A 72,089-nucleotide genomic window follows, 5' to 3' on the forward strand; every position below is an offset into this window, starting at 1 on the left:
TGCCGTTTTAAATTGAAAAAAAAAAAAAAAGTTTTTCAAACCAATGAAGACAGCAGAAGTCAATGATTCTTTTGAGTTATTTAGCCTGACATGATTACTGCTCCAAAATATTGTATTGTATTGTTTCTCAAAATAAAATATATCATGTTCAAAAGGGTAAAAAAAAGTTTTAAAAAGACATTTAAAAATAATATGTTTTAGAGCAGTAATCACAATACGTGAAACCATGATATTTTTATCAAATGTTATCATACCGCCAGAATCTTATCCCGCCCCATGCCTAGGTATCAGACCATTAAAAAAAAAAAAAAAAAACACAACTGATAACCCCAATCTTAATCACGTCACTATTAAAAATAATGGAAACACTTTACTTGAAGGGAGTGTTTATAAAACTGTCATAAACCCTTTATTATCATATTACAGCCCAGCCTGGTGAAAGGGGTGGTTCTTTTTATTCAAAAAGTGAACCTTTTTGCAGTTATTCGACTAACTTTTTACTAAATTACTATATCTAAATACTGCATTTGAATAATATTTTAAGCACTATTTTTAGCTGGATTAGCTTGTCGGATGGATGGTAATCAAAACCACACTTTTTGTACGCACCAAAAACATTTACTAAAGATTTAGAATAATGAAATACGAATAAATACTTATTTTAAAATGCAAATTTGTTACATGCAATGTCATTGTAAAAAACAGGAATCTAAAGTTTTACATTAAAAACTGTAGTCTATTGTCATTTATTAGGCAAATAACAACCTGGCCAGCACATTCAACTGTACTCAGTCAGAATTTGGCCATTTAAATACATAATAATAATAATAATAATAATAATAATAATAAAGCTTTGTTATTTTTCTAGCCTGAAAATTCATACATAACAATAGCCAAATTAGTATTCAAATTAATTTAATATAGGTCACTTTTAGTGCTTCACCTTTTTTATTGGTCTTTTTTTTTGAGGGTCCAAGATTTTGACTAAAATTTACTTGCATAATATTTTCTATATTTAACAACAATACAGTAGGTCAGTAGTGAAAGATGACGTCACTCACGTTATTAGCTGAAGTCACGACAGCCAACAGAGGACTCCATTTGGTCTTTATCAACGGGTTATTTTAACAATTTATCATGGAATAGCAGTCAAAATAGGACAAATGAACTCATGTAGGGATGAGTGAGGGATCGGTCTTTCGAACCACCCAAATCCCCTCTGGCTACAGGCCTGCATTATTATGAATATGAATGACACTTTATGCATGCTTTTGACAACTGCCATTAGTGTCATTCGCTCAGTTATGTCATTTTAAAAGCACGTATGTCATGTTATGATTATGAAGGTGTCATGAACACCCTTTCCTCTTGATCCTCTTGACCACATCTACATGTCTAAATGCATTGAGTTGATGCCATGTTGCTAATAGTGTTGTCACAATGCTGGAATTCGATACCAATTCCAATAATTCGATAAACAGTGGTGAGTTTGGTGAATTGATGACCAATCACAGTCATTTCTGTTGAGCACGTGAACACAATAGCAAATTAGCACTGTTTAAGAACATGCTCCACAGCACTTAAATGTTAGCGGGAAATGGACGTTTTTTAAATTTCAGTATCAATTGGTATCGAATTCCTGTATTGTGAGGATCCTAGTAACTAAACAAAGTGGAAAAAGTATACATTATAAAGTGGCCACAGTGAGTGTACTGAATGAATGTGATACATGTCCTTTAAGAGGTCATTCGGGGATAGTGTGGACGGGTCAATATTTACTACACTGACTCTGTCCTCATATTTCATAGCACTAAGCTGAAGCCCACTTACATCAGCAGCGTGAGATCAAAGACACTCAAAGCTGACTTGATTAAAACTGTGGATTTAGTGTTTAGTGCGGCAGATCAGCGCCACTGCAATACACGATAACTTGTCCACATCTCAATCATACACCTCAGAATAGCTTTTAAAGACATGCAATTATTGTAAACGTCGGTTCGTCATTATTTTACTCTTCCTGGCGGTGTCAAAGAAGTCTTGCCGTGTCAGTTTTTTTTAACATCACTGTGGATTGCTGCAGTCATGTGACTAGCTCTCGCTATTAAGGCTCAGAAGTTGTTAATCCCTTGGCGCTGACCCATATGTTTGGCAGTCTGGAGGGTCTGGGACCTACTTGTGGTCCTTTTGGTGGAAGAATCTCAAAGGATAAGCTCATGACTTGCTTTATAATTACTTGAAGTAAAAAAGGGCCCTGTTTCAGAGAAGAGAAAGGTGGTCTTGTTCTGCCTAATAATGAGCATGGCCCACCCTGGAAGTCCTTCAACCCATCTTGTATTTTAGAGCTGGAGCTTAATAAATTTCATCAGTTTTTATATATTATTTTTTACATATATATTAGCATTTATTACATAATATTTCGTAAATTGACAGAAACTCTCTTTGTCACGATTATTGTTATATTTTATTTTATTTATCATAATAACATTTGCTGATCTTTTATTTATTTATATTTGTAGTTTTATTGAGAGTTTAGCTGTTGGCATTACATTTTACATATTTTATTAATTACATAATTTATTAATTACATATATTATTATGTTTTAATTGTTTTAGTTTAAAATGAACTATAGGTTTATTATATTATTATTTTAAATGTATTTAAGTAGTGCTGCAAAAGTAAAATGGTGAATGTGATAGACTGATATATTAGCGATACCTGCCTGCCATACCTGTTTGTGGTGTTAAAGGCCTCATTCACAGGGGGGTCAGTTCAACTTTTTATTTATTTATTTATTTTTTATTATTATGCAAGAAAGAACATTTACAAAGATATATTATGAACAAAGAGACATAACGAGAGTTACATAAATAAAATCCTAGCAAATTAAACAAGTTTAAATGATAAACACCAAGAAAGAGTTTGACATGCGATGCAATACAATTGTTAGAGTCTTTTAAGGAGTTCACATATAAATCAAAATCTTTTCTGAAAATAAAAAGTAAGGGTGTTTCTTTGCAAATTTACATTTATTGATGTAAATTTTTGTCAGAAAAAAAGTTATAAATTTAATAATACATTTACTATGAGAAGGATCTAAGTTTAGTAACCAAAGAATACAATTTTGGTGAAAATACAAAAGTTTAGAAAAAAGTTTTTTTTGATGAAATTGGAAAAGTCGACCCAAAACACTACAGTAAGTACACTCCCAAAATAAACAATTTCGTCATATTGAGTAAAAAATGAGCATTTAAGGGAAATATTGTTATTAAATTTAGCTAGTTTGGTATTTATTGGGTAGCAGTTATGAATGATTTTGATTATGAATGACTTTGACAGCTTTTTTTAGATTTTTTTTTTTCCTGAAGAAGCCAAAAGTGTTTTCAATTTATGTCACCAAATATATTATTCCAAAAACCTAAGCAAGAAGGTAAAGAGATCTGAGAATTATTAACTAAGCGAATATCTTTGTTTAACATGGAACTGAGAAGAGTTTGGTCAACAAAATGGGTTGTGTTGTTGAATCATTCCAAACTCACTATAAATAACCTGACAAGCTTTACTCCCTTTTCTTCATTTTTTGAAGAATCCCCCTATCTACCCCATCTCCACCTTTCCTCCTTTACTAAGGAGGAGCTATCGGGAACTACCTGATCTCGTACGCCCTCACATGCTCATTGACCAGGTGGAAGCCCTGGGCTCAATTATCTTTAAGCTCAGGGTACTCTCCCGGGACAGCATACCAAACCTGCTATTATTATCAGCAATATCTTAAGTGTGGACTCTGTCCTGTTTATGAATACTAGATAAGTTTAATGGTATTTTGAAGATGTCAAAATGGGCGTGTCAGCATCAACACTTCCCATTCACTTAAACAGGTTACGTCAAGCTTTACTGACCTGAATTGTGTATTCATCAACACCACTTTAGAATCATTGCTCGCTGCAGAAGTTGGAAATTTCTCAAGCTTTGGTTCTCAAACCAATCAGATTGCTTTATCCAAATACCCCAGCTTAGACGGTTGCCAATTGTGGACTAATTTCATTGGCTGATGCTGCTCTGATGGTCATGCATGCCCTCTGTCAAGTGTTGACGTTGAAGCCTTGTGTGAATCGGGCATTTGGAGCGTGTTTCGGGCTGCGTCAGCGATTAGATACTACCAAGGTTGATGATTGGGGGAAGGGGCGGGTGGAATTACAGGAGTTTTTGGAAGAAATAACAAAATGGGAGGGTGGCGGTAGGTGGGTGTGAAATACGGGAGATTCCCAGGAAAAACAGGAATGTTAGCAGGTATGAAATTAGCTAAAAACTGACCAGACTGATCTATCTATCAATCTATCTATCTATCTATCTATCTATCTATCTATCTATCTATCTATCTATCTATCTATCTGTCTGTCTGTCTGTCTGTCTGTCTGTCTGTCTGTCTGTCTGTCTGTCTGTCTGTCTGTCTGTCTGTCTGTCTGTCTGTCTGTCTGTCTGTCTGTCTGTCTGTCTGTCTATCTATCTATCTATCTATCTATCTATCTCTGTCTGTCTGTCTGTCGGTCTATCATCTATCTATCTACTAAATGTCTGCCATTAAAAAACAACTATCACTCATCCAAAAATGATGAGATAGCCACTCCTAATTACTAACCACTTTCAACTGCTATTGTTGTTCATTTCATTAAGTCCGGGCCTCATTAAGCACATTAAGCACTCTGATGACTGAAACTGGTGACGAATCGTCCGCCCCATGCTGAAGATTCTAATGAAACTGGTTCTGCCTCCTGAAACATGATCATCACTTAACAGTCCTTAGAAGCCTTATCAGCAGCGCTCGTACCTGACCAGAAAGAATGAAAAGACGGAGAGCTGGAGCCAAGGTGCTGTCTGCAGTAACTGAGCTGTGCGCTATTGATCCATTGCCATTTATATTTGCGCAGGGTGGAGTGAACTCATGGCAGGAGACCAGAGCTCTCATCAGCCTCCTCTTGAAATAGCGGCTATAAGAATGCATAAGAGCCGGTCATTCCAGTGCTGTGAAGGAGGAACTTCTGCTGCTGTATATAGTGTTCCTGTCATTGATGTGCCTTTGTTCTTTTGGCAGGTGTGGGCTTGATATTGACAAAAGGAAGGACAAAAACAACTGGGATAGTGTAGCTTTTATTATGTCGGAAATTCCCAAAAGGAGCTTTAAAGAAACAGTTCACCCCCCAGTTCAAAAGTCTAAAGTTTCAATGAAAACAATGAAAAAAGATATTTGGTAAAATGCTCGAATTCATGGTGGAGAAAACAACCAGGCACTGTATGACTCTTAAAGTGCAAGAAAAAAGGAAAGGTCTTCCTTGCAGACAGTTACAGTGTTTAGTAATATTTTGATATCAGTTTACATTCTTGTTTCAGTTATTTTTTACGCAGTTTTTGCCCGTTTTAAATTGGTAGCTTTCATTTATTTGTTGTTTTAAGGTTTAAGCTCAGTTTAGTTTAGGTTAGTATTTATAGATATATATTAGTTGATCAAGGCTGCTTTTCTAATTATTTAAATTTCGTTTGGAGTTTTGAAGCAGAAATGTTAGTTATTATAGCACTGAGCTCACACAGGGTACACTGTAAAAAATGCTGGGTTCCAAACTGTCTATTTGTGTTGGGGCAATATGAAGCAATGAAGTTAACTAATTAGTTTTTTACAAATTTAAGTTGATTGAACATAAAACAATTAGATTGTGCCAACAAATTGTGTTGTTTAAACAAACAGCAAACATAATTTTTTGAGTGTAATTAGTATGATGTCTTTTTCCTCCATTATTTAATCCCAGTCAAATAAAAACAAACATACAAACAAAACATGTCTGTGTCCGAAATCGCATATGAAAAAAATATTTAAAGATTATTCCTTGATTTCACTAAATAGTTTAAACAGTTTTGTAAACAGTTTATCTGCGCTGAATTTAAACAAACAAATTAAGTTGAACATTAATAAATTAAATTTGTTCGTTTAAATTCAACTCATGTAAATTGTTTGCAACAATTTTGCAGACATAATTTTTTTCAGTGTACTTCGATACTAAATAGTATGCTAAAACAATATGCAACCCGATGTCTAAATTCATAGAATAAAAAAAAACAGTATGCAAGAAGTACCCTACTACTTCCTGCGAGATTCTGAAGTGTGCATCCAATGCACCCTATGCTATTCCATAATGCACTGCGATGTAATTCATGAATGGGAGTGAAGCAACGCAACTGATGCGGATATGTCACGTGATCATGACAAAATGGCGGATGTAGTACATCTGAGTTCCATTCATACTACTCGCGTTCATACTGTTTAGAACCTACTTTTATAACTGTTGAGTAGTACATTTAAATTCAAATGCAGTACCTATTGAGTAGCAGACGATTTTGGACGCACCCCATTTTTTTTTTTTTTAAAGGACAGGCTTTGTATTAATTTAAAGTGACAAGTTGACTGTACTTGAAAATGAGTAACTAATCACAAGCGAATTACTTAAAAAGCTTTGTGTTTATTTACTTTTTTTAAGTCAGCTAATGTCTTTTGAAAACTGTATCATAACTGCAATTATAAACAAATATTTAAGACCTTGCACTATAGATATGACTTTGTGAGACTAATCGCTTTATTTGCATGTCACACTGACAATACAATACACAATGCCTTTTTTGGCATTATAAGCATTTGTTGCATACATCACAGAATAGAAGATGAACTCGTGAACTCGTTACAAGATGAACTTGTAATAATGTTGACTTAAACAGCTTTACAGTTCAAATAATAGACATTTAAACTATATATTGTAAGTGGTTTTTATATTTATAAAATAAGCTTCACATTTATGATTTTAAGTCCTTCTAATTTGTTGTAATGCCATGGTGTGACTTTCGTTTCAACATTTTTTTTTCTGTGTCTTAAAGGGGTCATGAACCAAGAAACCAAAGTTCCCTTGCTCTATTGACATGTAAGAGTTCAAAGTACTATAAAAACATCCTGTAAGTTTCAGAACTCGGCACTTTGTGGTTCCTATAAAACAGCCAATATTGAAAGCAGTCTGACACAAACACATGTTCTGGAATGTCCTACTCTATGATGTAATAAAGTGGATAAGCCACGCCTCCGTAGAAGATCAAAACCAACTTCCACTGCCTGTTCAGCACTGTTGATATGCAAAACTATTAGCCAATCAAGGTAGAGGATGTTAACTTCTGAGTCTTTATTTGGCTACGCCCACTCAAACAAGCATTCTGTCAATAAGGGTCAAAAACGGCATATAAAATAATCAATTACTTCTAGATTTTGATGTATTTTTGATGTTAAAATCTTGATTATACTATAAGTGGACCTCAGAGCAAGTATAAAATAAAAATAAATAAATAAAAAAACTGATGCAGTGCATTTATGCTAATCAACCTAAAGCCAAGAATGCTGCTGATTGACCACCATTTGCTGAAACATTCCACTCACAGTTTATTGCAGAGCACAAGAAGCTCTATTTTCCCTTGCTAAAAGACTATTTCTTCAGCCAATTCCTCTTTCTATTTGGTTGCACATTACACAATGATTCCCCTGTCGGCTGAGACAGAACCAGTTCTCGTCATCCGGTGTCACATAAACCAGCACTTTAGAAAGCGCTTGTGCTTTGATGCTGATGTGTGCAGCTGAGCTTGTGTCTCTGTCTCTTATAGCGATGGCCAGTGACTGGTCTGTTCAGGTTGCCGAGAAGGTCAATAGAGGTTTTGACAGGAGGCGATCGATAGCAATGCTGACTGCAAGGCCAGTAAATGGGGGGATGGGAAACAGACACAACATGTAAACAGCGGAATATGCATTGGGCTCCGTATCAGACACTCCATAATCGCAATTCAAGGTTGTTTGCATGACTGAGCTTTTGGTGTCTTCTATTGTGGCATAAGTGCTGTGTCTTATCTCAATGTAGAGATTAATATTTTATACAGGCCTTTCCATTAGGGTGCAGAATATCAGCCTCTAAGCAGTGTGTGAGGCACTCTTGTTGAGTTACCTGATAAAACCTTTAGGTTTCCAAGTACGAGATGCAATTTTTACCAAGTTTTATTTTTAACACCTACGAACTCTCACTCTTCCTTTTTTGGGGGGTTGAATTGAACAGCAGACAGAAGAGTGTCTATAAAAAAACAGTAAATTAATACAGAAATTAAATAATCATAGATTAAAAACAATATTAACATATTAAATAATATTAAACATTGACATTGGTTTGTTTTTTCAAAAGTTAGCATGTAGTTTGTATTTTAAAAGTTGTAATGCTTGTAATAAAGGTGGAAAATTATATTAGTTTTCTTTAAAATATTAAGCATGATTATTTTTACCAATAACGGTTGTTACTAAAGATTCACCATTAGAATTATTTTTAATATATACAATTAAAGTCAGAATTATTAGCCCCCATTTAATTTTTTTCTTTTTAAAATATTTCTCAAATGATGTTTAATAGAGCAAAGAAATTTTCACAGTATGTCTCTTATTATTTTTTTCTTCTGGAGAAAGTCTTATTTGTTTTATTTCAGCTAGAATAAAAGCAGTTTTTAATTTTTTAAACACACTTTTAAGGTCAAAATTATTAGCCCCTTTAAGCTTTATTTTTCCAATAGTCAAACCATCATTATACAATTACTTACCTAATTACCCTAACCTGCTTAATTAACTTATTAAAGTGTCTTGAAAAATATTTAGTCAAATATTATTTACTGTCATCATGGCAAAGATAAAATAAATCAGTTATTAGAAATGAGTCATTAAAACTATTATGTTTAGAAATGTGTTGAATAAAATCTGCTCTCCTTTAAACAGAAACTGGGGGAAAATAAACAGGGGGTGCTAATATAAATAAATAAAAAGATAGAATATGAAAGATATTAGGAATAAAGGCTGTGTTCATACCATTAACACTTTTTTGACTGATCCGTAGAGCTTTTATCACATAAACATTTTAAATAAACATTATAGGTTATCATATTTGAAGAAATATTACAGCATATTTAGTGTTAATTATGTTCTACAGTCTGTGGAATGCTATTAGTTAAAGATAAAACCTTGGTTTATAAAAACAAACATATAGTTAAAAGTAATAGATTCTAGTAATAGATTCTGATAGAGGTCTATTGGGAAATACATTGCATTAAAGCTACCAACTCATACATGTGGGTAAAACATATATCTGATATTCTATAGTTCAAATTAGATGGAAAGAAACATCATTGTGCTCAAGCAGAATAAACAAGCTGTTTTGTACCAAAAAAAATGGAAGTGGATGACAATGGATGCCAGACCTATGGAATTTACACTTTTAAATAAACAAATTAAAATGGATGGGACTATGAAATGATGAAATATAGTGGAAATAGTAATAGCATTGAGGTCAGCCTAGGCTCATTGGTCAACATGAGGTCAAGTGCCTCAAGCTGAGCGCCTGGCAGCGGCAAAGCAACAAGCAACAAGTTCATTTCAACGGAGAATGAGCAACTTCCAGCGACCTCCATCTATATGAGCATCATCGACAGTTGGCGATTAGGTGTCGAGTGACCAAACAAAGTTAAGAATCTTTCAACTTTATGCAAATGAAGAGCGACTTTCTTGAGCCAATAGGAGCACCAGTAGAACTCACGTGATGCTCTCTCAGCTCCTGCAGAGGCCGGTTGTATACTATGTTCTGTAGACCTACACAGACCTGTGTTTACAAAGTCGCTGCTAGTGTGAATGAGGCATCAGACTGCATTTTTGTTTTATTGCATGAATCAGATAACAAATCCTCTGAAGGGTGCTGTCTCCATTTTTTTATTTAAAAAAACATTACTTATGGTGCGTTTTTTGTGTACATTTCAGACACACGTCAGATACACGTCTTGTATACATCCAGGAGAAGGCAGGCCTGTCTTACAGATCACCTATAGTAAACCACTGACCTAAACCCAACCATTAGTGTTGTAAAAGCAAACTTAAGAGAAAGTGCACAGCGGCCACATAGATTTACCTTGATTTTACATTACTTTTATTGTGGAACAGTGCTTCAAACCAGAGCACTCTGCATTCTGCACTCTGCATCACTAATGCAGTACAACACAGAGATCTAATACAAAGTGAGCTACTGAGCAGTCTGACCACACCAGAAAAATGTCTATATGGATATATGGGTAACTCTTCAACTACAGGCACTTTGTCCTTTGATCATATATCCAAATATATATGTAATTTTGTTCAAATTCCTCTTTCTTTTTTTTTCAAACTAACAATAAAAACTCCTTTAAAAAAAAATTAAACATAATAGTTATTATTGTGAGACTATTATCAATATTATTTTTATACAAAATAGAGCTGTCGCACAGTATCAGTGTCATTTCCACCACAACACTGTAATATCGTTTTAATAGGTTAGTGTGAAAGATTATTTAGATGGTGTATATGAAAATGAATAGTGCCATCGGATCGAATAAAGAATTTAAGAGATGGAGAGAATAAAATTTTTTAACAACAACTCTCGAAGAAAAATCAAGGTAAATTTTGCTTGATAAGGAAATACATTTATTCTGCGCATTTCTAAACATGTTGTACCTTCAAAGATGTTTTGAAAAACCAAACAAAATTAAGGTAAATAAGAGTTTTGTATACATGCAAGGCTAGTATCAATTTAAAGCTAATCTGTGAAGTTATTTTAAATTTTTTCACAATGAACTGTTGAAATGTCATTTCCAGCACTGTCATTTTCATCACCACACCATTTAAAAAAATATTTAAGAAGTTCTCATCACATATTAAAAGTGTATTCACAATGTATAAGTTTATGCTCTATTTAATTTATTTTTTACAAATTCAGTTTATTTATTTTCTAATAAGCTCTTAACCAAATTAACATTGCATCTTAGAGTGTGACAGGTGTACAACTCAGCATACAGCTAACTTATTTCATTGACAAATGTATAATTATTAAATATATAGTGTGGAAAGATTGGTTAAACTAGATACAAAAGTTATCTTAGACAATGTTTGACTGCCATTTTGAAATAAAAGCTGTATATTGAGATGTGGTGGAATTGTTCAGTTCACGAATGGAAAAAATGTTAAAACCAGACAAATTGTTTAAACTTATGAAGCTATGTTATGTTAATTTTGAACAAGTTTTTTTTTACTTACAAACATATCTGAACACACATCATAAATACCTTTACGTTGTTTTGGGTTTTTATTTGGTTTTATGCAAAGAAATCCAATGAATAGTCCTTTATTTGTCAATATTTAATCCCTTTAAATATCATTAGTGTGAAAAGGAACAGAAGTTATTGGTGTCATACTGTCCTGTATATGTTTCTAGGTCATTTTGATATTTCATATCAAACGTACGTAGAAGTATAGTGTGAAAGTGTTGACATCCCTTTTTTTGTTGTTGTTTTTCAGTTCATGATTACCACATCATCATCGTCAGCAAAACTCAAACTGACCTCACTTGGACCCTGACGAACAGTTTGAAGTGTGGACATTGAGACTGCCAGACAGCAGGTTGGGTAAAATCAGCAAACACCGTACTTCATTTCTCCTCATAATTTCCCTTTCTTGTTTCCCTTTATTACTTCTCTTCCAGTAAATTCCCAGTCATGTTTAGTCACAGTACATACTACATTAGTTGTTCTTCCAATAATCTTAGCAGATCTATATTAAACGTGTTAGTACATTTATTATGAGTCCCTGGAGTCTCAGAGAGTGTGACTTATAAAGTCACTTAAGTTCCCATGATGCCTTTGGAGCAAGGCACTTAACCTCCATATGCTCCCAGCTGACTGTCTCTACAATTAGCTTACTGTAAGCAGCTTTGGCTGAGAAAAACATCTGCTAAATGGCAAGAAACCAAAGTGTAATTGATAGCCTATAATAAGATCACGCTCACCTCTAATTCAGTTTCAAGCACATCTTCAGCAACAGTTGAATATCAGAACAGTCATAATTGCCTTTGAATTGACCATCCAGCTCTGGTGCTTTTGTCTGATGCACAGTGTGTACACATATGAGCCGTTTTAAGGGCTTTAAGCTCTTCACAGGCCCTCTGACATATGATAGGCCTGCTGTGTATTAGGCTGTGTACAGTTTGTGTGCTTATGTGCATAGGTTTAGATAGTTAGATCAGTTCTTTTTCTTTCCCCCATGTCCTCAAATGACCCCTGTTCATACAGTATGCTGTAACCCATATGCTCCCTGAGGTTATATGTAGTCATCTATTTGTAGCACATTAGTAAATACTACTACCATGTGTTGATGTTTGTATTATGTTGTTTATGTTCGGAATAGCATACTTGCATTAGATACTACACTTCTTTTTTATATGCTGTATATGTTTCATAATATATTTCAGTCATTTGTTGTTGTTTTGTAAGTTCACCACGTCAAAAATGTGATACAAAATGCATTATATAATTCATTATTATATTGTGTATTTTTAATTATTGTGAAATATTTTAATTATTGTGAAAAAAAATGTAAAAGTAGAATTTTTATTTTTATTTTTCATTTTATTTCTGTCACATGTTCTTTCTGAAATCATGCAAATAACATTGGAAAAATGTCAGCTTGCAAATACAATTTTTTAACCTTTAGAATTACAAATCTGTACGTCTACTTTGAAATATATTAGCCATAATTTTAGATATATGTTCAGATATATTCAATTTTAATATATCTAAAATATATATATTTATCTGAAACTGAAACTTCTGTATCATTAAACATTTTAAAGTGTCTTTCAAACAAATCCAGGAACATTTGCTAAGTACATTTTCTATTAATACATGAAATAAATAAAATCTTTCTAACCTTTCATGAATCTATTTTACCCTTTCTAATCTTTTTTGATAATGATAATTCATATTTTGCAGTGTTTTGTTCTGCTCTTGGGCGTTTTTGGATGATCATGATTAAATAAATATTACAATAAAACTACCAGTAGGTGGTGACAAGTTCCTTTTTAAACAAATAATTTACTGAATTATTTATTCAAACAATTGGCTGATTCCTTACAAATTGTCATTGTGATTTATTTGAAATAAACAGATATCACACACTGACTGAGTGTCAAAAAAGTATGTTCTATATAGTAAGAATAGGAGTAGTATGACTTTAATTCAATGTGCTATATCCACTATTCTGTCATTACCGAATTACCTATTAGTAGGGCCAGACAGAATCTGCGGACATTTTTTGCTGAGAAGTTTGTAAAAAAATCTGCAGATCATAACTAAAGACTTCATATATTAAATTAAAAAATAATAATTTTAACAAAAATTTTTATAATAACTTTTATTCAATGTTTACAATGCAAAATCCAATTAGTCCACTTATTTGGTAAACAAAGCAAGCCGTTGTGTACGCTTTTTCACATCTCAAATTTCACTCGTGAGAGCCATTTTTGCCTACTGTTTTCAGGTAAATCCACCAGAGGCCACTGTGGACTGATTTACTGACTGACCAACCCTCCTTCTCTAAACCCAACCGATAGTGTTTTCAAATGCACAGATTAAACCGATCACCCCCATTCCTAAACACAATCCAGACAAAGAAAAGCCCTTGTGGCCGACTGATTTTTTACCACGTTTTCTGATCTTACCACGTTCTCACCCTCAATTTTTTTTGTCTTTTGTTTTATTTACCTGTTTTCTGTTTTTTTGCCTGACTCGAACATCGTCAATGCAGTCAATTCCTCTCTGCATTTCAAATTCGCTGACAGTTAACATGGGAAAGGCCATAGATAAGTGGTCACCTGGTTGCGCAAAATGAAACAGAAGCCATTGGTGGCATGATACCGCTCCATATTGTTCGTTTTTAAGGCGAAATGCAGCCATACGCAGCTCTGACTACATAATTTGCGCTCTCCAGAAATGTATAGTGGTATGTTTTCACAATGAGCCTGTGTTGAACAAAACACTGCAGTGTTGCTCGGTGACACACAAACTTTGTTTACAATAATGAATTCAAAATAGCTTCACCACACAATGAATGCTTTTAGACTCTCCAGATTTTTTTCAGTTTTTTTTTTTGTTGTTGTTTTTTACCCACGTCACCTCACACTTTATTAAACCTACAATTACGGTATTTATCAAAAAACCATAATCACCACACACCACTAGTAGAATTCACTACTATCTTGTGTGTTGCCGCTAGTCATTTTTCAGCTTGTCATCATGCTATTTTCCAGCAGCTCCACAGTCAATAGTCAAGATTTGTGGCTCAGATGATTGTCTCCAAAAATGCAGCTCTTTTACATACTCTTAAAAATACTGTACTTCAGCATGCAGTACACAACACAGAATGCACTTTGCTAGTAGTATTCAGTTCCGAACATAGCTCTTGTATACAGCGCATGCAGATTTGTAACACTGTTGTTGTTTTTTTAACTTCCTCAAGCCTAAAATCTCCACACATCAAAACAAAATCAAGATGGTCACAATGGCAACAACAGTAACCCCCGAGCCCCTCACAGCCCTCTCTCGGTGGTACCTCTACGCCATCCACGGCTACTTCTGTGAAGTCATGTTCACGGCCGCCTGGGAGTTCGTAGTGAACTGTAACTGGAAGTTTCCTGGCGTGACCAGCGTGTGGGCGCTCTTCATCTACGGGACCTGCATCCTTATCGTAGAGCGCATGTATCTATGTCTGAAGGACCGCTGTAACGTGCTGCTCCGCTGCATCATTTATACACTCTGGACCTATTTCTGGGAGTTTGGCACTGGTTTTCTGCTACGCCAGTTTAATGCCTGTCCGTGGGACTACTCAGAGTTTAAATATAACTTCATGGGCCTGATCACGGCTGAGTACGCAGTGCCGTGGTTCTGTGCCTCTTTTATCGTTGAGCGTTTAGTGATACGCAACACACTGCGGTTGCGATTTGATGAGGTTGCTGAATCGGGCCAGGCTGAAGAACGATTGGATAGAGGCGGAGGAGGAAGAGGAGGACGAAGAGGAAGAGGAGCCAGAGCCGGAGCCACCAGCGCAAACGGCTATGTGAAAGTGGATTGAGGATGCTATCGACACCTTCCTTTTCCCACAATACTCGAAAGCACCCATCACCCATGACTTAATCCACACATCTCTCAGTCTCTCTCCCACCTACTTCAAGGGAAAGAGCCGCCCGGACACAGTTGGAACTTTCTGATTTAATATATCGTCCAGCTGGCGTTCTTCGCACACATGGAAGGACTTTCATTTGTCAGCTCGGTGCTCAACGCTACCCTCGCTTCAGGTACGTAGGAGTGGTGCCCGGTGGATAAATGAGAGAGAATGAACCCTCCAGCCTCCTCCCAAACCAGTCCATCCACTCCAGACGCTCTCTGGGAGGGGACAAGCCAAATGGCTTGTGTTCCCTCAACCAAACAAATGTGAAAAACAGGAACGCAGACACATCACGAAAAGATATATCTATCAAATGCTTTAACAAAAAGAAAAGAAAGGAAAGTCCTTTCAGATTATAAAGAGTTTCCATTATGTATGTATATGTAGTAGCAAATAACTGTTAGGATAAGCTTACCATCTGAATGCTAGTATGTGCTATTTATTAATATCTTAAATTAGTTAAGATGTCACGATAATATATTGATAAAAAAAAAATATATATATATACACTGTATAACCTGAAAGCAATGCCTTGTACTTGAATTTGGTGTTTTTATAATTATTCGAAAAACAAATCAGTGCTTGGACGTGCATGAAAGTTGTCTTCCAGGATATTTTTTCCATTTAATTTATCAAGAGTGATGTTGCATACAAATTAATTTCTTCCATTTTTTAAAATGTATTTATTTTTCTCATCGAGATGAACACATACATGAGTACTATATTGTTTTCGCACTAGTGTTCAGTGGTGGAACCATAAAACATCACAATATCCCATCTTTTCACTGGAGAGAATGTGTTGTTGATGCTAATTGGTGCTAGATTCTCATCGAATCGTTTTGAGGGATCCGATGATGGGCACAAAACGTATCTAGTTCACTGACCTCAGGTATGTCAATATTAATGATTTCACCTCAGTCTCTGGTTTGCCATGAAATAGTCAAAACAATATTCTGGTGAATTATTTTAAATGCCAACATCACCTTGATGTGTTACCCGCATGGCTACAGTTTCAGGTAATAGATTTGCCAGAAAGCTTTGTTGAGCAACTGTATTGGTTCTGTTGTAACCAACTAAACAAACCTGTATTAAAATCACCAATTTCTGAATGGAACTCTTGTCCAAATTTCCCCTCAATGTTATGCTGTGGACTATATATCACTGTTATTATTACATATATTAGAATGTAACTGTTAGTCTCATACCATACACATTATACATGTCATTTTCATAGATCTGATGCTGTTGTGCAGCTGTTGTTCATTGTAATGTCATAGCATTTTGCATGTTTGTCTCTTTGACATGCTATATTATTGTCCAAGTTATAAATTTTAAATGATTATCAAGTGCTGACAGACAACAATATTCTATTCCCTTGAAATTTTGTAAGTGGTACCACTGTCATTGTTCATGCATAATAATCAGCCGCCATAATACATATAGATGTGTGTTATCCCTGATCTGAGCACTCCTCAATGCCGTGCACGTGTATGTTCACCTCTGTGTATACAGTTGTGCATTCAGGCAATAGTTTGATGTGCAGAAGCAAAGCAGTAAGTGCTATTTGAATTTCAAATGTGCGATTTACAGCAAGCAACACCATGCAACTCACACTTCTATACATCTGACAGTTTTTTTTTTCTCTCGGTTCATTAAAACTGTGATATTTTCGCATACACATTCTACAAGTGATCCTGTGCAGTAAGATTGCATTGACTAAATATATTGGCAGTTTCCTTTAATCTTTTAAACGTTTATTTATGAGCTTTTTGCATTTTATAAAACTAAAAAAATATAAAGAAGAGAAAAAAAAAACAATGCAATACAATAATAACACATTAAGTGAGTGCAGCCCATTTTAAAGATGAATATTTGTATCCATTTCCCAGTCAATATAGGCAATGTATTTTGGTCCATTTAAACAAAACAGATTTATTAAACAGATATATTTATGAAAATACAATTTTAATCATCAAACATATTTAGAAATTGACAGATTATACATTTAAATTCAAGCAAAACATTCAAAATAAAAATAAATAAAATCAATAAATAAATTACAGCCTAAAAATTTCAACTAAATTTTCCCATTTGTTTGTTTCTCTTGTATTTAATATATTTCTCTAACATAAAAAATTTGGAGTACTAGTTTTTGGACTGTTATCTTTAGTTATTTTGTTATATGACCTCCAGATTTGGTTTCAGTTCTGACTAATGTATATGCACAAATATAATATTGTATAACTTTATATTAAAAGTATTCATTTAAAAGATAAATTTGTGAGGGGTGGACTTATAAATGCTGAGCACTGTACAATACATAAAAACACCAACTTATGACAGAACACAGAGGGACTAATGCACATGAAAGCAAAATAGATTATAGCTGGTCAGGTAATGCATAAATAAAAATAATTATAAAGTAACATTGTTCTTATATTACCAGAAAAATGTGTTGTCTTGACTATAGGTTTACTGTCAAATTATAGTTTGGGCACTTTATTAAAATCATTATAGATTATGAATATGAAATGGTGAATATCAATTGCACCCAATCTTTAATTACTGACAGGGGTCATTGTTTATGCTTGCATTTCTTCCAATGCATTAAGGTATTTTAATATCTGTCCCCATGTTTTATCAAATATTTCCAATTTATCATTATTGATTTACCTCAAACACTCCAAAGCAAGCCACTTACGAACTTTAGGTACAGATTCAGTTTTCCACATTCGCAAAATAACTCTTTTTTACGACATACCAAATATTATGGCTTGTCTTTAATATTTATAAAACATCTCTAAGTTACTAAATATCCCAAGAACAGCTATAAGTGGACATAGTTTAAGATTTTTTTTTTTTTGAGGGCTTTAGAAAAACATTTAAATATATTTTCCCAAAATTCTTGTAATTTAGTACTACTGTACTTCTGTATAACTACTTTAGTACTGTATAAGTGAATTGGGTAAGCTAAAATTGTCCTTATTGTTTGAGTGTGAATGAGTGTGCATGGGTGTTTCCCAGTGATGGGTTGCAGCTGGAAGGGCATCCGCTACGTAAAACATATGCTGGATAAGTTGACGGTTCATTTCACTGTGGTGTCCCCAGTTTAATTAAGGTACTAAGCTGAAAAGAAAATGATTGAATGAATATGTCTTGCGTTAAATGAACCTGCATGTATATTCTCAAGGCCTTTTTCCCAACTCTCCGAATCGATCTCTAACCTTGAGCTGACATTTTAACAATAAAGCCAAAAAACACGGCATCCTCCAGGGGATAAAATGTACATTCAAAAATGTTCAAATTCTGAACTAATATAGACGTTTTTTGAATGTCTTTGAGAAATCAGCACCATTAGTAATGTATTTTACAACAATAAACGGTTACTTTACAATAAAGTTATGGACTAACTATGAACAATGCTTACATGTTCAACACCTACTAATGCAATATTAACATCCAAATTCATGCGTGGTAACATTAGTTACCATGAGTTAACATGAACTAATGATAAACAACTCTATTTTCACTAACATGAACAAATACTGTAATAAATGTATTGTTCAATGTTAGTTCATGTTAGTAAATGCATTAACTAACATGAACTAATACAACAGTATTGTAGTGTTACCAGATAACTCACAACCCATAAATACAAAGTGTGTACACGATTCCAATTGTCAAATTCTCTGGCTTTTCCCTGACTAACAAACATGATCTATGAATTTGAAGCAAAATTTAGGAAAGCTTATGATTTTTTTAAACTGGCACATACATCTTTTGGCCAGCAAAGACACTGTTCTAATTCCTTCCTCACCATTTGCATTGTTTTATAGTAAATAACATTATATTCATGTATAGAAAGTGATCATCCAGTGTGCGATATAACACACATACTTTGAGTTGTCAGACACAACACGGCAGTTTGTCACTTGCTTTGTAGATGTTCATTATTGCAACACACACTCATGTTTGTTGTACCAATAACTACAATTTTAACATGATTTTGCTTATGTTGTTGTTGACGAAATTTTAAAAGTTGTGTATTTTCATCAGTTAGAGTCATTCATCGAATACGATGATAGGTCAAAGTGTTTCTCTATGTATTATATAAGTTACAGAGACCAACAGTTCTTGAGATCAAATGTAATGAAGTGTAAAATGTGAATATCTGTGTTTATTTACAACAGCAAAACAGCACAAGTAATGCTGCATACATATTGCCATAAAATGATCAGAAACTTTGATAAATAGGAGGTACATTTTTTTAATGACTCCCAAAAGTCTCTGATATTCATGACTGGGTACAAAAAAATCCTTGACGTTCAATGTCTGTAGTAGAAATTAAAGTTCTGTGATATTGCAGAAATTTCATGACCCGTGGGAACCTGGTAAATAAATACTGGGAATTTCATGGGGATTAATCTCATGACTTAATCTTAATCCTTTGACTTTATTAACCAAAAAAGAAAAAAAGAAAAAAAAAGACTTGATTTGGATTACACTTATTGTTGCATTAGTTGGGAAGAAAAAATTGTTTTCAAAATGGCTTGTTACACTATATACACTTTTTTGAGGTGGCAGCATTTGAAGTGATGTTTGAAACCAGTGTACATTAATGCATACACTCATGACACACTTCTTTAACAATAATTGTATAACCAATACACTTAAAATAACTAATAGAATCAAATTATAGTGTCTCACCAGAATATATAGTGTTCACAGCACATCTGAACATCAGTTTACTCACTCGTTTTCATTCACTCATCCAGGGCTATGTCATTGAAACAATCCTTAGAGTTGAAATCTGAATTATTAGCCCCCCTTTGAATTTTTTCATTTTTAAATATTTCCCAAATTATGTTTAACAGAGAAGGGAAATTTTCACAGTATGTCTGATAATATTTTTTCTTCTGGAGAAAGTCTTATTTGTTTTATTTAGGCTAGAATAAAAGCGGTTTTAAATTTTTTAAAAAGCATTTTAAGGTCAAAATTATCAGCCCCTTTAAGCTATATATTTTTAGTCTACAGAACAAACCATCATTACACAATAACTTGCCTAAAAGCCTAACCTGTCTAGCTCACCTACACTGTAAAAAAAAAAAGTTGAGTAAACTTAAAATAATTAGGCAACCTATCACACATAGCTTTTTGAGTTAACTCAACAAACAGGGTTTGAAGACCAGTGAACTCAAAATATTTTGTTGAATTCTTTAGTTCTCTGAACAAAAAGTATCATGTTCACCCAACAAGATATTTTTGTTTGCTGAACAAAAAATATCATGTTCATTCAACAAGACATTTTTGTTTGCTGAACAAAAAATATCATGTTAACCCAACAAGACATTTTTGTTTGCTGAACAAAAAATATCATGTTCAACCAACAGGATATTTTTGTTTGCTGAACAAAAAATGTCATGTTCACCCAACAAGATATTTTTGTTTGCTGAACAAATATTATCATGTTTACTCAACAAGATCTTTTGTTTGCTGAACAAAAATTTTCACGTTTATTCAACAAGATCTTTTGTTTACTGAACAAAAATGATTATGTTTACCCAACAAGATTTTTTTAGTTTACTGAACAAAATAAAACAAACTGATTCATTATGCATTTACTATTAATTTTTAGGATTCAAATTAAATACACAAGAATAGTCAATTCACTTTTTTTTATTTTTAACTGTGTTCAAATCACAATCCAAAACATTTGCATACAAAATCAGCATTTGACATTAGCCGTGTTCAGCATTGGGCTAGTTTGTACACAACTAGTACTGAATGTTTCCAGATTTGAAAAGATTGTACACTGCCTCAACATAAAATAACTGGCAACCTTACTAAAACCAAGCTATTAGTGTGTCTAAACACTCAAACCAGGTGAATATACAATCATCTAATCAGAGTAAACCCTAAAAGCCACTCCATTCATACAGTCTTTAAAGTGTACTGCACTTTTGTCAACAAAGTACATAAAGTCCAAAAACAGACCTTAAAACATTGAAACAGTGGCACATTAGGAAGTGGTCACGGGTCAGCTGCCGTTACTGTGTGGAGTTTGAATGTTCTCCCTGCGTTCACGTGGGTTTCCTTTGGGTTCTCCGGTTTCCCCCATAGTCCAAAGACGTGTGGCACAGGTGAATTAGGTAGGCTAAAATTGTCCGTAGTGTATGTGTGAATGAGTGTGTATGGATGTTTTCCAGAGATGGGTTGCAGCCGGAAGGGCATACGCTGCGTAAAACAAGTTCATTGCGCTGTGGCGACCCCAGATTAATAAAGGGACTAAGCCGAAAAGAAAATGAATGAATGAATGAACTGAACTCTCGCAGATCATGTGCCACCAACCTCCATAAAACATGCTGAATCACTTAAAAAGTATATTTGAGTTCTTTTGGGTGTTCCATATTCAGTCTATACAAGAGGCTGAACAAGTAAGCGAAGGCTGCAGGCAGATGTGTGATATCCTGAAGTACTATGGCCTCCTCCAAGATTTTAGCGAGGTTCATCACATATTGCAGGGATGCAGAAGTGCCATTATCATCTTCCACCACAGTGAAGATTCCAATCCTTTAATCTCTGGTGCTGTGGTCTTCAGGGTCCGTGTCCTTATAGGAGATTAAGTAATGGGAAAATTAATTGATGTGTAATATTAATTACTACTTATTAATGTTATTACTATTATGCAAAGAAAATAAAAACATGTAATACTTTCGTACATACAAACAGTAACACTTTGAATAGTCTATAATATATAATAATTGAACAATATATTGACAACTTTTTAATATTTAGCAATTTTTTAAACTTTTATTTTACATAAAATTGCAAAGATTTACTTTTATTTGATACAGTTTCAATTGTGAAAGTTGTTTATTGTCCTGTTTAGAATATAACTGAGCCTTTAATTGTCATTCATAAGGGATTTATAAAGCATAAATAGTCCTCACTTTAGATTAGGTCACAACTGGATGAAGTTAAGCTCATAAAGCATATACTAACATACAAAGTAACTATTATTACATACCTTAATATTAGGATATTTAAATGTTAATTTGAATAGTTTATTAATCGTGTACTTAAGCATTCTGAATGATCTTAAAAACACCAACTATTCTTAAATAACTGGTTTGTAAATAATGCAATACTTAAATTAGTAATACAAATGAATCATTAAAGTTAAAAAAAATACAATCATTGAGCACTTCATGTAGAGTTATGCTTAACAGAAAATAAATTAACTATTCGCTAATACTAAATAAATTATTTATAGCGTGCAGCTATTAAAAGTGTTACCAAGCAGACTAATAAATGTAGAATAGGGTATGAAAATGGGTAACTTACCAGACATATCTTGAGAAAGCAAGCATAATTTTTACGAAGAAAAATTGGCAATCCCTCAAGAGCTGCTCTTTCTCGATCGGTGACAATATCAGTGACCTAAAGGAAAGTCATTTACAAAGGGTGTTTTACAATCTTATTGTTTTGTAAGTAAAAATGTACTTAGTACATTTAAATGAGCATAGTATTTTATTCATGCTGTTGAAAAACACATGGCTTTATTTTTAAAAAAGAATTTTGTGGTTTCCATACAATGGAATTTGATAATGGTTGTGTTGGCAAATTTAGAAAAATGTTTAGTTTCATGTGACAATTACTTTGAGTTAAAAACTACAGCTATTATTTTCTATTTTCCTCTTTGAATGTATTCATTTGAAATGGTCACTCAAAACAAGTGAAACATCTGTTATTTATCTTACTTCCATCTCACAATCAAAACACAACTTGACACAATTAAAATTAATGCAAAAGGGCTGGACAATTAAATTGTTGCAATTACGTTTTATTAGACTGTATTACCTGAGCATGAAATTCTTGACAGGACAAAATATGTTGCACATGTTAAAAACATCAGACGGGTGTATAAGAAAAAAAAAATCTTAATGAGTACCTGCTCATCCATCTTGTTTAAAGTTGTATCCATCTCTGGACCCATTGAATCCCTTCTTTTCTGTAGAGTTTCAGGAGAGGTGCTGTATATTTATCAAGTCACTCGATTAACTGTCTCAGGAGATCTACATTACAGATCTGAGAAAACTCTGTGCAGATCTACAATATACAAAAAAAACATACATATTAATTTTTACACATAATATATATATATATATATATATATATATATATATATATATATATATATATATATATATATATATATATATATATATATATGTGTGTGTGTAAATGTAAATATTTAAATGTTCAAATGCTGAATACAGATGTATTTTGAATTACCTATAATAATAATGTTGTTTGTTATTTTTAGCATTATCATTACTACCTTGAATGAAACCAAAGCAATTGCAATATAGTGACTTACCTCTTCCTTAAAGTCCAGGTTATCTCTCTCTAATTTCTTCCTGGCTAAATCTCAACAACTTCTTTTGGGCAAAGAGAAAAGGTTTCTTGCATCTGCTGGTGAATGACCGTCAAATTTCACTGATGATAACAAGTCTCACCTCCTCAAGGAAATCTTGCATTGAATTATGTCATTGTCAATATTTCAGTCCTTTTGAGCAAAAAGAAAGAAAAATATATATTTAGCCCTTTATATTTTTATGTAAATAAAAGCTAGCTGACTGTTAAAGCAAGTTGGTCTGAATATGATAGACATTTAGTCGAGCTAACAAATCAAGCAATGAATTACATGAAAATCACACGATTTTCACACAAATTACACAGTTAAACACGTCACCGTTTGTTCCACTGGCTCTGGTTCGAAGGGAAAAAAGGTTATGATGTGCGCAATGCTGACAGCAATCTAGATAAACAGGACATAATGTTATATTTGACTTGGATACCTGATCTGGTATGTTATATGATACTCATTGTATTAATCGTGAGTTATTAAAGCAAATGACTCGATTGAAATCGCTATTTGTTTCAAATACATTCACTCTAAACTTTTATTGATGTAAATAGCCAAAACCAAGTGCACGAAACAAGTAACTCACGGCTAAATTATAACAAATAGTTCCGTATTAGAATACACGCGCACATCAAAGCCAACATATCAAATAATATAACGTTAGATGATAACAAAAAAAGACATACATACCTATGATTTAGCAGAAACGTCGTTGGCCTGCTCTTAACTAGGGATGGCTGACGTGAAACTGATGTTTTGACACAGTGTCGAGATCCCGAAGCGCAAGTGTTTCGAATCACTTCACCGAAGCATGATCCGAAGCACCCAAGTCACGTGACTAAAGTGTTTCGAAACACCTAGTCACGTGACTAAAGCGATTCAAAGCATCGATCAGCTTAGAAACGTTTCGAGACCTGGTGAATCCTAATTTGACTGCCAAGGTCTCCAAATTATCTCTGTCTCAAATGGCTTAGAGCACTGTGGGTTTGCTTATTGATTCTATGCTTAGCATGATGTTTTGGGTTCGAATCCCGACTTCGAAATCATGGTTTTATGTATTTTAATCATGTTTCTGTTTTGTGTAGCCTAAATAGGATACAGCTACAGTTACGCCATCAATTTAGCATCATTTTTGTAACACTGTAAAACAATAATAAATATTTTTACAGTATGGTTGGGTTTAGGGTTTGGGTAGACATTAATAAAATACAATAAATGGGAAATTTAATGAATAATATAAATAATTCTTGATAACTTCAGGCCACCGTTTTTGATCTAGCAACAACCCTGTTTTAAGACAAAAACAAGACATATTTATTCACAAATTGTTTATTCGGATATCAGACCAATGTTGAAACAAAACGATACAAGAGCAAAGCATTACCAACTGGTATTAAAGCATTTTAAAACAACGTCTACTGACTGGCTTCGAAACCTTCTACTCCTGCATGGATGTTTGACACCTTAACCACTGTACTATGTTACTGGTAGGATTCCACTTTCACAAAGTGGGGTTTAATCCCTCAATTTGTTCAATCGTTCTTTGCTGAAGCTGTTTCAGTGCAATATATATAAAAAATGACCACTAAATGTCACTGTAGAGTGAGGTTTCGAAACGTTTCGAAGCTTCGACACATTTGCTTCGACTGTTTCAGTGTTTCACGAAGCCTCGCTTTGCCCACCACTACTCTTAACCGCTCTATCACGGTCTCTCACATCATTAATACACTGGTAAAATAGATCGGGCAGTCAGATGGGTAGCACATCGCACAAAAACATGTATACAATTATATACAATCGATTATGAAAACGATTGACACGTAGCTCCGCAGAAAGAAAGATGGTTCGTTTTGTCGCGCGCACGTGACAGGTACCCCCTGCAGTGAGCTATGGAAGTAAATTGCGCATGCGCCAGAAGCTTATAAGGCGCATGCGCCAACAAGAAGGGCACGCATCAACGCAAAACTAAGAATTTTGTATTAGTTCAACGAAATATTTTAAGTTTTTCACATTGAAGCACCATATTTGTTGAACAAACTAACTATTATTTGTCAGCATTTCAAATGAAAATATTTAAATTCAGTTAACTTATTAATCTTTGTTCAGAGGACTTTTTGAAAGTTGGCGTTTTTACAGTGTAGTTAATCTAGTTAAGCCTTTAAATGTCACTTTAAGTTGAATAGAGGTGTCTTAAAAATATCTAGTAAAATCTTATGTGCTGTCATCATGGCAAAGATAAAATAAATCAGTTATTAGAAATGAGTTATTAAAACTATTATGTTTAGAAATGTGTTAAAAATATTTCTCTCTTAAACAGAAATTGGGGAAAATAAACAGAGGGGCTAATAAATCTGGGGGTTTAATAACTCTGATTGCAATTATATGTATTATACGTTACATAGATTAAAAAAAGACATCTTCAATGGAGCTATCCACCACATATATGCAGATAAAAATATATATATTATTTTTTATTTCTCACCTACCTGTGATTATTACACAAAAAACGGCAAATCTGCAATCTGCAAATATCTATGTTAGCTGATTACTGTAGTGCATAGACATCAGTGCATACTGCGGTTTTTTCTCTCACAAGTGGATACAAGTAGAGACCAGATTTCTTGTTTCTTCATGTGATGTTTGGCCTATGGCGAATGGGTGATTTCAGGTACAACCAGTAGTGCTAATTCTGTTTTCGTTTGTTTGTGCTCTCATGAAGGAGCTGTACATTTAATCCGCTTATTCAACAATCCTCATTAATATAATAATTTTATTATACAGTATTAAAGGTGTAGTAATTATGTTTAAAAACCATCACAGTACAACCATATTCATTATAGGCTACGTCTATAATCATTATCGAATAGTTTAACCACAATTTTACTACAAACACTGTGGTTATATAGACTATAGTACAGTATCAAGTAAATTTGTTTCCTACAAGATACATAGTAGTAAAACCATGGGTAATGTGGTTGCTATCTCATGGTTTATCTACAAAACAATACATGTGTTTTTATTTGTACCTTAGTTAACTAGTAATTGTGTTTCTAGATAGAGACACATCAACTACATAATAAAGTTTGTTTCTAAACATATTCATATGTCCATTTACATGTATAATTGTGGTCACATCTATAACACATTCGTTATTCTTCATTTATTCCTTTCTCTTTTTTATTTTATTTGTTACTGCATTTCATTATACTGACTGAAAATAAACCATCTCTGTTTACCAGATGTTAATCAAACATGGCTCACTCGTTTATAGGGCCGTATTCCAAATGAAGATTCAGCCAATTAAATAGCACGAATCAACCCGCGGTCTCATGCTGGTCCGTGTACGTTTTGTTCATTTGTTTTCCATTTTCAAACGGAATAAAGGAAATGGAGAAAACGGCCGTTTTTCCGTTTTTATTTTGCTCACGAGAAAACGAAAAAACGAGATTTTGGCTGGATTTTCGTTTTTTGGTTTAGGGTAGGAAAACGGATAAAAGACTTTAAAATTCATTTTACACATGTAGGCGGTGCTGAAACGCCCACTTTCCTCTAATTGGTCAACCAAATCTGCACTCGTGACGTCACCCTCAAAATAAAAGCCTTACACGAAGGCTTTTAATTATTATTATTTAATTATATATATAAACAAAGTTTACATATTCTATCATTCGAACCACACACAGTTAGCAGGCTTACATTCATTGCGTATGTATAAATTAAATAAAAACGTAAATCAGCAGTATTCTTAGACATTTGTCATTAAAATAAGGTCATAGTTCACTGCCAAACTTCTTGCTGCTGTGCACCTGATGCTGAGCAAAGATAGCCATTTCCGAGGAGCACCTGGTTTACATGATTGTTTCAGAGCTATTGTAGGCCTAAATAATAGCCTACTCTGTATAAAATAATAATTTATTATTATTATTATTATTATTATTATTATTATTATTAGGCCTATTATTATTAGTATTGTTATTATTATTATTTACTTAGTTATTCAATGGTTGTAAGAACACATTGGACCCTGCATGGGGCTATAATAAATGGTACCTTTTGTTTCTATTGGATTTTCTCCTATTTTAATTTAATATATGCCTTTAGCCTATTGTAAATATTTATTTGATAATTAATACTTTTTTATTGCAACGTCAAAGTAGGCCTGTCTTATTATTATTATTTTTTGTTATTATTTTGTCGTTGTTGTTGTTATTATTATTGTGGCAGGGACATAGCCACAGGTGTGGCAGAGTGTGCTGGTGCCACCCAAAGTGGCATCTTGCACCTGAAAATAGATGCCTTCGCGCTCAAGCGCGCGCAAAAAAACTTGCACAGGCAAAAGTAATGATGAATGTGTTGAAGGAAAAAAAACATTCTAATTATTTGTTAATAAAATAGTGCAACATTATTCTCAGTCAGTGTAGGCTGAAAAAATTAAGATCGCCAGCATTTCAAGGGTGGTTTTATTTTTAGTTCATTGCTGTGACGCGCTATATTTCACTAAGGCTGCATGAGACTGCGCATCTTGCTTATTTTCTCTATTTTACATACAGAACATATCATACAGTCCAGGTTCTACCGTTCTAGTGAGTGTGGGGCATGGCTGTACGGTGGTAAAGTGGATTATTTCTTGGCAAATTCATAATGATTCACTTTGTTTAGTAATAAATTTCATAGTTATAAAATAACTACATTTCAAGAATATGTTAACACTTTCAACTATTTAGGATTATTTATTGCATCAAAAGTAATTTCAAAGTAACATTAAATGTACGTATAAACTGCTTAATTTGTGTGTAAACACCTAAGATGCAAAAAGCTTATTTAGACCAGAATAGGCCTACTAAATGCAACAGTCAATGTATGTAAACTTATGACCTAAAATGTCTTAAATGACTAAATTTAAGTCTTTTTAAGTTTTTAAATAATTTAAGTTTAACATAAATGATTTAAACTTTAAACTTCAAATTAACAGAGTATGGCAAATAAATTGTTTATTAAATGGAGGTCAGGTGTCTATCTTAATTATAATTATTAAATATTATGACACTACAGTGGTGTATTGGAGAGTACGCACCTTTTAATTAATTAATTTTAAATAAGTGGTTTATCCTAAATAAAATGCAATGGGATCGGTGTGCAATGGATAGTTTGAAAACCCCTGGTTCAGACTAGACGAGCTAGCTGTCTGTGCGCTGCGCTAATAACTTGGCATTTGCTCTTTTCGGTGCTGCCAGATGCATTTATAATGCATAAAAAATAAAAAAGGTAATTCGGTAAAGCGCGCGATGCGCGCAGAAATAAGCGCACTATATGCATATGTCGAATTAAGTTCTCTTTTTCTTTAATCAAGACTTTTCCATTCGAGGAATTACAGTTATTAATACCTTAGTCCTTATAAACGATCAGTTTATAAAATACACAATTTATGGATCAAGCCTAATGAAGAATAACAAGAATATGCAACGCATTATGATCCTTGAATGATCAGAGCGCATTTATATAAACTATATATTTTATATAATTCATAAATATTAAAAAACATTATACATTTAAAGTAATGGAACATTATATGTTATAAAATCTAAACTATTATTTAGGCTACAGGCTGTTCAGCGCGTGCGTCAAAGAAAAGACATGACACAATCTCTATAAAAACTAGTTGTTTATTTACAATATCTAAAGGGATATAAAACATCTAACATGCATCTCCATTCTCAACGAGTTTCTGTGTTCTGCATCCTTCACAGACCGAGGTCTCATTCCGAGGTAATCTATAAATATTCTCGTTTGGTTCTGGCACATTCTTGATTAAAAGTGAAACTGACCGGCGCAACGGATGATTTGTCATCTAGAGTGACTACAGTTATAATACAGGTTATGGAACTATTTCACTTTAATTTCATATTATTATTTTATTAAACAAACAAACGAGTTTTTGTTTTGGCTCTGCATGCAGCGTATTGGATCTTTGAAGCATTGCACTTCAAATATTATTCCTTTTTTTTATTATTGTATTTTTAATATTTTTAATTATACAACACAAAATTGGTTCTAAACAGATACATTTTCCTATAGGCTATGATGAAGTGTATATTTTTGTTCACACAGGTCCTATACAAAACTGTGTGGATGGATGATTTGTTTCTCCGTGAAAATCACTCATTTAATAAGCAAAACAGGCCAAAATGTTGTTTAGCTTGCGTCAAACTGGATGGACAATTTACAAACATATTGAATACAAAGGCTGGTTATTTTATGCAATGAGGGACCTATTACAAATTAAAGAAAATTATTTGCATATTAAAACGAAAATATATAATACAACAACAGATCCTACCTCTTAAGAAATGACTTTAGATAATGTAAATAAGCATCAAGTTTTTTTTTTTTTTTGAGATTGTGTGTCTAATTCAGTAATGTGGTGCGTTCGCGTGGGTTTCCTCCGGGTGCTCCGGTTTTCCCCACAGTAGACATGCGGTACAGGTGAATTGGGTAGGCTAAATTGTCCTTACTGTATAAGTGTTTGTGTATGTGGATGTTTCCCAGAGATGGGTTGTGGCTGGAAGGGCATCCGCTGCATAAAAACTTGCTAAATAAGTTGGCGGTTCATTCCGCTGTGGCGACCCCAGATTAATAAAGGGACTAAGCTGACAAGAAAATGAATGAATAATGTGCAATACTAATTTAAAATACGTATCACTAACCTTATATGTGAAATAGCAGGGCCCGCTGTAGCACTTTCTCAAGAAGAGCAAATGTCAAATTATTAGCGCAACGCACATGTAGCGAGCTTATCTGTTTGTCGGAACTACTAGACACAATTTTTTTATCAACTATAATGTGTTTAATTAGTTAATTTGAAATTTATTTCATTATTCCAGCAATAATTGTTGAGTGAAAGAATGCGCTAGAAATATGCATTGCGGCTCCCTTTATTGTACAGGCTTATTGCACTTAAACTTTTTTAGGTTCGGCTCTCGAATTAGTAAGGTTATGAGTAAATGTTATTTAAAATAGGCTATTTAAAGCCTGCCATCTAGCCTACAATAACAGCAAATTTAATAATAAAAAAATAATAAGACAGGCCTACTTTGGCGTTGCAATAAAATAGTATTAATTATCAAATAAATAATTACAATATATAATTAAAATAGGAAGAAATAAATGAAAACAAATGGTACCCTTTGTTTTTATAGCAGGGCCCAAATAGTTCTTATTCTGGTTCTGGTAACAACTATTAAAAAGAAAAAAAAACACACCAAACAATAAAAACATTAGTAACTGATAATGATAATAATAATAATAATAATAATAATAATAATAATAATAATAATAATTATTATTATTATTATTATTATTATTACTATAAAGCCCTTGCTCTGAAACATTCATGCAAACCAGGTGCTCCTCGGAAATGGCTATCTTTGCTCTGCATCAGGTGCACAGCAGCAAGAAGTTTGGCAGTGAACTATGACTTTATTTTAATGACAAATGTCTAAGAATACTGCTTTACGTTTTTATTTAATTTATACATACGCAATGAATGTAAGCCTGCTAACTGTGTGTGGTTCAAATGATAGAATATGTAAACTTTGTTTATATATATAATTAAATAATAATAATTAAAAGCCTTCGTGTAAGGCTTTTATTTTGAGGGTGACGTCACGAGCGCAGATTTGGTTGACCAATTAGAGGAAAGTGGGCGTTTCAGCACCGCCTACATGTGTAAAATGAATTTTAAAGTCTTTTATCCGTTTTCCTACCCTAAACCAAAAAACGAAAATCCAGCCAAAATCTCGTTTTTTCGTTTTCTCGTGAGCAAAATAAAAACGGAAAAACGGCCGTTTTCTCCATTTCCTTTATTCCGTTTGAAAATGGAAAACAAATGAACAAAACGTACACGGACCCATGCTATTGGCTAGTGCTCCTCTTCTGACTCAAAAGAAGTCATTGCTAATGTAACGGTAAAGAGGAAAAATACAGATTTGCTTCCTTTTATTTGGCGAAAAAACGATAACCTATTTTAAAACTAAAGTAACTCTTTTAAACTACTGAACCCAAAAACCTAACGCCAAATCATTATCTCAGATTTTAGTTTATCTTTTTGTTGTTGTTGGGATATGCGTCTTGAGTGAACATGAGAACATTTTTCATACGGACGCCTCAAATCTTTCAAGTCATAAAGCCATTATTTAATCTGTTATTTTTACACTGGATAAGTTAAACGCAGGTATCTAAAACTGTGATGCTGTCGATTGACCACTAGAGGACGTCGCGGTTCCACTGCGCAATCTGGATTTAGAGCCTTTACCAAGCTAAAGGTAATTATTTTGCTAAAATAGCCTCCCATTTACTTTAGCTGTACTGTTGGTAGAAATAAAAAAGCAACTTCATTTATATAATTTTTTTTTTCAAGCAGTGTACAAACTTTTTATTTTGATTAAACAATGATCAAAGTAGCGTAGTATTCTCCATAAATGTAGTTTATTTCTCCTGCTCTTTCACAAAGCTAATTGATTCTTTTCAGACAATACAATATCAATGGGTTATGCAGGCTGTGTGTATATCTGTGTCAAACTGGTCCACACCTCATGCTTGTATTGTACAATAGCCTATTTGGATTCTACAGTTTATTTTGTAAAGATTATATTTTTAGTCATTTAGGCTGTTTTGCTTTCTATTAACAGAACAGAGCCTTTAGGCCAAATTATGTAATATATACATTATATTGTGTGCAGTGTATGTATAGTATTCCCCAATTATTAATTTCAGAACTTCAGAAATTTAACCAGCTCATTAAAGGAACACTCCACACTTTGTTTAGAAATATTCTCATTTTAAAAGTCCCCTATGTTAAAGAGAGTTTTTCATTTTTTGAATCCATGTAGTCGATCTCAGTGTCTGTCGGGGACACTTTTAGCTTAGCATAAATCATTGATTTGGATAAGACCATAAGCATTACATGGTAACTACAGAAAGGTCAAGCTTTAAACAGGAAACATGTTAAAACTCTGAATGTTTTGATTTAGATGCTAATGGTCTAATCTGATTCAATAATTTATGCTAAGCTAAGCTAAAAGATCAGCTGAATGGATAAAAAAAATGGTAAAACTTAACTGTTTACCTCCAGAAAAGTTGTGTTGAGGACAGGTGTGGATCGGTAGTGACTGCAGAAAAATAACTTTGTTGGAGCCACTTCTTTTCTGCATTTAAAACATTTTTAATACATTCAGTCGATCTCAGGGTTTGGTGGGGACACTTTTAGCTTAGCTTAGCATAGATCATTAATTCAAATTAGACCATCAGCATTACACGGTATAACTACAGAATAGTCAAGCTTTAAATAGGAATCATTTAAAAACTTTTTTAAATGTTTTGATTGAGATGCTAATGGTCTAATCTGATTCAATGGTTTATGCTAAGCTAAGCTAAAAGATCAGCTGAATCGATTAAAAAATCATTAAACTAAACTGTTTCCCTCTAGAAAAGTTGTAAAATAAGTCTATTTAAAAGCAAACAAAAAAGTGCAGTGTTTCTTTAAGTTCCAGACATTTACATTTGATCACATTTTGTCACGTAATCCTCACGAATTCATTTTAATCCCTATGTCACCATATCTCATTGAAAGGCTTTTCAGCATATGCGCTTTCTTTGCTTTCTCCAGTTTCCTGCCCTCTTTGTTGACTCTGTCAGAAACCCTTGCGGCTATCTAGGGCAATTATGTGTCACCTCCAATCCTTCATTTGCGATTTGGTAACTCTTCTGTCATCGCCTTTGATTGCAGTGACAGCACATGTATGAGCTCACCTGAATGTAGTGGGCGTGGTCTGCACCTATAAAAACCAAACAATCAAACTCCGCCTCCATTTGGGATTCAGCCAATCATCTGTCAACACTCCAAATATGGACAGGTCCTCACCCTTTAAGAGGCAGGTGAAACATAAATAGCTTTTATTTCCTCCCAACGTGTGTGCCGAGTCTCTGATTTCTGCGCTGTTTCTTTGAATGCCTTCCAGCTTAATGAAGCAGCAAAGCGCCTCACAATCGGAGACTCCAGCTCAAACAGTTCCAGGACTAACAGCCCAGGGGGGGGTTCGGTTAAATGAAGTGTCTTGCATGGGAACGGAGTCTGTGGGGAGGGGTATCACTACAGTTTTCTTTAAGCATGTCAGTCATCAAAGCTGTCAGGGAGCAGTGGAGCAGACGATGGCTTCATGCTGCATTTGAGGGGTGTGCCGAAAGCAGCTCATGTTGAATAGATTCAAGTGCCAGGACTCAAATCCATTTATAAAGAAGGGTTGAGATGGAGAAAGAGTCCATATAAAACATACAATGGGAGGAAATCTGCTGTACAACTGGGCCCGTGTCATGTGGTGTGCTGCGGACAGATGCGCATCGGTAGTGACTGCAGAAAAACAGCCTTTGTTGGAGCCACTTCTTTTCCTTATTTAAAACATTTTATGGATAGCTAGCAGAACTGAAATGTGAAATTTTAGACCCTTTGGGATGGAAATGATTATTAAACATTTGCACTTTCTTTATTACAGTATATTGGCACATGGTGCACAGTGACAGAAGGTTATGGTCTGGCCGTAAGATTCATAATGCGTTTAGTGATCGAAGGGTCATTGAGCGTAAATTATCTCAATTATCAGATATTTTTCATCTCCATTAACATGCCTCTGAAATATTTTTTAAAAATATTTATGTTTTTTATGAGTAAAAAAGAAAGTTAAAAACAAAATGTAAAGTTTACTATAAAATTATTGACATATTTTCATTCCAAACATGTATGATTTGCTTTCTTCTTTGAAACCAACACACTGTAAAAATTTGTACTTAAGTAAAAAGATTTTAATTTTAAAAAGTGAACAAACTCATAGCGTTTAAAGCGTTTCTTGACTTTAAAAAAGTGAGTTAAAAGTAGTTTTTGCCTTAAAAAAGTATTAAGTAGCTAAACTGTATATGCATAATTATATAAGAATTAAGTCAACTTAACAGCTACAAGTGGCTTTGCTCAATTAAAAAAAAAAAAAGTAAAGTCATCTTGTTCCTTTTAAAGCAAAATGTTACTCTTTTTTGAAGTGAGGTAACAGTAAAATAAATTCACTCTTAACAGTGCAGAAGAGAATTTGAAAAATATTGATTTGCATTGTTTTGTGTCTATATAATATATTGGACATGCTTCACCATAGCAATTTTTCAGCATTATACGGTTTGTGTTTACATCCTCTCTATACTACATGTATTTAGGGGACTAGGGAAAGTGGTGCATGAAAGCCCACCCATAAACTTAACCTAACCCATTGAGGCTTAAAAAGTTAGCACACAATTTGAAAAGTTGTTAAGCCAAAACAAAAAAAGTGGTTAAGAATTTTCATTAGAGAGGTTGTACTAGGCTAAAGCATGCTTCATTTTTACACATACTCGAGGGTCCATGTCTGTGATGTAAATATCGACGTCAAAACAGTATGCGTGTTACCTTATGATGTTTGAAAACGTATCCGCTTTGATTTGTTTTTGCACTACTTAGTTTGTCCACAAGGTGTCAGAAATGAACTGAAATCTTTTTCAGTATGCAAAGATATGAAGTAGAAAGGACAAGAGCAAAACTTAAAATTTGTTAAAAAAAGTCTGCAAATTTTGAATGAATAGGTTAAATTGAAATTAGTTCTTCAGCCTACCCCAAAAACGTACTAAAACATATGTTTGACTGAAGTTTCTAGGTAAAATGAATGCTACGCCAGCAACGTTTGTTCCTTTTCACACTAATGTTACTTACAGGGACATATTGACAGTTATATACAGTAGGTTAGTGCAGCTCTTTGCACAAAACCAAATAAATACCACCAAACAAACTGTAAATCTGATTGGTTGGATCTTGTCACATGATTAGTGGTGTGACTGCAGCATTCTGAAAAGTTCAGGGGCCTCATGTATCAATGCTGTGTACGCATAAAAACTTTGCGTACGCCAGGTTTCACGCTCACGTTTGGATTTACTATTGATTAAATGAACAAGAGAATGTGCGTTGGTCCACGGCAGCTTTATGCCTGGCGTACGTCCATTTCTTGTGTGTGTTTGTTTTATTTCCATTGGCAACTCCTAGAGGCAATTATGTTAAATTGCACACTACAAAGTATCTTTGAGCCGTGCAATAGCAGCTGTATGGGACGGGATCATCCGCATGTCTAGCAGATAACGTTACATAAGGTTTCCACACCATGCAGTTGACCAGCCAAACATTAAAGCGCAATTTGCCGGTTTTCACAATGTAATCGGAGCGATCAGCTGCACGCACATTGCTATAAAGGCACCATCTGAAGACGCATTTGCATACGTGAATCGGAAACATTTCCATTCAATAAATGTACAAATAATATATGATGCTCAAATGGGCTTAACATAATACACACACTTATTATTGATTCCAACTTGTCTTCCTCGTGATGAAGAGTAGGCAAAATCTGATGTGTAGTGGAGAAAAGAAGAATGAGTTCATCAGATGCTGGATTAGAAGTTCATGATAGAACGTGTCAAAACATGTTGCCGTGCGCTTTACGAGCTGTGCCACTCATGCTGTTGTTTGCTGCTCTCTTTAGTTATGTTGTCTCTGTCAATCGGTGATGGGTGGGAATCACTCAACTAGCTCATTCCAACGAGTTGTGCTATTTGCACTTAGCCTAAATAGACACTACAAAATTTTACACCTTTACATCGGACCATTTCTTTTTTAATTCACTCACATTGCGATGTTCAGATCCAACTGCGTTAACCGCGTCAGCTAAACTCTCCACTCTATTTTTTTATTTTGTTATTAATTCCGGAGGACAAACTTGCAAATAACACCATTTTCTCCAGCCTACTTCCGAAAGGAGCCCCTCCAATTCACATTCTGTTCAAAGTTTCTCTTTTAGCTTGCTTTTGCTATTACTTATTTGTTTGGTTTTGCCAAAGTCGTTACCATATTTATTAAGGGGAGGAGGCAGGGAGGGGTTTTGCGCTCGTGCATGTGCTCTCAGTTTTACGTTAAGTCCAGTGGCGTAGCGCAAAATGCGGAGGCCCCCCTGCAGGGATCGCTGACGGGGCCCCCTGATGAAGTGGGGGGGGGATATGTCATACGTCAATTTGCATATCACTGACGTCATCACGTTCTACCGTTTCTGTTTGTTTAACAGCCTATGGTTACTAAAGGGGTATTTATAATTGCACTACACTTTATATATGCATGTTTATTTAACTAAATTTATTGCTGTTTGAATACAGTATGTCATTATAGATGTGTAGTGAATGTGCAGTAATCTCTCATATGTAATAAACTCAGACAAGTTCAGAAACTGTCACTAAAATATCTGTGATTGTGAACAAGAAAAGAATAAACGGTCCAATTAAATTGTTAAAATAAATGAGAAGTAGATCGGTATGACTGTACAAGGGAAATACCTTCACACTGCCTGTGCTAAATCATTTGTCGTCGGTACGCAGAGGGGTGATCTGCTCTTGGGCTGCAGGTGGGAGAGGCTGCTGTACGAGGATTGACTGGGCCGCCTGTCAGTGCTGTGAGGCGGGGGAGGGGTCGGCGGCATCACACGCAGCTCGTTGAGAAGAGTAGGGACGGTACAGTATGGACAAATGACAGTCTAAAAAAATCTCCAATAACACACAAAAAAGTCGCTAGATTTGTCGCTGGGGGGTCTGAAAAGTCGCTAAATCTAGTGACAAAGTCGCTAAGTTGGCAACATTGGCGGCAAGCAATCAGAATGAAGTAGTCCACCGCTTGAGAGGTGTTCAGAGAACACAGACCTGTGAACTTTGGTTCCGACCACAGTTGTTCCCAAGAGTTTGATTATTGCGGTTGCCGGATTTTCAGTTATTTAAAAATCGCGACGACGCAGGGCCCCCTAATCACGCGGGCCCCCCCGCGGTGCGTGCCCTGCGGGCCAGTCCGCTACGCCACTGGTTAAGTCGGATGTACAAAGAGAATATGCGTGTGTTTCATACATCTGAATTTTTTTTCATCTGAAACATTTGCAATTTTAACCTTGATTTAATCTGTACAGTGGAGTTTGTTGTTAGATGCGCCACCTGGTGGATGTTCTGTGTAGCACAACACATTTATTTCAGGTCCAAGGATAGTTTGACAGCAACCGTGGCTAGCCGCAGAACAAAATGAGGCGAGAGAAAAAAAAAACACGTTTTAAATGGCCACATCTGTACTTGTAAGCAAAAGATGAGAAATGTGTATGGCCCCTAATGGTGTCTATGATTTGTAATCGAATATGTTTGTCTCAGATCTATCTCTATGCAGAAACATTTTCTGGTATGGTCAGTTTGCTCAGTAACTCGCTTTGTACGATGTTGTACTTCCACAAAGTAATGTAAAAGTAATGTAAAATCAAGGTAAACTATGTGGCTGCAGTGCACTTTTCTCTCACGCTTTGCTATTGAAAACACTATTGGTTGGGTTTAGAATACAGTTTTGGTCAGTGGTTTGTTAGGAGATCTGTATGACAAGCTCCGCCTCCTCATGGACACGCACAAGAAAGACGTGTGTCTGAAACATACAGCAAAACATACCTTAAGAAACATATTTCATATTTGCAAAAACCTTGCTGAAGGCTGAAGTTAAAAGCCAAAGCGTACATTGAGCTTCACTGTCCTCTAAATCAAATCCAGTCTTCATAACCCAGGGTTAAGCATTGCACAATCTGGGGGAAAATCTTGCCTTAGTTTGGAGTTTAAAAGACCGTGTCATAGGGTTGAATATAGAGTGTATAGTAATGTATTGTGCGTGATTGAATAATATTGTGCTGCAGGCCTGCATTTCCATTTTCCTCTTGGCTCTTTTTCAGTTTTTTGGAAATTTTGCCAATAATATCATTTTTAAAATCCAAAGCAAACATCCACCTGCAGGAGTGTACTTTGTGGCTGCTTATGACAGTTTTTTAAACGGTGGACAGCTGTAGTTCTCATTCTGCTTGCTTTCCGCCGTTATGTAAACGGCTATTGCTTATCTCCCACTCGGCTTTGCATAACGTTACACAGAGGTTTCCCACACTGCTTTGCATTTTTACCGGAGTATTTGAGCAGCAGGCTCTCCTGTTTTCTTTCTCGTGTTTTTAAGATAAGAGCAATAACTTTCCACTCATTTTTCGGTGGTTATGTATCTTCTGTTAAATTTAGTGCTTTGGTGCTTAAGGGTGAGGCTTCAGTGTAAACAGTAAAGCAGATGCCAAGTGGCTGTCAACCGCTGTCACATCTCTGAGTGACTGTTGTCTGTAGCTTCAGCACGGCTGTGTACGACAGAATAGATGAGAATGGGGAAGAGGAATTTGTACAAGCATGGATGGAAACCTTGGTTTATCTCTGCATGGTGTGATTTAAAGGAGGCGGTGTCCATTCACTATCTAGCAGATAGTGCTGTCAAAGCTGCCGCCTTGTGAAAACAATGCCCAGTGTTTATGCTAAGTTAAAGTAATAGTTGAAAAGCTTTTTACACGTCATCTTAAACTTATGCTTTCATCTGTGGAACACGGGAGGAGGAATTTTGCAATAAATGGGGATTAGAGCTTTCAAATTTCAAAAAGGCACTGTCAAAATTGTCCATGTTTTTTTTAATCATGTAAAAGATTTTACCTTAGTTTTTTTATTTTTTATTTTATTGATAATAACTTTAATACAGTCCACATTCATACTGAAACAATAAATAATAATAAAAAAATGCTAAAAAAAAAGACCAGCACTCTCTCAGAAATAAGCAGAAATAAGGGTGCAAAAGCTGTCACTAGAATGGTAACCTTTTAAATGGTACACTTTTGTAGCTAAAGGATGCAAATTAGCACCTAAAGGGAATCTACATTTATCGGCCACTTTATTAGGTACACCTTTCGAATTGCTTGTTAATGCAAATATCTTATCAACAAATCACATGGCAGCAACTCAATGCATTTAGGCATGTAGACATGGTCAAGACAATATGCAGCAGTTCAAATTGAGCATCAGAATGGGGAAGAAAGGTGACTTAAATGAGTTTGAACATGGCATGGTTGTTGGTGCCAGACGGGCTGGTCTGAGTATTTCAGAAACTGTTGATGTACTGAGATTTTCATGCACAACCATCTCTAGGGTTTACAGAGAATGATCCAAAAAAATAGAAAATGAGTGGGTGGTCTGTGTGCGCAAATGCCGCATTGATGTTAGAGGTCAGAGGAGAATGGCCAGACTGGTTCCAGCTGATAGAATAGCAACAGTAACTCAAATACCACTCGTTACAACCAAAATATGCTATGCTGAGTCTCGATTTCTGCTTCAACATTTGGATGGCTCCAAATGTTGAAGAATTCATCAACAGAATGGAAGCATGGATCCATCCTGCCTTGAATCAATGGTTCAGGTTGCTGGTAGTGGTGCTGGGGTAATGTTGTGGGGGATATTGTCTTGGCACACTTTGGGCCAATTAGTACCAATTGAGCATTGTGTCAACGCCACAGCCTACCTAAGTATTGTTGCTGATCATGTCCATCCCTTTATGACCACAGTGTACCCATCTAATGATGGCTACTTCCAGTAGGACAGCGCACCATTGCTTAAAGCGTGACTCATCTCAGACTGGTTTCTTGAACATGACAGTGAGTTAACTGTACTCAAATGGCTTCCACAGTCACCAGATCTTAATCCAATAGAGCACATTTGGGATGTAGTGGAGCAGGAGATTGACATCATGGATGTGCAGCCGACAAATCTGCAGCAACATGATGCTATCATGTCAGTATGGACCAAAGTCCTTCAGGAATATTTAAAGTAGTTTGTTATGTTACAAAAGATTAAGGCATTTCTGAAGGCAAAAGGAGGTCCAACCCGGTACTAGTATGATGTGCCTAATAAAGTGGCGGATTAGTGTATATTAGTATCTCAGAGTTGTAAAATAGGTACCTTTACATTTAGGAAAAGCTCCATAAACCTTTAAAGGTGTGCAATATCAATTAGTGTTGATTTATTTAACATGATATAACTCAATTATATTTATAGAAAAATTCTGCACAATGTAGACAAAGGCTCACTAGTGGAGAATGCATGAAGATTTGTGTGAGAATTGTAAGGGGAATGTATAGAAAGCTTTGGGTGAGAAACTCATCGTCATTTAACGGATTAAATTTTCACCTCCAGTGAACTGTTAACTGTTGCAGCAACGTCAAGTCAGTGAGTTTAACTGGAAAACCGGATCAGTCAGATGTGTGGGCAAAACCAGTTTGTGAATTGAATCAACTGATTCATCAAAAATATGAGTAAACAGAGTTATGTAACAGACTCATTTTACAATGGTACTTATGAAGGTGCATATATTTATCAATGAGTGATAATGTTAAGATTTCAATCCTTGACTCAAAGCTTTCATATACTGTAGTTTTAGAAGAGTTGGGTGGTGACTTACGCTAAGTGAATGCATTTTTATAAGTGCCTGTGTTTTTAAATGATTGGAAAACAGCGCACATGTACAACAACGTAAGAGTGAGAAAATTTGGAACAAATATGGGACAATTTGGGTGAAGTGAAACCGTACTCGCTATTTTCGATGTGTGGCTACTTTTAGTTTGCTAATGCTCTTAGTTAGTTTCTCCCTGCCTTGCTCCGTTTCAGAATTCAAAGACTTTTCCAGACTTTTTTGAATCCAGAACTTGTAAACCACACTAAAGCTCTCCAGGTACTGTGCAGAAAGTGTGAATTATGGTAATGGCTCCTGGCAGGGGAGAAAATAAGCGCAGTTATTAAAATGAATAGCTGCCGCTCATCCTGCGGTCCAGACCCCAGGCAGGGGTGGGGAGCCAGGCCTCTCAGCTTTCTTCCATCTCTTACCTACACTTCCATCACTGCTGTGCGTGTCTTCCCATAACACGTCAAAGGCCCCTCTCTGCGGACTTTTCCGTAGTTGGTTTGGCTCTGCACAATGGCATGGTTAGGCGTTGGGCCAAGCACTTGACGGCCACAGAGTCCTCGGCCCCATTCTGCCTAACATCCTTAACAAGCTCCATAAGGCTTGCTGAAGAACCAAGTTTGTTCCTGAGGAACAAATCCACCCCTAACTTAGCCTTTTGAAGTGGGAATACAAGTATTTGGTACAAGCTGACGTCACAGAACCCAAAAGTCAAGAGGCTTAATCTTTGTTTTTGTCTCCTTTCCCGAAACATTTCTTCAAGTCTCTCAAAGTTCTCATCACACACCAATTTTTTTTTTGTCCTAATGACAGATGCAAGCCATAAGACATTAATCCTAACCCTTTAAGTTGAGCAACCGTGCATGTGAGAGCAGGTAACAGATTTGCTTGTTCCGCTCCAGGCTATCCAAACGGTTGGTACCAAACAGCTGTACTGCAATGTTTTCCTTTTGATAATCAAAGAGTCGTGCAGAACAGATCAGTTTATAGCTTATTTTCCCTCATATTCCCGCATCATTTATCGAGCGAGCTGAAGGAAGTCGTTAGTTTTCGTTCGGTTCAGTTGAACTAGATTAGCGTAAATATATTACTATAATAAAGATAAAGGTATCGGTTATGCTTTTAATGAACTACGGATGGGCGTCTCCTTCAAAGCAGCTGCTGGCTGTACAAACTTTATGATTAGTATCCAAGTTTTAAATGTAATGTGTGTGTGTGTGGCTTTAATAAGGTATTAAGAAGAACAGCTGGAAGTTGTGAGATCTATGCGTTTGTTTCCACAAAGTGCATCCAAACCAGTGTTTGACGGGAAATGATTTTCTAGGACTTTAAAGCATTAACTCTGAATTGACTATCCACTCCAAGCGTGCGAGTGTGTATCAGCCATCACGATTCCTTTCTGTATGATTTCATCGCAGTGGTCTGATCCTGATTTAATCCAGATTTTAGCTGTGTCCAGGGATGCTGAATGAGGTGGCGAGCGATGATGAGGCCTGGGGACAGAGTAACGCTACAGCAGTCTTGGCCGGGCTTTTTGGTGTAAGAGCACACCACTGGGGTGCACGATACAGTGCGAGTTGTGTTATTGCAGGTGTGTGTGCATATTACATCTGATTATGAAATATGTGAGACGTTTCACTACCTCTGTTTTTTCAACTGCTCGGCCAGTGTTAAAGTGGCCATTTGAGGTTTTAAAAAAGCAGTGAAATTTCCGCTCCTCACACAAGAGCCACAGAGAGAGAGAGAGAGAGAGAGAGAAAGAAAGAGAGAAATGTTTTAGAGTACGTCCAGCTGAGAAAAAAAAATCAGGTTTATTTTAAGAAATGTTTGTTGGATGACGACTGGCTGGAAATGTGCATTATGACTTGTAAAGGTGGGGTCACTCATGATCTAATATTCAAGCCATGTGTGTTTGTGTATAAGCACCATCATTGTTCTTAATTGGTGTTCATAAAAGTCCCACACAGGCAGTGGTGGAAAAAGTACTAAAGAATCATGCTCAAGTAAAATTACCATTACTTGTAGTGCAAGAAAAATGTAGTAAAAGTAGAGTAAAGGTATCTTTGTAAACATTACTCCAAATATGAGTAAAGAGTAGACCTTTTAAAAGTACTCAAGAGCAGTAAGTAGTGAGTATTACACTGTGAAGTTGATGTGTTCTCAGTACATGCAGTTTGTGCAGGGTTGTGTAAACCTAACATTCTGGAGTTAATTTAGTGATCTTCCTTTATTCGTTTCTTCCTTCCAACCTTCCTTTCAATGTATGTTTGCTCTGTCTTCATTCATTTATTTGTTCATTCATTCATTTTCGCTCGTTCCTTCCTTCTTCTTTCCTTCTTTAGTTTTGTTAAGTCTTTCCTTGAATTCTTCCTCCATTCATTTGGTCCTTCCTTCGTTCCTCCCTTCATTCGTTCACTCATTCATTCGTTTGTTCATATTTTTGTTCCTTCCTTCATTATCCTTTTTTCATTCATTCATTAATTCATTCATTCTTTACTTCCTTCCTTCCTCATTCCTTCTTTCCTTCCTTCTTTAGATTTTTTTCAGTCGTTCCTTGAATCCTTCCTCCACTCATTTGGTCCTTCCTTCGTTCTTCCCTTTATTCGGTCACTCATTAATTTGTTCGTTCATTCTTATTTTTGTTCCTTCCTTCCTTGCTGCCTTCCTTCCTTCCGTCCTTCATTCATTCATTCATTCTTTCATTCATTCATTAACTCATTCGTTCCTTCCTTTCTCCTTTCTTCCTTCCTTCTTTCTTTAGTTTTGTTCAGTCCTTCCTTGAATCCTTCCTCCATTCATTTGGTCCTTTCTTCCTTCCCCCCTTCATTCATTCTCTCATTCATTCGTTCATTGGTTTGTTCATATTTTTGTTCCTTCTTTCATTAAGTCCTTTTTCATTCATTCATTCATTCATTAATTCATTCCTTAGTTTGTTCAGTCATTCTATGAATTCACCTTACTTCATTCATTTGGTCCTTTCTTCCTTCATTAGTTTGGTTCTTCCTTCCTTCATTCAGTCCTTCCTTCTATTCCTTGTTCGGTCCCTACTTCGTTCGGCCCTTCCTTCCATTCTTCATTCATTCCATTTAGTGATTGTTTAAGGCTGTTTGGTGATTTCAGTCATCATACAGTTGACATCCTTCATTTTGTCATCAGTGACTGATATGTAGTCTATAAAAAACTTTCTGGGTCATTGCGTGTAAAGATTTTGGACATCTTCTTGGGCATTTTTAATGCTTTCAAAAGGCTTGATGCATTTATAAAGCACCCATGTCTTGAGGTTGTTCAGTGTGGGGCGATTTACTTTCTATGTGCAATTCGATTGGACAGAAATCGCTGGACTGATTTTTTTTTTTACTTTAGCCAATCACCATAGACAAGAAAGAAATAAAGTAGTGACTGCAGGTTAAAAGATAATATTGGGGTAAAAGTACTGATACAGCACTAAAAATGTACTGAGGGGAAAGTAAAATTACACATTTAACTTAGTAAATCACAATTCCTGAGCAAAACTACTCAACTACAGTAGTTTGAGTATTTGTAATTTGTTATGTTACTCCGTTGCAAACAGGCACAGCATATTAGAGATGGGTCAAAGTGGATGTTTAGTCATCCAGCTAAACAGTTTATTTTTTTGTAGTAATGATATAAAGACCACTTTTTAATGCACAATTGATACAGCTACACACACATGAAGATAGACATCTTTGTTGCATCATGATTACCATAATTTTAATTAAATATGTACAGTACTTATGGTGCACTTATAACATGTTATGATATCTCCAAGAATGTTAATCATACCCTATTTAAATGATTCAGTCCGTTTCAGGTTGTGTTGTTCATTATTCTCTTATTTATCACATAATGTTGAAGGACACAGAAAATTCACTATGTATACATGTTGCTGTATGAATAGCTATCATTTTAATTGTTTGAACATATAATAGTGGGCAGATGATCTCAAAAATTCAGTATGCAATCTGAAATTACGAGGCTGACGCAGGAGAAAATTGGTTTTTACAAGTCAGAAACTTTTAATGGCAGTAATTCCAACTTGATGTGAATGCATCATTACTACTGATGACTCAGCTAGTCATTTAGGCAACCCACCAACTAGTCAATTTCAATGATTGGTAGTGGTTTACATTCCTATCATACAAATCATGGTAAAAAGCTGTTATTTGCACATCTTCTGTACTCACAGAGAAGGGTTGGTCTTCATATACTGTTGTACAACTTGCTGAAAAATTGTGGTCTAGGTGGTTTTCCTCTCTGACCATAGTAGTCCCAATGGGCTCATTGACTCTCGGAGGACCTGTAAAACGCTTTGGAGCCACAGGAGCTCAAGCGAGAGGCTCATTTGGGTTTCTATAAAAAGTTTTAGATTGTAAAAAGCATGATTTAGTTTGTTAAAAAAAGACCATGCTTGCATTTGGCATGTTGTTTTTGGAGCTGAAGCAAGTTTGAGTTTGGTTCAGTGTTGGCTCTTTTCCCTCGAAACAGGGTCTTGCTGTCACTGTGTTTCCCCTGAGCAATTTTTCTTGCACCTTTCTTTTTTTACATTTTTACAAATGTTTTGTATTTGGTACCCCGTCAGCAAAACGACCTCTTCATTGACACCAAACCACAACTGGACTTCATTTAGCCTTAATATTAATGTTTTTTGTAGCAGTTATAATTCAGTTCTGAGCTGAACACATTTTCATTATAAGAGAAAACATATGCACAGTCATTTATTTAAGCTTCAGGTGTAAAGCCATATAGCCACAGTCTTAAAGTGAAAGTTCACCAAAAACTCACAATTCTGCCATCATTTACTCATCCATCACTTGTCACAGACCTGTTTGAGTTTCTTTTTTTCTTTTAAATACTAAATATTTTTGAAAAAAGTTGAAAACCAGTAACCATTGACCACTGATTTTTTTTTTTCACATTATGGATATCATTACTTATCGAATTCTAACATACTTCCACAGATCTTATTTTATGTTCAACAGAAAAAGGAAACTCATAATGGTTTAGAAACACTTGAATAGTGTAATAGTAATTTAAATTTTGTGATAAACTATATTTAATTTTTCATAGCATTGTTTCAACAAGATGGTGGAAACAATCCTCAGAGATTTTGGTTCATTTTGTCATGAGTGATAACACTATCTAATGCAGTTGCTGCAGATTTGTCGGTGCACAGTCATTCCCATTGGGCATCTTGATGTCAAAACAACATCAAATTGACATTTAACATTGGCATCAAAAACACGTTTAGCACGTCCTGTAATTGATTTTTCATGCGTTTTTTGACACCTTTGTTAGATGTTAGTTTAATGTCATTTTGATTCAATTGACATCCAATTTATTTGATTTCTGACATTTTTTTTTACGTGTTTTTGATAATGTTTTGACATCAAGTTGCCCGCAGGGTTATGTAGATCTCTAAATAAAGCACATCTCAAAGGTGCTCTATTGAATTGAGATCTAGTGAGGTCATTTGAGTTTAGTGAACTCTTTGTCATGTTCATAAGATTGTTTAGATCAGAGATGCCTTAAGTTGGCCCATGGTAACCTTTGATTTGGCCCGCTATCCCATCTGAGAAGAATTAGAAATGAAGGTTGTAGCGAATGCCTTCAATAGAGATCTTCATTTTTAATTTAACGTCACTTTTTGTTTGTTTGTTTAATTGTTGAGCTACAAAAAGTTAACTGAATTTAAATGATTCAATCAAATGTTGCATGTGAAGCAGATTTAAAAAAAAAAAATACTGTCAATTAAAGATAAGACATACACAAGACATTGACGAGCAAATCAATGCAAAGGCAGGCCCAGCTTGACTTGTGTATTTAGCATTGTGTTATAATTGTGTTTTTTTATGTTTTTATTGTAAGAAGTTCATTATAAAATGTAAAAAAACAACAACTTATAATTATTAATTTGATTGAAGTATTTTTTCTATTTATTTTTCAATATTAATTAATTAGGAAATTACCATGACAGATATTTAGCCCACACCCTCAATCGAGTTTGGTTTTTGATTCCTGTTTTAGATATTCAATAGAGATGCCACGGTTCTCAACATAATATTGAACCGTTTTGTATGACCTCCATGGCTCAATACGCACTTGTGAATTGCTGTTTTCTTTGTTTTGCATTTAAATAGTTTATGTGCTTTTGTGTGTGCCTCTAAATCCATGAGCTGAGATGAGGAAACTCCTCCCCGCGAGTAAATATCCAATTACTATGCTCTAAAGTTAGGGGGCGCTTGACCATCATTCCATACTTTAACATGGTGAGCTGCGGTGAAGTAAGGCTAAGTCAACAGTACAAGGAAGCGCCGGCGAAGTGAGGCAACAGTACAAGAAAGCGCAGACATCTTTCAAATCAGCAGTGTGAGGACATTCCGGTTTTGCCCGTAAGCATAATGCCAATAAAAGAAAAAAATGGTGAACAAAAAATAACTGCGTGCAAGCATTGTTTTACATGTATAACCATGACTGCACATCTGCAGCGCCATTACCCAGCATTATCACTGTCTGAAGACAGGATAGCAGAGAAGGTAATAAAGTCCTCCAAATAGCAACAACCCTTCGCTAAATCTTTCAAGCAAACATACCCAACTGGTTCCGAGAGACACATAAAATTAACAAAGGCAGTGCGGGTGTTTATTGCTAAAGATTTGCAGCCATTTTTGGTGATGGGATATGTGGGCTTTTGTCATTTTATAAAAGCACTCGATCCGCGTTACAGACGACAGTCTCACATTTTTTTAGCACCAAGATAATTAAGATGGGTTATTTATGTTTACTTAAGTACAAATATGTTTATTTGAATTGGTCAATTCATCTTTATTAACTTCACATGGATGTTTATTTTCAAAGTGCAGGATTTTATCTGTTCCCCAGTTTGTACATGGGCTACCAGCAGCTGTGAGATTTCAGTGTTATTTTTTTTATACAATACACTAGGAACTACTGTACTTTTCTTGGCTTTTAAGTAAAACAAAATGAGTATTGCAATAAATGTTTTTTATTTTTTCTCTCTTTAACCTCTTACTGTTCCTATTGCCTATTGCCTATAAAAAATAAAAAATAAAAACACGTGTCAGGCCATGAGAACCAAACCGAACCGAAAACTGTGTTAAAAAAACGAGGTATGTATTGAACCGTGTGCTAACTGTATTGTTGCATCCCTAATATTCAAGCATTGTGACATGGCATATTATTCTGCTGGAAATAGCCACTGTGGTTATAAAGAGATGGACATGGTCAGAAACAATGTTCAGGTAGGCTGTAGTGTTTCAACTGGTACTATAGTTAGTGGCCCAAAGAGAGTCAAGAAAATGTCGTCCACACCATCACACCTCCAAAATTGACACACAACTACTGCTCACTTCATGGTTGTGCATGAAAAAGTTATTAGAGCAACAGTTTCAGACATATTCACAGTAGCCTATATGGCACCAACAACCATGCCATGTTCAAAGTCATCAAATCTTCTTTCTTCTTCCTTCTGATGTTCAGTTTGAACTTCAGCTGATCGTCTTGACCATGTTTAAATGCCTAAACAACTTGCAAGTGCTGCCATTTGATTGGCTGATTAAATATTTACATTAACAAGGATTTGTAAAGGCGTACCTATCAAAAACAGCCCTTTTTAGAAGGCCTTTTAAAGTGTGTGAGTTTGAATGGAGAGCTTGGATTATTTCATGTGAATGAACCACAGCTGTCAATATGTTCCGAACAGTTTTATTATAAAATGACACAATTAACCCAAGTATAATCGCCTCATCTGTTCATAGTTAAGATGGATTGATGTTGCGTAAGCGTATTCCATAAGCCAACTGCTCTACTCATTGCAGATCATTATGACTATAACAGATATCTTGTTTTGTTTCTGTTACTAGGGCTGTGAAACAGACCTCTACATTAGCCTGCCAATATTTGTGAGTCCTACCAGCCAATGAGGTGCTTCCCAGTGGGATTTGATTGGCTGACAGCTCGTCACCAGACAGACGGAGCAAAGCCCAAGTTTATTATGATGTAACAGCGGGAAAAGTCTTTTCAGGCGGCTCGCGCTCTTTGTTTTTGCTCTTTTATTTTGTCAATGATAAATTGGCTTGTACACACACATGCACACACACCAACTGACATTTAGCCTATCTCATTATTAAGATTGCTACACCTCCTCAGTCATGTTTATTCTTGCTTTACTGCGATGTCAATCACTTTTTTCTCACCATGTTAACAATGAATGGAAACTAGGTTGAGTTGACGGGCAGGGCAAAGACATACATTTTGAATCAGAATAGTGTCATGCTCTCATAGACATACATATAACAAGAAACAATGTGCTTAGGTAATTTTCTGTAAATATCGCCACCTTGGAATTATAAGGTTCTCTCTGCATTTTGAATGATTTTTAGATATTGAACAGCATGTGTGTAAAATTAGTTTTTTTAAATAAAAAGTCTTAAAATGGAAGCAACTTATAAACAAAATTGCCATAATATAAATAAGTTGTCATTTAATAAGAATATGTCAATAACTTAATTTTGACAAAAATGTAAGGTAGAACCTTATAATTCTAAGGTGACCATTTAACTATAAATAAATGTCTTTCTTTTTAACTCCATTATGCTAAAGTTTTAAGAAAAAGTCCACCAGTTTGCTAAAGCTGACATTCAAAACAAAAACTGAAAAATATTGCAAAAAAAAAAAAATAAAAAGAAAGAAAACATACTTTATATATTAAAAATAATAATTGAAGTCCTATCTTAAACATTGTATTGGACTGGATTCGATGAAAACAAGACAAACACACTGATACAGAAAAATATTGTTTGCTGATCTTAATGTCGCATGTCCCTGCTCTTGGTGTGGATCATATTACAGGAAATAGTTCATCTGAAAAGAGTTAAATAGAAATGTCAGTCACTCAGTCATAGACACAACAGAACAACAGGCGGTTAATTAAAACGGTTTATGGCAGAAGTATAAAGACTCAAATATCCTAGACAAATGTAGCTACATGTTAACAGCAAGCTTTAAGAATTAGGCCTCCATCTATGCTAGTACGTGAACAGAGTATAAATGCTCAAGCTTGACTTCATGTTGCCTTTCAAAGGGTGTTTAAATAATCAAATCAAATCACTTTTATTGTCACATTATCAGCAGCATGTGTGCTATGATGAGTAAAAAGCTTAGGTGCTGGCTCCAGACAGTACAAAATACAGACATTGCAAATAAAATGACGGTGCTAAATACAGACTGTGCAAAATACAAACAGTGCAAAATACAACAGCATACTCCTCAAAAAAACAAAACAAAAAAAACAGGACAATGTAAAATTGACAGCGGTATGTACAGTACGATATGTCTGTATTGTCATCTTTTATGGTCAGTTTTCTCTTAATCTCTATCTCCATGTCAAATGTGATGTTACACATTTACCTTAACGTAATCTGACCACTTTTGGATTACATTAGATTACTTTTGTGCAAACCCTTATTTGATGACACATATATTGAAGTAGAATAGTCTTGTAGTATTTTGACATTATTGGCATAAAGGAACTAATTACTTTAAATTACTTTCAATTTTCAGATAATTTAATAGCAATTATAATGTACTTGCTTATACACAAAGATAACAATTCTGTATAAATCAATTCAGACAAGGAAATGGATAGTATTTTATGTTATACAAATATATTTTGCACAATAATTTTTAGTGATTGTGGGTTACATTTATCACGACAATGCATATGCTTAAGAAAATAGAAATATAGTCATTATTTTATAAAATATAAGCTATACATTCAGAGGTTAGTAATTTTGTTCATAAATGCATTTATTTTTTATTATTGCCATATTTTGCATATTAACCCAATTTCGTTCAACTAAAGAATGTTCATGCCTAAGAAACAATGAAATAGGGTATTTGTCAATGTACACTGTGAAAAAGTTAAGCCAGTACAAAAAACAAAACAAAAAACAGAATCCTTATTTCTTTTCGCTTTTTCTTGTTCACTCAGCTTTTGAAATCATCAGCTGCACTGACCTACAATTATTTGTCAGTTAAGCAAAAAACATTTAGTTGGGTTAACATAAGATTATTATTTTTCTGGAGAGGTGAACTACTCTGTAACAAAACTTTTAAAGTTGTGCCAACTGAATATTTTTTTCAAGTTGAGCAAACAAAAACACTCACAGTCCTTATTTCCTTTAGTTTTTTCTTGTGTACTCAACTTTTGAAATCATCAGTTGCACTGATCCAAAATGTTGAGTAAACAAAAAATATCTTGTTGAAATTAATACTTAGAAATAACACATTATCAGAACAAACAGATATAGTTAAATTGAAAAAAAGCTAAAACACTAAAACAGAGACAAATGTTAACAAAACTTCTATTAGACACAGAATTAAAAACAGGACAGGAGGCAAAACAACAATAACGCTAAACAAGACAAGGATCAAAACATCACAGGACAAACAGGGAAAATGCTTTGCAATGCTGCACAGGGAAAAACAGGACTCAGCAAAGAGTCTGTGCGAATAAGGTGTTTTTATAGACCAAGTAATCAGTCCATCATGAGCTTCCAGCTGTGTGTGTATACTCAGGAAAAAACAGAAACTGGTTCCTTAATTTGAATTTTAGTTTGAGCATTTGATTTGTCCTGTAATTTTTACATGATTTTACTGAGTTCAAGAAAATTAAATATCAAATACATTTTGGATTAGTATTTGAGCGTTGAGTGTTTGATTTATCATTAGTTGTTTTAAAAGTCCCATTAATAATTTGATCTTTTTAGGCATTTGAATTATCATTTTAATTTTGTTAGGAAAAACTTCCATATATATATATATATATATATATATATATATATATATATATATATATATATATATATATATATATATATATATATATATATATATATATATTTTTTTTTTTTTTGTTTTTTTTATCAAGCGAACTATGTAAATGTGAGATGAAAATTCACATTTAAAGTCTTTCTGCAGTTGTGCCCATCATTAATGTTATTATTGGTGTTACTACTATTTTTGTCGTTGTTATAGGGTTAGAGATACTGCAGGCTTTATTTTTTCAAGTGAGGAGGTCTGAGATTAACTCAAGTTAAGTTGGCAGAAGCTTTTTTGGGTGAATTTGTAAAGTTTTGCTCACAAAAATAATCTTTTTAAATTAATGAACAAAATTTTGATTTAGTTTAAAAAAAACAAGTTAAATGCAGTCGTACAGACATTTTTAGTCGATTTAACTTTTTTCAAGTTGGATTTTTTACAGTGTATGTAATAGGGTGTCATTAATTTAAAACGTTTTAAAGTTTTTAAGTGTTATTTTAAACCCTAAAAGTTTGACTCAGTTTGATGTTTTATATACATATATATATATATATATATATATATATATATATATATATATATATATATATATATATATATATATATATATATATATATATATAGTTGCAATCAGAATTATTTAACCATCTTTGAATTCAGAATTATTAAACCCCCTTTGAAACAGAGCCAGGAAATCTTCACAGTATGTCTAATAATATTTTTTCTTCCGGAGAAAGTCTTATTTGTTTTATTTCGGCTAGAATAAAGAATAAGAAAATTTAAGGTTAAAATTATTAGGTCCTTTAAGCTTTTTTTTTTTTTTTTTTCAATAGTCGACACAGAACAAACCAACATTATACAATAACTTGCCTAATAACCCTAATTAACCTAGTTAAGCCTTTAAATCTCACTTTAAGCTGTATAGAAGTGTCTTGAAATATACCTAGTAAAATATTATTTACTGTCATCATGGCAAAAATAAAATAAATTTATTAGAAAATGAGTTATTAAAACTATTATGTTTAGAAATGTGTTGAAAAAAATCTCATCTCCGTTAAACAGAAATTTGGAAAAAATAAATAGGGGCTATAATTCAGGTGTGCTACTAATTCTGATTCTAACTGTATATATTCCATTTTTTATTACTTTACTTCCTCACCCTTTTCAGAATTTTGATGAGTTTCCTCCTTTATAAAATCACTACACTAAGCCAACATAATCATTAAACATTTAAAAGCATGCCGAATGAAAGGTTGATCCCATGAAGACTTTTATGACTGTACAAATATTTCCTGAAATTTATTTGTAGAATTTCTGTATGAACTAATTTACTGTATATGGTCCATTGATTAAGATAGTTCTGTAACTTCAAGCACAGTGAGGGTCACAGTGAGGTCAAGATACTGGCGGTCATATGTTTGTACTTAAGGAGCTGATAGCAGACCGATGCTCTTGACAGTGGCACTGCGGGCGGGAGGCTCTTTCTTCCCATGGGACTCTGTAACAGATCTGAGAATGGTTGATGTGAACCAACCAACAGCAGCTTGAGCAGCGTGCGACCGACATTTTCTTGGTGATACACACAGACGCACACACGCTGTATCAGGTCACCTCTACATTCGGCCCGCATGGTCATTGCGTTTGATGTGGGCTCCTCAGTTTTCCTGAGCGTCTGTTCTTCCCGCGATCTTCACATTCCTCAGCCACATAACAGACCACCCGGTTTTTAGATCGCCCAGGTCTGCGTATCTCTACCATGTCTTTCCCTCGACCCTTTCGCCCTCCAACCCTCAGGCCCATCTGGATTCACCGTAACCTGCCCATTCGCACAGCCTGCGTCCTGTTCAAAGTATATGTGACCGGTCTAACACTAGACATTGAATCTGTCCTATCTGGTATCTCCAGTCTGGACAACGAGGGTCTGTCGCCTCCATTAAAAGGGATCAAGACCTTTTCAGTCCTGTTTGGGGTTTTTAAGGTCGGATTTGAGATGTTTGTGTCTGTGGTCAGCATAATGCAATGAATCACGGTTTCTTGATAAGCTTAGAAGGAATGTATGTGCAAAAGATAAAGATGTACACATCGATTTGTGACACGCAAAATCCAAACATAGCCATTCGCAAGCCAAAACTTCATGATAACATCTTGCTAACAATATGTCTGCTGTTATAGTGCTTGAGATGTTTTTGCAGACTCACCTTTGACTCGAGACAGAGTTTATTTATTCATATCACGGACTGATGATCTCATCCAGATGGATGAATAACATCTAGTACACTATAAAAAGTTACACATACACACGTTATGGCTCTGTTTACACCTCGTACTGAGATGTGCTTTGGTTGATTGATTCACAAGTAGAAGAGGGAGGGCCATATTCCTGATATGTAATTCCTTCTCTTTTGTGCAGATTTGACTTCTTTCCATCTTTTTTCACGAGGAAGGGTCTATGTATTTTTCCCTTATCTTTAACTCTAATCTTTCAAGATATCCTTTACAGAATTGACATATGAATTTCATAGGTAACAAAGGAAAATACAGAGAACTGCAATTTTCGTGTTTTGTTCTGAAAGCAACAAAACTGTGCAGAGCATTGTGGGATTTTGTTGGAATCAGGCCTGGAAGGGGGCTTTTTGCAATTTTTCAGCTTCAAACCAAAATGACTATTTGCAGACATTTTATTTTTGCATAATTTTAAATCCAGTTTTTATAGCATACCTTAACAACAAGTTTGATAAAGTTTAACCCTTATGGGCTGATGGGGATGTTTTCATTCACTCTGGGGGGATTTTGAGTTGTAATTTGGCCATAATGTTTTCTGTGTTTCAGCTAGCAGAATTATTTTTTGACGCACCTTATCTTTGACACATATTTTGAAATTTCGGTAACACTTTAGAATAGCTAGTTAATAGATCATTAATAAACTGTTTGTTAATGGGTTATAGATGACTTGGTAAATAATAGTTTGTTAATAGTAGACAACTTAGAAGCTGTTAGTTAACGAGTTATAAATCAGTGGTCCCCAACCACCGGGCCGTGGACCAGTACCGGGCGGTGGAACAATTGGTACCGGGCCACATAAGAAATCATAAATAATTTTTGTATAAAATATTCCCCCGCAATTTTGTTTCTTGAAACAAATGGACTATGCCAAATGGACTGAAATGGACTATGCCAAAATCCACCACAGAGCGGGAAAAACGATCCCTAGAATATAGCTCAGTGGTGGTTGTTTAAAGTTTAAAGTTATAGAACAGGTATTATAGAGTCCAAAGCAGCAGAGCATTTAAGGATTGTGCATATATGTGTGCGTGCAACGCTAAGTAAGTACCCGAAATCATTGCAATATGTATCTATACGAAGTTTCACATAATCATACTCATTAGGGCTGTAACATGCCAATGCATACATTTAATTCGGCTATATGGCTGTATTATTGTTAATATGTTCATCAGTTGAAATGTTTGGCACAGATGTTATGTATTTGCATATAAACCTTGATTGAAACATAAGCAGACCGCGATAGTGCTGTTAATCATGATTAACCTGGATGCACGAGCGCATCAGCTGTGTTTACGTAAAGACACACCGGTCCTATGTAAAATTGACAACCGTTGACCGGTCCGCGGTGATAAAAAGGTTGGGGACCACTGTTATAAATGACTTGTTAACAATATTTTAATGATTTATAACTATACCTAATAAATTAGTAAAAGATGATGAACAAGCTGTTGGTAAATTACTTACTAAGGCTTTTTTTAAGTATCAGTTAATAGTTTATATATGTTATTGGGATGTTATTCTAAAGTTGCAGCTATTCTTCATATATTAACGGTTAGTAAATGAGGAATAGTTGCAACTTTAGAATAACCTTTAAATAACATACACAATACAGCTAATAACTAACACATAACTAATATATTAACTCACACTTTACAGATCAGTTGTTCTGACTATCAGACAATTAGAGAATTAGAGACAATAAGAGTATGACAATCAGTTTTAAATCACTTTTATGTTAAATTTGTTTTGGATTAACATCAGTTCTTTATTTTTTATTTATATATATATATATATATATATATATATATATATATATATATATAATTATTATTATTTATTTTTTTTTTTTGTTCAGCTCTCTTCTAGACTAAACTTTTTCAGGAATTTAAATACAAAAAAAAAGGCTTTTGTTTAGTCTTTGTTACATCATTATTGGATTAATATCTCTTTACAGCTATATCCTGTACAGTTTTTTTGAGTGGCGGTCGTTTCGAACTAAAATGGTCATGTGATCCACTACAGTGGACATGCTGTAAAATTAAAAGTAAAAACAAAATGTAAAAACTCTAAATCGTAGATTTTTTTTTTTACCAAAAGTATGTAGGAAATCACAGAAAAAAAATTAATAAAATGTCTTTGGGTCTCAGGAGGATATGTTGAAGATATCCATATTTCCGAATTAGCCTGTGTTAAAAACAATTGTATTTAAATCCACAAGACAGTCTATGTCTAGGTATTTAATATTGATAAAGTGAAGTATCACTCAAGTGTGTATCAAATAGCTGAGCTGTGCATGGGAGAATTTATGGACGTCTGAAGCAGGTGTGAGATCAGAGGAGCTGTAATGAGGGTAGTATAACCATTCTCGTGTTTGGCCAGATAAGACTGTGGCCATTATCTCATCGCAGAGCCCTTTCAACATGACCGACATGTAGCCTGCTTGTGCGCAGGTCTTGTGATTACATAGTCATATTATAGTCAAATGTGAGGTATGTCCTACTTGAGTGGTTAAGAGGGATTTGCGGTGAGTGACTCAAGGGTTTCAGAGCTGCAGATCGATTGTTGGAAGACGCATGGTGTTTGTCCTTGTCGCTTTCTTTCACCTGTTTTGTGTGTTTTGTTGTGTCTGTTTGCCCGACACAAACTTTGCCTCAGTTCTGAGCACTTGATGAGTCACCGTACCTGAATGGGACGCACTCCGAGCATGCTGGGAAAAACAAATCACAGCAGTGTCTCTCACTTCCTTATCAGGTAGTGTTCTCTTCTACCTATTGTTCTTTGGCAATCAGGCCATCAAACCAGTAAGCTCAAAAACCACTGGGGAATCTCCAGTCAATTCATTACGGCTCATCCATTATTTCATCACAACAACTCGCTGATTGACAAGTGAACAAGCCAGAATGTTTGCTTTTAACAAAGGCTTGTAATACTTTTTTTCCACTGCGCTTGCCAGTGATAATGTTTCTTTGTAAAAGAAAGAAAAGGAATTGGAAAAGACTGAACATCTTTATATGTTCCAAGGTCTGTACTCAACAGTTTTCATGCTGAAGCTGATGAAAAACTTAGTGTGAGATCTGTGTTTAACTGGACCTAATTTGGGACTTTAAAATATTTTACAATAAGATTACCTTTAGAACTGGCTGTAGAGCTCACATTGAGATTTACGAGCTGAAACGAAAGCCAGGGCCTGGATTCAGTCCATACTGCCTACATGCTGCATGCTGTTTTTAAAAACAGCCCTTCGTACGTACTGAGCGCAGTCGCCCACTGAATACGCTTTTGTTCTGATAGAAAGAAGAGGAATTGCTGGACACAAACAAATGGTTTGAAATTGATGAAGGAATGTAGTGATTCCCATCTCATGACAAGTGCTGGGGAATCCCCACTATCGAGCAACTCGTGAAGTCAATGAAATGATTGGCAAAATACAAGTCCACAGGCTCTCGAAAAAACAAACTGGACAGTTTTTTTTAAGGCAGAAGTTCTCAGATATGGAGCAAGGAAACCTGCTCTTCTTAAATTAATTAATCTTGTCCCGTTTAATTGTCAAATGGAAATCCTTGACATGATACATTTATTAAAGCAGCAATGTATTAAGTTACTACATGTATTAAGTATATACTACATAAATAATACATGTTAGGGATGTCCTGATCAGATTTTTTCCCCCTCGAGTACGAATCATTTGATTTTGAGTATCCACCAGTACCGAAACCTGATCTGATACTTCTTTAATACATCAAAAAGAATGTTAAAAAGTAAATGTTAGGACAACACACTACACCTTTTGTTTACATATTAAAAATGCAAAATAACACTTAATACATAACACATTTGTTAAGGATGTCTAGATACAATCACGAATATATATATATATATTCGAGTCCTGATTGGGAGGTAACGTCTGATTCCGATCAAGTCTGAAACCGTGTGATCGGGCCTGATTTACGATCATGTGATCGTATCTAGACATCCTTAACAAATGTGTTATGTATTAAGTGTTATTTTGCATCTTTTATATGTAAACAAAAGGTGTAGTGTGTTGTCCTAACATATTCACTTTTGACCATTTCAGCTACCAAGTGTTCTCTTTACAAATACCAATATCTGTGCTGCAAAGCATGTAAGATTTATGTCTGTTTAAGTTGTTAATTTTATTTTCAAATGTTTGACTAAACATAATTTACTGATAAAAAATTATAACTACTGTATATATATATATATATATATATATATATATATATATATATATATATATATATATATATATATATATATATATAATATATCACCATTATTGCCCCAAATTTTGAAACATTACCAAACACATGCACTGGAAAAAAATGCTCCGTTCCACACAATGTCCTGAAACAAACCGATTAAGTCAACTTAAAATAAGTTATTTGTTGCAGAAACAAATTTAAGAGAATTGAACATAAAACAATTAGGTTGTCCTAAAAAAACTTTAGAATTGCCTTGTTTCAGCTCATTTTAAAATAGTAGTTTGAACAAGCAGCAAAAGCCATTTTTTTGAGTGTGTTTAAAGTTAATAAAATGGAGATTTAAAATTATGACGTAACATCCTACACTGTAAAAAAAAATTCAACTTACAAATTGTTAACTCAGGTTAAAGGTAGTGGACATATTTTTGAGGTCAGAGTTGAATTTCCGCATAAAAACGATTTAACTGCATGTTTGGAACTGTTTGTTCAGTAAAAGTAAAAAATTCATTTGAACTTTGAATTTTGATTTCTTCATTTGAGCCTTTACCACAGTAAAAACATTAAAAGTTGAAAGAAATTTTAAAGCAACCGGCTACAAAGACGTATGAGTTTATTAAGTGTCAGTGGTTGAAGTTGTGCCAAATTATTCCGTAAAGTATATTTGACTTAAACCAGCCTTTTCAGTCAACTTAAAAAATTATTTGGCACAACTTCAACCAGTGAAGCTTAATAAATTCAAAAATTCAATCAGCCGGTTGCTTTAAAATTTCAATTAACTCAACTTTTTATTATTTAAAGTAAAATGTGAAATAACTTTTCAATAAGTGTTTAGTAATATAGATCACAGTTAAAGGTATAGTTCATCAAAAAATTACACTTTTTCACCATTGAAATGTTTTATTTCTTAAGAAATTCTGAAGAATGAGCCAGTGATGTTCATAGTAGGAACAAAAAAATACTACTGCTACTACTACTACTACTACTGTATATCTTACTTTGTTCAACAGAAGAAAGAAACTGAAACAGATTTGGAGCAAGTGAAAGATGAGTAAATCATGGCAGAATTTCCATTTTTGAGTAAACTGCCTCTTTAAGAATTTATTTATTTTCTTTAAATGTGACTATAACTTTGGAAATCATGTGCCTATAGAAATTCATATAGACATACTCAAAAACACATTTAATTTCAGACTTATATACTATAGTATGTGATTTCAGGCAGACTCCAGAGGCCGATTTAACAATCCCAAATTGAAAGTTTCTCAAGCTTTACAGCCCGTCGGGAAATTCAGGTTTTGCACTGATGTCGAATGCAGCAGTTTATTACCCCTCTCTCATATCTTTACAATGATTCTGATAGAGCAGAGATTATTGCCCCCGTTATGCTCAGAAAAACATAATGAGGATGTGTGGAGTTAAATAGGGTGAATAGGGTGTGGTGCGCATGGTGTCTGGTTCTCTCAGATTCCCCCATTCACCTTCAGGGAAAAGAAGAGATGGCCAGATACTAGAAAAAGCAGTGCAAATGACAAAACCATGCTCTAAACGCAATCCATTTCTTTTAGAACTTTCCGGACACTTCATGTGTCCTCTACCTGTCTCATTGAGATATTTCATGGCCTGTGTGAACAGCTGTGAAATGTGGAAAAAGTCATACGTCATATTTTTTTGAGAGAGCTTTGTTTCATAAGCGACAAATTATTGTGGTGGGCTGTAGTCAAGATTGAGGCCGTTTATAGGGACTCTGAATCATGCGATGAAACTCTCTGCAGGACAAAGGTTGCAGGTTGGCCAGTATCAGAGACATATAAAAGAGTTTTAAAATTATTATGTCTGAGAGGCTGAGAGAATTTACCTGTGTAAAATAGAGCTAAAAGAGTAGCGGTTGCTCCAGCAGGGGGCGATGGAATAGTTCCCAGAGGAGATTTAAGGACGGAAATCTCTAGTATTTACTGTAGAGCTTTTGGCTTTCCATGTTAGTGACAAGTCTGACATGCTCATGTTCATGATCTCAGATTTCACAGATTTTATGCCAAACTCACTTTTCACACGCACACACTTTCGCCCAGAACGTTCGCATCTTGACTCCTATAGCAAACCACACGCTCCTTATAACATCATAACTTTTTTTCAGCATAGTTTTTTAGTTTCTTGTGCAATCAAACATGTGGTCTTTATGAATGACTATTTCTCTAACTTTTTATTTGGTGTTAGCATCAAATTAATGCACAAAAATATTTTATATGCGTGCTTAAGTAAAATGTACACTTCAATGTTTCTTTTTATCCTCCATTGTCATGGAGCTTTACAGATTAATGTAAAAATAAAATGAACTATTTACTAGTTATCTTGACATGTACTTCTGAATATAAATGATACATTAAATTATTATTATATATTTTAATGATTACATTTCAAGGCCTACTGGTTTAAATGAAAGTGCCAAAGGCAAACTGATCCTTTATTAGAGTCTTTTAATGTCATCAGATTATTGTTACAAATAGGCTTGACGACATTGTTTTGTTATATAAACGATTATATCACTGACCGATACATCAGTGGATGCCTTGTAAATCATGGTAAAATGTTTGACAGTATTATACTTGGTTATTTTTTCCATATGCGTAAATCACAATTTTATTCATGGAAAGAAACAGTGTTTGTTCTGCGAAATCTGGTTGTCGTCTTGAAGGAATATAGTTTACAAAATGAGAGGTCTGTCATCATTTACTGACCCTCGTTTTGCTCCAAACCCAGCTGACTTTCGTCTTCAGTGGAGCACAAAAAGCAATATTTTGAATACAGTTTGGGTTGCTCTGTTCTGTGCAATTACAATAATGGTGCTTTTGTTTTCTGTTTGATCTTTGAACACTCTGGTCCCCGTTTTAAGTATCATAAACAGTATCTATTCTTGCAAGCACTGATTTCTGGACTGTACTTCCACTTCTATAAAGCTGTGATAACATTGTGTGCTGAAACAAATCTAAATTTTATACCATACTTTTATCGTCTCTACTGATGTCCCGCACATTATTATTATGTGTTTTAGTCTATATGTGTGCACAACTTGACAATCAAGGTAATAATGGTGGACTATGGTGCATTCCAAATGGCATATATTGTCCTCCAAAGGGCATTTTACTATGAAAACATTTATGGCCACCATGTTTAAAACAAGCCTCTTTAAAGTATCGGATTAGAAACGAGTGATGGAAATGCAAAGTTCTGAATAAAAATTCCTTAATTCACTAAACAAAAAAACCCAAAAAAGATTTAAGCTTGCTTGAGGTGGTTGTGCAAAATTGGGTTAATGCAAATAATAAGAGATGGATGCCTTTGCTATGTAAACTCACATAGTGAACATTACACTCGCATGACTAATCAGCTGTCTCCATTATAGCTGCCTTGTTTACTGTTGGTTACTAGGTTACCAATATTACAGTGAGCCACTCTAATGCTGTGTTCACACCAGATGTGGATAATGCATCAAGCGCAAGTGATTTACATGTTTAGTCAAAGACGCAAATAGACAACCTGCTTTGCATTTTGTACGAATAAGACGGTGCAAATGATGCATTTCGTGTGAGTCACTCGAGTTAGAAAATCTGAGCTTCATCGGACACTCGCGATGTGTTAACCAATCAGGAGCTTTCTCTTGTATCGCTCATGACTCATTGCTTGTTGTTGGTGACCCGAGGGGAAATCCTCTTGCCGATACCAGACATCAGTTCATCAAACTTGGCTTGGCTCTGTCTGAAGCAATGCTGAAAGCCTCCATCACCCAGGTATAGTTTCTGGAGTTGATGAACTCAGAGCTGGGTGCACCTCTGAAAGGATTTAATGGACTCAGACACGGCGCCGGACAAATCTACGCTGTTTTTCAGCCTTCCTAAACACATACATACAGCTATTCTCTCAATAAAATCCATGATAGCCATTAAGCAATGAAGCAAGAGTCACTGCCCATGACATGAATCAGCGTCTAAAGTGGATTCGATGCGTGAATGAAGCAAGTAAACTCAAAATGTTCACATGTCTTTTTACAAGCATCTGCATGATGTGAACACAGCATAAGAACTTGATGGAACTGCGCCGAATTCCCATTTATTTTCAAACTTTAAAAAGGTTTTCGTCACATTAGGATGAAAGCCCAGCTATTACACTAAAAAATGATTGGGTTACTTTAATTTAAATAAGTGGCTAAACTCATTGTTTTAAAAGCAAAGAGTTAGCCAGCATCAGGACATAGATGCACTGAGGTGTTTTTTTTTTTACCATGTCAGTGTTCAAGAATAGATTACATAAAAAAAAACACAAGTTATCTTGACAGCCTATACATCAGTCTAAAGCTTTAACACTTAACAGTGAGCTTGCTGTTTTTCAATGGGAAGCTTAAAAAGTATGTATTTGCTAAATTTGTGTAAATTGCACAGAACATGCTTATTAGAAATGGTGTGCATACTTATCATTGTAATAACAAGACACACTCATATTCATTGTTGTATATTACAGATTATTTTGAAAAATAAGAGTCCTTAGAACAACATCCCATATAGAACAATTAGGCCAACGACACAATAGTGTTGATTTATGGAAGGTAATTCATTTGTTTACATCACCAGTTCTTCCAGAGAACTGTTGTTTGTTTACTATTACTTACTCATGAAAATGGCGTTTTTGTAGTAAAAAGCAAAATGATGTCATAGCTTACAGTTACAAATAAAATGAGACCACAAACTAAATAAAAATTCAAGGTTATAGTTACTAAAATCTAAAATCTATGCTATTGACCCATGGACTTAATTTTTAGAATTATGCATAGTTTGTTTTTCTTAATAATTATAAGGCAAGGAGTTTACTCTCCTTTTTAAGAGGTCAACTAATTGCTTTTCGTGTGTACATATATATATATATATATATATATATATATATATATATATATATATATATATATATATATATATATATATATATATTGTATAAATAATATATATTGTATAAACAAACTTTAACCTGGTGAGCTGTTAATTATTAATAACAGTATGATTTGTGATTGAATCAATTTTTATATAAGTTGATTTTGCAAACTAGAGTCAACTGCAAAGAACAAGAGTTACCTAAATACTCATTTTTTTCTTTTCTAATAAAATCTTGCGATGTTAAACCTTCATCATGCTGAGAACGGTCAATTAATAGTTAATACTTTAACTAAAAATACTAATGGATCATACTTTGTTTCAACTTTGCTGAAATGTTATGGCGTAATTTGTCTGTGCATTTCTGATAGCTAAACTCATGATGATTTCTTAAAACGTTACAAACAGTCAAAATTAGGAAGTGAAACCTAAACTCCAAAAACAATTCTGCATGTGAATCATATGGTATGAGCACACATCCAGTCTGTTGAGTCTGTCAAGTATCATCGGGAATGTTTGTGTCTATGTGTGTGTGTGTGTGTCTGTGGGCGAGTGGGTGGTTTGGTTGTCTGGCTGAACATGGAAGTTGATCGCTCTGGTGGGGACCTCCAATCATTCCCCTGATATGGTGAAAAGTGCAGCGCTGCAGAAATGCATTCCAGCTCGGAGAGCGAGCGGCGCGGGTTCCACGACTATCAGATTCTCCTGCACGCCTGTGGCTTTGGCCCAGCGCAGCCGCAATGCTGGAGAGAGCGGTAAAGAGCAAACATCAGTCAGTCTTAAGTGGCCAGACCAGACACAAATGTGGGCTCTCGTTGAAAATGAACAGTTCTGCCAATGCCAAGATGAAAGCGGGTGATGAGCGAGAAGTCCAGTTCTAGCACTTCACTATGCTGGCGGCCTCACTGTGTGTGTGTGTGGCGTGGGTGTTTTTGTGGGACCTTTCTTCATGTCCATTCTCTTGTGCTGTCCAAACAGATGGATCAGCTTAAGTTAACCTCTGCTCACTCACTTTTCTGTGTGTGAGAAAAAAGAAAGGAATGACATAGTCCAAAAACATGAATAGTTTGATATGTTCTACTGATTTATTTAAAAAGTGTGGATGTAAATTGGTCTAATTTAACTTATTCTAAATATATTTGTAAGTATTAGTCATTTATTAGTAATGTATTCAGTGTTTGTTTACATTGTATACTTTTATTGTCACCCCTCTGTTCTTCAAAATTAAAAACCATGATCGGTTTATTTGTGAAGCATTTGCAACTCCTGCAAAGAAACACAATGGCAAGACCGATTTGGCATTTATGAATAATTTATGAATAACTATTCATTTAGAACAAATAGCTAGCACTTATGGACGAAGCACAGGGCTATTATTTATAACCCAAGGCTTAAAAGCTTGTAAAATGTACATACAGTATACAGTAGTTTGTAATAGTTTCTTATTGACATTTCTCAGATCACAAACAATTTAACTGGTGTAATTGGGGTTATTATAGTAACCTAAACAATTTTATATACACAATCTAACAAAAGTCTTGCCACCTATCCAAGTCTTAGGAACAACAAATAATAACTTGACTTCTAGTTGATCATTTGGTATCAGAAGTGGTTTATATGATAGGCAAAGGTCTCTAGATTACTCTTATTTTACCAAAATAAAACAGGATCATGCCTTGATTTTTATAATTTAATTAAGACACTAAGGTTTGATTTTGCTTAGACAAAAGTATTGTCACTTAACAGAAATAATATACAGTATAGAATATAAAATCATAATGCAGTGGGAAAATAATTAATATTGTGTATGACTCCTGTGAGCTTGGAGGACTGCAACCTCACATCTCTGCAATGACTCAAATAACTTATTAATAAACTCATCTGGAATGGCAAGGAAAGCATTCTTGCAGGACTCCCAGAGTTTATCAAGACTCTTTGGATTCATCTTCAATGCGTCCTCCTTCATCTTACCCTAGACATGCTCAATAATGTTTATGTCTGGTTACTAGGCTGGCCAATCCTGCCCAATCACCTTGACCTTCTTTGCTTTCATGCAGGAACTTTAATGTGGAGGCTGAAGTATGAGAAGGAGCGCTATCCTGCTGAAGAATTTGCCCTCTCCTGTGGTTTGTAATGTAATGGGCAGCACAAATGTCTTGATACCTCAGGCTGTTGATGTTGCCATCAACTCTGCAGATCTCTTGCTTGACCGCCTACTGAATGTAACCCCAAACCATGATTTTTCTTTTACCAAACTTGACTGATTTCTGTGAGAATCTTGGTAACATTCAGGTTCCAATAGGCCTTCTGCAGTGTTTGTGATGATTGGGATGCAGCTCAACAGATGATTCATCAAAAAAATCTACCTTCTGCTACTTTTCCGATTGATCAACTAGAAGTCAAGTTAATATCTGTTGCTCTTACAACTAGGATCGACGACAAGATTTTTGTCAGGTAGTGTATATATAATTTAAATAAATGCTTACAGCTTAATAAATAAATAAATCAATAAATAATACATAAAACATTTTTTATTTTGTTTTAGTTTCACTTAAAACATGAATAACTTAAGTTAAAGTTTAAAACATATAGACATAAAAAACAAATAAAAATGACAAAAACATAAAACAAAATTATATTGTATACAACATTTATGTTATAGAAAACAATAAATGTATTCACAAATATCTGGCCCAAATAAACTGAAGATGTAAGGTTACTCTATCCTGATTTTGTAGAAGCATAAAATAATATCTACTTGGTTTTAATCTGCAAGGTACTCTGCAAGGTAATTTCTAATTTAACAACCAGAAAGCTTTCTCTCACAGTCTTTTCTTCACACTAAGAACAAAGATTAAATATTATTTAATATAGAGTTTGACTATTAGGTGTATATTTGACCCTCCCTGAATTGTGTAAATTTTATTGTTATCGTTATTATTTACTTTGATCATTTATTTTTTTACTTTCTATATTGTATAAAAACATGAAATGATTGGCAGTGAAAAATGCATCCCCTTTTAAGCTGAAATATTGTATTGGTTATGCTAATACGCTAAATATATATTTTTAAAAATAATAAAAACTTTAACATTTAACATGATAAATTTAAAGTGAAAACGAAAAGCTATAAAATGACTTATAAAAATTAAATTTAACACTGAAATACATCACATCCATTCAAACAATTGTTTATTCCCAGCTAGCAGAACATTTTCATATGTTAATACTGCTCCTTTAGAGACATTTAACAGACTATAAGAAACTTTGCAAGTACAATTTACACTAACCCTAACTTCAACCCTTACAGTCTACTTATAATATACTTATAAGATGAGAATTAGTTGGCATGTAGATGCAATGTAACTTAAATACAACAAACGGACCATCAAACTAAAGTGTGACCCAACTTAATACTATTTTGTCTGTTAGCATAGCAACTATAATGAGCTCTGTTTATATGACTTAAATTTATTAGAATGTTCCAAAATCAGTCACTTAAGGCTTAATTTCATTTAGTTTGTTGTCTCAGAAGGCAGCTGCAGGCGGTATAGACAGCAAGACACAGCTCGCTAGGTTTTGGAGCAGAACTAAAAAGAGCGCGTATGTGGAACAACAAAGCAGTGAAAGAGGCAGAAAGCATCTTTGGACTACTAATAAGACACCCACGTGGTGAAAAAGGCGCCTTGTAGCATTGTGGCTAAGTCACATTAGCTGTTTCCCAAAAGGCTTCGCTAACTCGAGGTTATGTTTTGGGCTTATGATACACATATATTTTCTTTAGGTGTTTTATGAATAATATATCTCAGATCAGGTTGAATATATCAGGCCCATGTTTCCAAGGGCAACTGTCAATCAGACAGGGGAGGCGGAGCTTCGTGGAGTCGTTACCTTTGGCTGAACGCTTTGGAATTCTTTGTGCAGGACTTTGAGTTGCCAAGAGAAAGGGAGGGTGAGCCGAGCAGGGGAGATGTATGTGGGTTTAAAGCAGTCAGAAGGGGGCTTTCTCTCCCTCGCTTCCTTTCTTGACGTGGGCCCTCGTCGCTTCTTGCAAATGAAAAGATAACATTGATTTTTGTCACTCCCCCTTTGTTATTCTCAGCAAGACCGTCTTCGTCCATGCCAAATCAGATATGGAGCACTGCCTGTTTACTTATTAACTTGCTTTTCTATGCGTCCACATGTCCGTGAGCGACTTTGTTGGTGTTTGTGTTTTTTGGCCATTTGGGGCCCTAAGACAAACAGAGAGCGGCTTACTGAAAGAGAGAGAGAGAGAGAGAGAGAAAGAGAGAGAGAGATGGGCCACAGGAGGAGCAGATGTTATACTGAAACACTCTCACTTCCTTTTCGAAGTGCAATGCCCTCTATCCACTTCTTCTTTCCCTTCTTCTTTTTATATTCCTCCACAGTGATGAATACGTGTTTTGCATGCGGTGAGGATGATCGGGTCAAATTTAGCTTATTAGTCAAATTCATGGTTAAAAGAGTTGCTCAATGTTTTTCTCTACTGCATGTCTGAGGCCTAAGTCGGTTTGGGTTTTTACTTTGGTAAGTTCATGTTTAGCTTTTCAGGTTCAAGAAGATGGGTTGGTTTTGATTGGGCTTTGTCGCCACGGTAAGTTTGGCTACATGCTAACTTAGAAGATTTTATTCTGGGTTAGAGATCGCAAACCCAACCAATCAGCTGTGAGCAACGTGGTATATATATATCACAAGGCTGCAGGCCTAGTGCCTTAGTGTCCCACCAGTGCCGATATACCAACACAATCTAACGGCAATTCGTAACTTTTTGATTTAGTGGCTAATTCGTATGAATTCGTAAGATCTAATTCGTACAATTTAGTATGATTTGCCCATCACAAAATGACGGTTAGGGTTAGGGGCAGTGGTGTAAAGTACTTAAGTAAATGGACTTAGTTACTTTACTTAAGTATTTTTTGGCTACTTTGTACTTATACTGAGTATTAAAAATATAAGCAACTTTTACTCTCTACTTGACTACATTTTTGATTGAATATATGTATTCTTTACTCCGCTACATTTGAACGAATGCTTATTGTTACTCGTTACATTGTGATTTTGCGCGACAAGTCGACATCTTTATCTACCACGGCTAATTTGTTGGACGGATGAGGCGATATCGCCATCTGCAGGGTGCTAATCAGATTCAAGAATCAGATAGAACTGTTTAAATAAATAAATATTAAATAGCCCCTCCTTTGAGGCTGTATTGCTAATCATACATTTTTATTATATGAATTCATCATAATTATATTTTAATATATATTCAGATCATTCAATTAATATTAAAAAATTACATTTAAATGCTCAAATATAAATGAAAGCTTGGTAACACTTCAGTGTAGAGTTAATCACAAACTCTGGAAAAAATCCTGAGTTAACAGACAATGTTTACATCTAGCATTGTGAAACCAATTCACCTGATCTTAACCAGCTAGAATTTGTTTGGTTTTGTCAACCCAAAACTTACTCGTCAATCCAGAGTTTGTTCAACTCTTTTGTGCAACAGGCCTCTGGTTTCAGGTGAATTTTTTAATTATGAGATCTACTTTGAATTAACTCAAAAGTGACTTCTGATTTGCAGGGTTTCACAACAGTTCACCTTACTCGTGTGAGTCTAAGGGGATTTTCATCTATATAAAGTGATGTAACGTCCTGTGTGCTGACAGTGGCTCTGTTTTGTTATGCGTGGGTGCTGCAGAGGAGGAAGTGATTATTTTTATGTCTGAATACAGATATGAGTAGTTTCACGTGCATCCGAGCATGAATTTTGTTGTTGTTTGTTTTGCGTTTTAGCTGAACTGAACTTCAGTAGTGAAATGCATGAGCGTTTATTTGTCTATATTGCCCCCAAATTTGCTTGAACGTCCAGCATGTTGCATGTTCACACGTGTCTGTGTGTGCATACGCACGCAGAGTATAACTGAATCTCTCCCACAATGTGATATAACGCACCTGTCAGTCTGTGTGTTCTTTGAAATCCAAGACGGGGCTGGATCTGTCACGTAAAACTCGCTTTTCTTTCCCATCTGGCCTAGCGTATTAAGACACAGGGAGCAATGTGCGGATGTCCTGTATATGATCTTGTACTCTCATTTTACTGTAATTGGATGATTTGATTAATATGTGCTTTATTAGAAGGCCTGCTGAGAAAGTTGTCAAGTTTTCTAGAGCTACTGTCATTTGTAAATCTTGTGTTATATCCATATCAGTGGCATATCAATTACAGGCTGATATTACTTTTTTTTTCTTCTAAATTTACATGCATTTTAATACCATTGCATATTTAAGATGTGTGTAACTGCGCATGCTTTCCTTATTTTAACATTTAAATTGTCTTTGCTGTCATCAAACGCTCATTATCAATGTGAATATTTCAAATACTGTAATTTCAAGTGTTCACACTCAGCTATTGCTCGATATAATTTGCAGATTTGGCATGCTGTCCTGGGAGAGAACCCTGAGCTAGGAGATACTTGAGCCCAGGGCTCCCACCCGGTCATGTAGCATGACAGGGTTTTGAGATCAGGTAGGTCCCGAGAGCTCCCCTTGGTAAAGGAGAAAAAGGGGAGATAAGGTAGGTAGGATGAATGGGCTTATTTATTGGAGACTAGAATTCATCTGATTGTAGGTTGCTAGGTGACCATCAACATTACTGTCACTATTATACAAGTTTTAATAGAAAAAAATTACAAAGTATTGCAGTGTTTGGGTGTTCTGTGTTTGTCTGAGATAATTAGTCTACCGAAATGTATATATTCCATACAAGCTGAAGCTCTTGTCACTTGACTCGCTGTGGGCTTGTGACTTTCGTTCAAGTCAAGTATAAAGCCTCGTCCATTTGTAATGGGGAATAACCGTGAGTCACAGTCAGCTGAGGTCCGAGATGCGGCGCCAGGCGAAAGTCACGCCCGATTTACATGGGGCTTCAGCGTCAAAGCTTGACAGAGGGTGTGTCTGAAGTTGGGGCTGACGCAATCATTGCATAGTGTCAGCCAATGAAATTACTCAGCAATCAGCTACTGTCTGAGCTGGTATATTTGCATACAGCGATCTGATTGGCTGACGCTTTTGTTGGTGCTTAAAAATTTTAGAAAGTACCAACTTCTGCAGCGAACAATGCCACTGAAGTGGCGACGACGGACCCACAATTCAGTTCAGCAGCGCTTGACGTCACCCATTCAAAGTGAATAGAATACGTTGATGCTGACGTTCTTTGGCTGTTTCCCAATTCCAAGAACGCAGAGAACGGACTTGTGTTCTTCTGGTGACCGGTCTTGCCAGGTGTCCTCAGAAGAAAGAACTCAGGAGACCGCGAGGGCAGAGAACGCGTCCTTTGAGAAATGGGATGCTGCGTTCTTCCTGATGGTCACGTGACCTTCACGCGTTTTAAATGGAAATTATTTAAATATTTCAGCCTTCATACAACGATTTATTGTTTTTCCCCTTTTCAAAATATATATTTTGCATAAAACATTATAAATCTATGTTGCACAATATGAATAAAACAGATGTTAATACGAATTTCAGCAAACAAACACCCTTAATGTGTTTATTCCTTTATTAAGATGTCCATGGTAATGTTTACTTTCACCGTTTCATTTAGCGAAACTCCTGATGTAAATAAGTGATATCTCTGAACTTTAATAATAAATCTAAATAAAATGCAGCGCTTCCCACCTCCAGTCGCAATGACTTCTGGGACTTCCAGAGCGAGTTTGGCGCTCAAGTCTGCACCAGTGCGTCCTCGATATCAAGAACACATCCGGGAGGTTTCACGCGTCCTCCGTACTTGCGGTCTTGAGTATTGGAACTGAACTTAGGCAGCTGATGATGACGTTGCACGAGAACACGCTGAAGACCGCTGAAGAACGCATATTGAGAAACAGCCTTTGTTAATGGGCCGTCAGCCTTCACATGGCTTGCGTGCACAGGCCGCAGGATCTCCAGCAGTTGATCTTGCACAGACATGCTGAATTCACCTGATTTGTTGACAAATAAATTGCGAATCCATTCTTCGGCAGTTCATAGGTCTTTCAAAGGGCCTTTTCCCCTTCGCAAAGAAACTTTTTAAAGACGTCTGTTTCTTACCCATTTTGCAGCTTCTGGGTTAAATTTAGGCGTTTACATGAACAAGACGCAATTGAGAGAATACAGTAATTTTCAAAATAAAATATTTTTCAAAATAAAAGATTGTTCAGACTTAGATAAATAAAACAGAAATAATAAATTATTTCTTGTGTGGCCTGGTACCAATTGATCCACGGACCGGTACCAGTACCTATAATTTATCTAGTTTATCTATAGTTAACTATAGATTTAGTCATTTATTTTTTATGTTTTACAGTCAGTTAGGAATTTGCTCTATTTTATTTTTAGTTCAGTTTAGATTTGAAAGAAATCTAATTTGTCTGCCTAAAAATCACTATTGCGAGTAATCCAACTGGTCTGGTTAAAAAATCATCCATCTATGCCTTTCCATGTGGTACCGGAGATGGCACATGGGAATTGTGGGATATTGAAGGATGACCACATGTGCAAAGGGCAGGATGTTTTTTTTTCAATCAGAGGGAGTGAATGATCCTAAATGTTTCGTAATCTGATTGGTCAAATCTATGGGGTGCGAGATCAAACAGATGGAAAATTAAGTGTCTGGTAAGTCCAACAGTAGAGAAACACATGTGCTAAGATGAATTAGGATAAAATGATTTAACAGATATATAGCACCTTTCTGCTTTTTTTATTTCAGCTCTACTGAACATGTGCAGGGCACATGCGTCAGCTGCAGCTGAATCGTTTGAC

General features: G+C 35.0%; 1 protein-coding gene and 2 long non-coding RNA genes across 7 annotated transcripts in view; 2 read left to right on the forward strand and 1 right to left on the reverse strand.

Annotated features, from left to right (window-relative positions):
- Positions 1–16,239, forward strand: part of tmem229b (transmembrane protein 229B) — a 25,652-nt gene extending 9,413 nt beyond the window's left edge. The window contains exons 2-3 of one of the 2 annotated variants that reach the window (NM_001076673.2): positions 11,427–11,528; positions 14,421–15,620. In NM_001076673.2, coding sequence (NP_001070141.1) covers positions 14,463–15,032 — 570 coding nt within the window. In that variant the 5' untranslated portion in view covers positions 11,427–11,528; positions 14,421–14,462 and the 3' untranslated portion in view covers positions 15,033–15,620. Of the gene's footprint in view, positions 1–11,426; positions 11,534–14,420 lie in introns of both variants that reach the window. The other variant, XM_068214457.1, reaches the window with a different exon arrangement.
- Positions 16,240–20,785: 4,546 nt separating this feature from the next.
- Positions 20,786–24,343, reverse strand: LOC137488131 (uncharacterized). Of its 2 annotated transcripts, XR_012393062.1 has the most exons (6): positions 24,244–24,343; positions 23,881–23,946; positions 23,506–23,694; positions 23,077–23,234; positions 22,470–22,565; positions 20,786–21,733 (listed from the first exon to the last, which is right to left on the reverse strand). It is a non-coding gene; the product is annotated as an uncharacterized lncRNA (long non-coding RNA). The 2 variants fall into 2 exon arrangements; XR_011007057.2 differs by lacking the exon at positions 23,881–23,946.
- A 7,080-nt stretch (positions 24,344–31,423) lies between these two features.
- On the forward strand, positions 31,424–49,664 carry LOC141378431 (uncharacterized). 3 transcript variants are annotated; one of them, XR_012393064.1, is made up of 4 exons: positions 31,424–31,517; positions 31,774–31,874; positions 33,338–33,482; positions 33,570–35,415. It is a non-coding gene; the product is annotated as an uncharacterized lncRNA (long non-coding RNA). The 3 variants fall into 3 exon arrangements; XR_012393065.1 differs by lacking the exon at positions 33,570–35,415 and adding an exon at positions 48,886–49,612 and having other exon boundaries at positions 31,437–31,517; XR_012393063.1 differs by lacking the exons at positions 31,424–31,517; positions 33,570–35,415 and adding an exon at positions 48,886–49,664 and having other exon boundaries at positions 31,648–31,874.
- Positions 49,665–72,089: the final 22,425 nt, after the last annotated feature.

The sequence above is a fragment of the Danio rerio genome, chromosome 17, assembly GCF_049306965.1.
Source record: "Danio rerio strain Tuebingen ecotype United States chromosome 17, GRCz12tu, whole genome shotgun sequence".
In the NCBI taxonomy this organism is placed as follows: Eukaryota; Metazoa; Chordata; class Actinopteri; order Cypriniformes; family Danionidae; genus Danio; species Danio rerio.